At 44.8% G+C, this 61248-nt stretch overlaps 1 protein-coding gene across 2 annotated transcripts; it reads left to right on the top strand.

The window, feature by feature from the left end:
* Positions 1 to 30681: 30681 nt before the first annotated feature.
* On the top strand, positions 30682 to 42038 carry LOC119336851 (protein-tyrosine sulfotransferase-like). Of its 2 annotated transcripts, none has more exons than XM_037608935.1 (12): positions 30682 to 31399; positions 31521 to 31695; positions 31779 to 31850; positions 32295 to 32583; positions 33768 to 33908; positions 34573 to 34677; positions 35183 to 35330; positions 35904 to 35956; positions 36053 to 36121; positions 36212 to 36331; positions 36659 to 36892; positions 41745 to 42038. In XM_037608935.1, the coding sequence occupies exons 1-12, from the start codon at positions 31345 to 31347 to the stop codon at positions 41883 to 41885; spliced, it is 1602 nt and encodes a 533-aa protein (XP_037464832.1). In that variant the 5' UTR covers positions 30682 to 31344; the 3' UTR covers positions 41886 to 42038. The 2 variants fall into 2 exon arrangements, with proteins under 2 accessions (XP_037464832.1, XP_037464831.1); XM_037608934.1 differs by lacking the exon at positions 41745 to 42038 and adding an exon at positions 37226 to 37481 and having other exon boundaries at positions 30687 to 31399.
* The last annotated feature ends 19210 nt before the right edge of the window (positions 42039 to 61248 follow it).

The following is a 61248-nucleotide window of genomic DNA, read 5'->3' as shown; positions in this document are numbered from 1 at the left end:
CTCACTGTTCATCCAATCGATCGGCTTCAGTTAGCAGCAGTATTGAAGGAATCGCTCCATCGGGTTCAGTTAACAGCCATCGAACGATCGCTCGGGTTCAGTAACGCGTAGCCTGCAGTGCAATCGCTCGGGTTCAGTTAGAGCCCAACGCCTCGCTCGGGTTCAGTTAGAGCCCACGCCTTGCACACACATGCGTGCGTGTACGAGAGAAATGCGCATCGCTCGGCCCCCGACCTCCCACCGTAACCGGCAACTCCCCGAATTTTTCCTCCCCCTCGCTTCTACCACGGGTTTTTCCGTCATGGACGGCCCAAAGAATGTCATGCAGCTGCATCTCTGGCCCGCCCAGGATGAAAAGCCCATTTTCTGTCATGATTTTTTGTCATAGAAGTAGGAGCCCACCACATCTATGATGATATCGGGTTTTGTCACAATTATCATCATAGAAGTGCCATATGTATGACAGAAAAAAATTTCGTTCGGCCAAAATGTCACGGATGTGTCTTTTTTTTGTAGTGTACACTCTCCCTCTCATTGCTATACGTCACCATGATCTTGCGTGTGTGTAGGAAATTTTTTGAAATTACTACGTTCCCCAACAGTGGCATCCGAGCCAGGTTTATGCGTAGATGTTATATGCACGAGTAGAACACAAGTGAGTTGTGGGCGATACAAGTCATACTACTTACCAGCATGTCATACTTTGGTTCAGCGGTATTGTTGGACGAAGCGGCCCGGACCGACATTACGTGTACACTTACGCGAGACTGGTTCTACCGACGTGCTTTGCACATAGGTGGCTGGCGGGTGTCAGTTTCTCCAACTTTAGTTGAACCGAGTGTGGCTACGCCCGGTCCTTGAGAAGGTTAAAACAGCACTAACTTGACGAACTATCATTGTGGTTTTGATGCGTAGGTAAGAACGGTTCTTTCTCAGCCTGTAGCAGCCACGTAAAACTTGCAACAACAAAGTAGAGGACGTCTAACTTGTTTTTGCAGGGCATGTTGTGATGTGATATGGTCAATACGTGATGCTATATTTTATTGTATGAGATGATCATGTTTTGTAACCGAGTTATCGGCAACTAGCAGGAGCCATATGGTATGCAATGCAATCGCCCTGTAATTGCTTTACTTTATCACTAAGCGGTAGCGATAGTCGTAGAAGCAATAGGTGGCGAAACGATAACGATGCTACGATGGAGATCAAGGTGTCGCGCCGGTGACGATGGTGATCATGACGGTGCTTCGGAGATGGAGATCACAAGCACAAGATGATGATGGCCATATCATATCACTTATATTGATTGCATGTGATGTTTATCCTTTATGCATCTTATTTTGCTTTGATTGACGGTAGCATTATAAGATGAACTCTCACTAAATTTCAAGGTATAAGTGTTCTCCCTGAGTATGCACCATTGCAAAAGTTCTTCATGCTGAGACACCATGTGATGATCGGGTGTGATAGGCTCTACGTTCAAATACAACGGGTGCAAAACAGTTGCACACGCAGAATACTCAGGTTAAACTTGACGAGCCTAGCATATGCAGATATGGCCTCGGAACACTGAGACCGAAAGGTCGAGCATGAATCATATAGTAGATATGATCAACATAGTGATGTTCACCATTGAAAACTACTCCATCGCACGTGATGATCGGACATGGTTTAGTTGATTTGCATCACATGATCACTTAGATGATTAGATGGATGTCTATCTAAGTGGGAGTTCTTAAGTAATATGATTAATTGAACTTTAATTTATCATGAACTTAGTCCTGGTAGTATTTTGCAAATTATGTTGTAGATCAATAGCTCGCGTTGTTGCTTCCCTATGTTTATTTTTGATATGTTCCTAGATAAAAACTATGTTGAAAGATATTAGTAGCAATGATGTGGCTTAGATCCGTGATCTGAGGTTTATCCTCATTGTTGCACAGAAGAATTATGTCCTTGATGCACCGCTAGGTGACAAACCTATTGTAGGAGCAGATGCGGATGTTATGAACGTTTGGCTAGCTCAATATGATGACTACTTGATAGTTTAGTGCACCATGCTTAACGGATTAGAATCGGGATTTCAAAGACGTTTCGAACGTCATGGACCATATGAGATGTTCCAGGAGTTGAAGTTAATATTTCAAGCAAATACCCGAGTTGAGAGATATGAAGTCTCCAACAAGTTCTATAGCTAAAAGATGGAGGAGAATTGCTCAACTAGTGAGCATGTGCTCAGATTGTCTGGGTACTACAATCGCTTGAATCAAGTGGGAGTTAATCTTCCAGATAAGATAGTGATTGACAGAGTTCTCTAGTCACCATCACCAAGTTACTAGAACTTCGTGATGAACTATAGTATGCAAGGGGTGATGAAAACGATTCCCGAGCTCTTCGTGATGTTGACATCGACGAAGGTAGAAATCAAGAAAGAGCATCAAGTGTTGATGACTGACAAGATCACTAGTTTCAAGAAAAGGGCAAAGGTAAAGAAAGGGAACTTCATGTAGAATGGCAAGCAAGTTGTCACTCCCGCGAAGAAGCCCAAAGCTGGACCAAAGCCTAAAACTGAGTGCTTCTACTACAAAGGAAATGGTCACTGGAAGTGGAAATGCCCTGAATATTTGGTGGATAAGAAGGATGGCAAAGTGAACAAGGGTATATTTGATATACAGGTTATTTATATGTACCTTACTAGTGTTTATAGTAGCCCCTGGGTATTTGATACTTGTTTGGTTGCTAATATTAGTAACTTGAAACAGGAGTTATAGAATAAACAGAGACTAGTTGAGGGTGAAGTGACGATGTGTGTTGGAAGTGGTTCCAAGATTAATATGATCATCATCGCACACTCCCTATACTTTCGGGATTAGTGTTGAACCTAAATAAAAGTTATTTGGCGTTTGCGTTGAGCATGAATATGATTTGATCATGTTTATTGCAATACACTTATTCATTTAAAGTCAGAGAATAATTGTTGTTCTGTTTACATGAATAAAACCTTCGATGGTCATACACCCAATGAAAATAGTTTGTTGGATCTCGATCGTAGTGATACACATATTCATAATATTGATGCCAAAAGATGCAAAGTTGATAATGATAGTGCAACTTATTTGTGGCACTGCCATTTGGGTCATATCGGTGTAAAGCATGAAGAAACTCCATAAAGATGGACTTTTGGAATCACTTGATTATGAATTATTTGATGCTAGCGAACCGTGCCTTATGGGCAAGATGACTAAAACTCTGTTCTCTAGAACAATAGAATGAGCTACTGACTTATTGGAAATAATACATACCGATGTATGCGATCCAATGAGTGTTGATGCTCGTGGCGAGTATCGTTATTTTCTGACCTTCACAGATGATTTAAGCAGATATGGGTATATCTACTTAATGAAACACAAGTCTGAAACATTGGAAAAGTTCAAAGAATTTGAGAGTGAAGTGGAGAATCATCGTAACAAGAAAATAAAATTTATACGATCTGATCGTGGAGGAGAATATTTGAGTTACGAGTTTGGCCTTCATATAAAACAATGTGGAATAGTTTCACAGCTCACGCCACCTGGAACACCACAGCGTTATGGTGTGTCCGAACATAGTAACCGCACTTTATAGGATATGGTGCGATCTATGATGTATTTTACCAATTTACCAACCATCATTTTGGGGTTATGCATTAGAGACAGCTGCATTCACTTTAAATAGGGCACCATCAAAATCCGTTGAGACGACGCCTTATGAACTATGGTTTGGCAAGAAACCAAAGTTGTTGTTTCTTAAAAGTTTGGGGTTGTGATGCTTATGTGAAAAAACATCAACCTGATAAGCTCGAACCCAAATCGGAGAAATGTGTCTTAATAGGATACCCAAAGGAGACTATTGGGTACACCTTCTATCATAGATCTAAAGGCAAGACTTTTGTTGCTAAGATGGATCCTTTCTAGAGAATGAGTTTCTCTCGAAAGAAGTGAGTAGGAGGAAAGTAGAGCTTGATAAGGTAATTGTACCTTCTCCTAAATTGGAAAGTAGTTCATCGCAGAAATCAGTTCCAGTGATTCCTACACCAATTAGTGAGGAAGCTAATGATGATGATCATGAAACTTCCGATTAAGTTACTACAGAACCTCATAGGTCTTCCAAAGTACAGTCCACACCAGAGTGGTACGATAATCCTATTTTGGAAGTCATGTTACTAGATCATGCTGAACCTACAAACTATGAGGAAGCAATGATGAGCCCAGATTCCGCAAAATGGCTTGAGGCCATGAAATCTGAGATGGGATCCATGTATGAGAACAAAGTGTGGACTTTGGTGGAGTTGCCCGATGATCGGCAAGCCATATTGTATAAATGGATCTTCAAGAGGAAGACGGACGCTGATAGTAGTGTTACTATCTACAAAGCTAGACTTGTCGAAAAAGGTTTTTGACAAAGTTTAAGATGTTGAATACGATGAGATTTTCTCACTCATATCGATGCTTAAGTCTGTCCGAATCATGTTAGCAATTGCCACAATTTATGAAATTTGGCAAATGGATGACAAAAATAGATTCCTTAATGGATTTATTAAAGAAGAGTTGTATATGATGCAACCAGAAGGTTTTGTCGATCCAAAGGGTGCTAACAAAATGTGCAAGCTCCAGCGATCCATCAATGGACTGGTGAAAGCATCTCGGAGTTGGAACATACGCTTTGATGAGTTGATCAAAGCATATGGTTTTTTATACAGACTTTTGGAGAAGCCTGTATTTATAAGAAAGTGAGTGGGAGCTCTGCAACATTTATAATACTATATGTAGATGACATATTGTTGATTGTAAATGATATAGAAATTCTGGATAGCACAAAAGGATACTTGAATAAGAGTTTTTCAAAGAAAGACCTCGGTGAAGATGCTTACACATTAAGCATCAAGATCTATAGAGATAGAACAAGACGCTTGATAAGATTTTTCAATGAATACATACCTTGATAAGATTTTGAAGTAGTTCTTGCATGCGTTGCAACGTGTGAAGTTGAGTAAGACTCAAAACCTGACCATGGCAGAAAATAGAAAGAGAATGAAAAGTCATTCCCAATGCCTCAGTCATAGGTTCTATAAAGTATGCTATGTTGTGTACCAGACCTATTGTATACCTATCTCTGAGTTTGGCAAGGGAGTACAATTTTGATCTAAGAGTAGATCACTGGACAGCGGTCAAGAATATCCTTAGTGAGGACTAAGGAAATATTTCTCGATTATGGAGGTGATAAAAGAGCCCGTCGTAAAGAGTTACATCGGTGCAAGCTTTTACACCGATCCAAATGACTCTAAGTCTCAATCTGGATACATATTGAAAGTGGGAGCAATTAGCTAGAGTAGCTCCGTGCAGAGCATTGTAGATATAGAATATTTGCAAAATACATACGGCTCTGAATGTAACAGACCCATTGACTAAACTTCTCTCACGAGCAAAACATGATCATACCTTAGTACTCTTTGGGTGTTAATCACACAGCGATGTGAACTTGATTATTGACTCTAGTAAACCCTTTGGGTGTTGATCACATGACAATGTGAACTATGGGTATTAATCACATACAGATGTGAATATTGGTGTTGAATCACATGGCGATGTGAACTAGATTATTGACTCTAGTGCAAGTGGGAGACTGAAGGAAATATGCCCTAGAGGCAATAATAAAGTTATTATTTATTTCCTTATTTCATGATAAATTTTTATTATTCATGCTAGAATTGTATTAACCGGAAACATAATACATGTGTGAATACATAGAAAAACATAGTGTCACTAGTGTGCCTCTACTTGACTAGCTCGTTAATCAAAGATGGTTAAGTTTCCTAACCATAGACATGAGTTGCCATTTGATTAACGGGGTCACATCACTAGGAGAATGATGCGATTGACTTGACCCATTCCATTAGCTTAGCACCTGATCGTTTAGTATGTTGCTATTGCTTTCTTCATGACTTATACATGTTCCTATGACTATGAGATTATGCAACTCCCGTTTACCAAGGGAACACTTTGTGTGCTACAAAACATCACAATGTAACTGGGTGATTATAAAGGAGCTCTACAGGTGTCTCCGAAGGTACTTGTTGAGTTGGCGTATTTCAAGATTAGATTTATCACTCCGATTGTCAGAGAGGTATCTCTGGGCCCTCTCGGTAATGCACATCACTATAAGCCTTGCAAGCAAATGTAGCTAATAAGTTAGTTGCGGGGTGATGCATTACATAACGAGTAAAGAGACTTGCTGGTAACGAGATTGAACTAGGTATTGAGATACCGACGATCGAATCTCGGGCAAGTAACATACCGATGACAACGGGAACAAACATATGTTGTTATGCGGTTCGACCGATAAAGATCTTTGTAGAATATGTAGGAGCCAATATGGGCATCCAGGTTCCACTATTGGTTATTGACCGGAGAAGTGACTCGGTCATGTCTACATAGTTCTCGAACCCGTAGGGTCCGCACGCTTAGCGTTCGTTGACGATATAGTATTATATGAGTTATGTATGTTGGTGACCGAATGTTGTTCGGAGTCCCGTATGAGATCATGGACATGACGAGGAACTCCGGAATGGTCCGGAGATGAAGTTTAATATATGGGATAATGCTGTTTGGTCTCCGGAAGGGTTCCGGAATTCACCGGAAGGGGTTCCGGATGTTTCCCAAAATGTTTGGGTACGAGAACACATTATTTGGGCCAAAGGGGAAGGCCCACAAGGTTTTTGGAAAGCGCAAAAGGAAGTTTTGTGGAGTCGAGGGGCCAGACGCCAGGGTCCCTGGCGTCTGGGTCCAGACGCCGGGAACCCTGGCATCTAGCCCTGGAGTCCGAGAAGGACTCTTCCTTTCAGGTGAAACCGACTTTATGGAGGCTTTTACTCCAAGTTTCGACCCCAAGGCTCAACATATAAATAGAGGGGCAGGGCTAGCACCAAAGACACATCAAGAAACACCAAGTCGTGTGCCGGCAACCCCGTCCCCTCTAGTTTATCCTCCGTCATAGTTTCCGTAGTGCTTAGGCGAAGCCTTGCGGAGATTGTTCTTCACCAACACCGTCACCACATCGTCGTGCTGCCGGAACTCATCTACAACTTCGCCCATCTTGCTAGATCAAGAAGGCGAGGACGTCATCGAGCTGAATGTGTGCAGAACTCGGAGGTGCCGTGCATTCGGTACTTGGATTGGTCGGATCATGCAGACGTACGACTACATCAACCGCGTTGATAAACGCTTCCGCTTAGCGATCTTCAAGGGTATGAAGATACACTCTCCCTCTCGTTGCTATACATCACCATGATCTTGCGTGTGCGTAGGAAATTTTTTGAAATTACTACGTTCCCCAACAGTTCTTTGGCCTATATATACTCTTATACCCTAAAAACATCAGGGGGCGCCACGAAACCACTTTTCCACCGCCGCAACCTTCTGTACCCGTGAGATACCATCTTGGGGCCTTTTCCGGTGATCTGTCGGAGGGGGATTCGATCATGGAGGGCTTCTACATCAACACCATTACCTTCTCGATGAAGCGTGAGTAGTTTACCACAGACCTTCGGGTCCATAGTTATTAGCTAGATGGCTTCTTATCTCTCTTTGATTCTCAATACAAAGTTCTCCTCGATGTTCTTGGAGATCTATTCGATGTAATACTCTTTTGCGACGTGTTTGCCGAGATCCGATGGGTTGTGGATTTATGATCAAGATTATCTATGAATATTATTTGGTTCTTCTCTGAATTTTTATATGCATGATTTGATATCTTTGCAAGTCTCTTCGAATTATCAGTTTAGTTTGGCCTACTAGGTTAATCTTTCTTGCCATGGGAGAAGTGCTTAGCTTTGGGTTCAATCTTGCGGTGTCCTGTCCAGTGACAGTAGGGACAGCAAGGCACGTATTGTATTGTTGCCATCGAGGATAACAAGATGGGGTTTTCATCATATTGCTTGAGTTAATTCCTCTACATGATGTCATCTTGCTTAATGTGTTACTCCATTCTTTATGAACTTAATACTCTAGATGCATGCTGGATAGCGGTCGATGTGTGGAGTAATAGTAGTAGATGCAGGCAGGAGTCGGTCTACTTGACACGGACGTGATGCCTATGTTCATGATCATTGCCTTAGATGTCATCATAATTATGCGCTTTTCTATCAATTGCTTGGTAGTAATTTGTTCACCCACCATAATATATGCTATCTCGAGAGAAGCCACTAGTGAAACCTATGGCCCCCAGGTCTCTTTCCCATATTATTAAATATCGTTTACATCTTGCAAGTTTCCAATCTATTATTTTGCATTCTTTACTTTCCAATCTATACATAAAAATACCAAAAATATTTACTTTATTAACTCTATCAAATCTCACTTTTGCGAGTGACTGTGAAGGGATTGACAACCCTTTTATCGCGTTGGTTGCAAGTTCTTGATTGTTTGTGCAGGTATTCGATGACTTGTGTGTCGTCTCCTACTGGATTGATACCTTGGTTCTCAAAATGAGGGAAATACTTACGCTACTTTGCTGCATCACCCTTTCCTCTTCAAGGGCAAAGCAACACAAGCTCAAGAGGTAGCACCTGGGTACACCCGAAATGTCCGATGGTTTCCATGCGATGATGTCCCAGTTCTCACGAAGGAACTGGATGAGCGCTTTTTCCTATTTACTGTTGAGTGTCATTGAAATGTGAGTCAGAGCAGCAGTGGAGTCTTCCAGGTGAATATGGACAGGCTCTGTCTCACCGGCCGACTGAAATGCGGACTCTGAGGCAGGCTTCTTAGCTTGCAGCAAACCACTCGGATCTGCATTTTTCTTGTTTTCCTCCATCTCTACTGCTGCCATCTGCTCATCAGCAATTTTGGAGCCTTTTTGAAGGCACTCTTCTGCTCTCTGCCTATTTCCCATGACTATGATCACACCTCTGGGCCCGGGCATCTTCAACTTGAGATACACGTAACATGGTCGGGCCATGAAACGAGCATATGCGGGTCTGCCCAGAATAGCATGATAGGCACTGTGAAAATCCACCACCTCAAATGTCAACTTCTCCTTCTGGAAATTCTTGGAATCACCAAAAACCACATCAAGAGCAATTTGCCCGAGTGACCTTGCTTTCTTTCCTGGGATGACATCGTGGAACTGCATGTTCCTCTCACTGAGTTTGGACATCGGAATGCCCATCCCTTGGAGGGTCTCAGCATATAGAATGGTTAGGCCACTGCCACCATCCATAAGAACTTTAGTCAGTCGGGTGTCCCCAATGACTAGGTCGACCACCAATGCTTGCCGCCCGGGGGTAGCAACGTGCACTGGGTGATCTAACTGGTCAAATGTAATGGGAGTCTTTGACCATTTTAAATACGTCGTAGTTGCCGGAGCGACCATATTCACTTCTCTGTTAATGACTTTCAGTCGACTTTTGCTTTCGACATTAGCAAAAATCACCAAGGTAGCATTGACCTTAGGGTAACCATCATCTTCCTCTTTATCTTCGTCCTTATCAGAGTCTTTCTCATTGGGCTGACCCTCTCGGAACTGCTGAATCAGGAGTCGACATTGTCGAGTGGTATGCTTGGGCTGAATCAAGTTACCCTCTTCATCTTTCTTCGTGTGGATATAACACAGTAAATCCAGGACATCCTGGCCTGACTGATCTTTTACCTTCTTGGGCACCCACTGCCCTTTAGGTTTTCCTTTTGATTTTCCTTGTGCATTCAGGACTGCAACTTTAGCAGGGCCTATGGGCTCAGCTTTACGCTTTGGCTTCAGATTGGAATTTCCACCTCTAGTATCCTGGTCGACTGGTTTCCCCTTACCATTGCAGAGTCGGCCTTCCTCTTCGCCATTAGCATACCGAGTGGCTATTTCCATCATTCGGCTCAGAGACATGTCTCCGGAACGACCGAACTTCAGGATGAGCTCTCTGTATGGGACACCCTCCTTGAAGGCACAAACTGCCTGGTGTTCTGACACATTTTCCACGACATGGTGAAGGGTAGTCCATCTCTGGATAAAGTCTCTCAAAGTTTCATTCGGCTTCTAAACACAGTGCTGCAATTCAGTCAGCCCAGCAGGTCGCTTGCAGGTGCTCTCGACTGTCTTGATGAACACTCGGGCTAAATCTTCCCAACAGAAAATACTTCCAGGGGCCAACTAATTCAACCAAGCTCTGGCCGAACCCTCAAGTATCAAGGGGAGGTGCTTCATGGCTATATCATCATTGCCTCCACCAATTTGCCCTACCACTCAGTAATCTTCCAGCCACGTGTCTGGCTTTGACTCACTGGTGAACTTGCTCATGCTCGTAGCCAATCTGAAGTTGGGAGGGATCTCAGCAGCTCAGATGGCTCTACTGAAACACTCGGGCCCAGAAACGAATGCTTTGTTTCCAATCGGACGGTCTTTGTCTTGTCCTTCTCTGTTTGCTCTGCCTCTGTCGACCAAACCCTATACGAGGAGTGATCTGGCATCGAACCCAAACTCTCTTGGGTCGACTGGGGCTCTCCGTTCGTCACCATACGGGCGCCTGTCGTCATACCGTCGGGGCGCGTACGACCCGCCCCTCGGAGGGGGTGTAGGCACTCGACGGTGGTCATCATGAGGATATCGGGGATCAAACTACCCGTGGCCGCGACCAAGGTACTGATCTTGGCGGTAACCATGATCTTCACGCCGCGGAGGCGATCTTGGGCTATGTGCCGGTTGAACTGTGTCTGCAACCACGGATCTGCTATGAATTCTATTTGTGCGACTGAGAAACATCCGAGTTTTGTTCTCCTACTGCCCGAAGCAGCGCTCGGATCTGCTGCAAACCTCTACCAGCTTCTAAATTGGATGGTTGGATTGACTCTGCTATGTATGCCGCTGCTGCAACATTTTGGATCGGAGTACGGTATACCTTAGGTTCAGTCTAAAACAGTTGTCATCGTCGTCGACTGGATTCATGGATCTGCTGACGGGCGCGTTCATCGAGTGCCTACTGGAGATTTTCCAGACGCGTACACTCAGCCAAGGTGGCCAAGCATGCAGCCTCCAAGGCCGGAGCCTCATAGGTCTCCCCAATGATGGGGGTCTGGAGCGCCTGGATGTTGCGGCGATGCAGCTCCTTCCTCTGCTCCATAGTGGGGGCTTCAGGAATGTACTCGTCATGATCACGTGACGGGCCGCCGCTACTGCCGCCGCAACGAAATCCGGGTGGACTGTGCTGGGAGTTGACCATGAGGACTTCTTCCACTGGGTCGTTGCTCTTGCACTCGGAAAGTGAATCTGAATGACCAGCCGGCAGATCGAACAAACCATATAAGGATTCGTCGGGCTCGATTGCCGCAACTTGAGGGGTGATCGACTGACGAGCCACCGCGTGCTTCACCCACCACTGGAGTCGTGAACGACCGGATCGCTTGCGACGACGGACAGCGGGGAGTGAAGACGCCATGGGATCCGCCCGATACTGAGTCGATGGCTGCCGCAGAAAGACGCCGCAAGCACTCACACGAAAGTGCGCCGCCCCGTGGACGGGGAGGGCCTCGACGTCGAGGGGAGCTTCTTGAAGCCAGGCAGAGTCGTCGTCGATGAAGACGAGCGCACCGAGACGAATCTCGCGGCCCAAAGCCAGACCTCCGCCGGAAACCATGTTGATGGAGAACGGAATTCGCAACCTCACCGGAAGTCGCTCAGACACCTGCCCCACGGTGGGAGCCAACTATCGTGGGAACGAGTCTGACAATAAGATTATAGGGTATGTAGGAGGAGGCAAGGTCCTAGCTACGGCGAGGTTGTACACACAAGTTTATGAGTTCAGACCCCTCTCGGAGGAGGTAACAGCCCTACTTCTCGGTGCCTCGGGGGCTTTGTCGACTGGAAATGTGTGAAAGTTACAGGGGGTGCGAACCCTTGTGCCAGAGGAGGGGGTGACTTATATAGAGTGCGTCAGGACCCTCCCAGCTCTAGGTTACACAGAGTTCAATGTGAGTTAAGACTGGGGCGTTACTGGTAACGCCTGCTATTAATGATCTTTATGACGACGGAGTGAATGACTGACCGTTGCCATCCTGGGGTGACTCTAGGCCTTCTGTGCTCCGAGCGATTCTTGGGTATGGTCGAGTGTTGTTGTCAGGTTGAGTGGAATTGGGATATCCGAGTGAAATCATTGCCGAGTGGATTACACTTCTGGGTGATTTCAGTCGGTATCTTCTGTTGCACTTTGTATGTCTCTGACTTTAGGGTAGTGTCCTTGGATAGGGTGTCTAGGTCAGGTCTAAGATCCTACCCTAGGTACATGTCATCGTCGGTGCTTCCGTGTAGTGCTCTGTGTTTTGAGGGATTTATCGTGTGTATGTGAGTTGATTTTCATGAGTTTTTTCGTTAAGAAGGAGGTTGCACGGACAGACAAAAAATTCAAACAGAGTATGAGACGAGAGAACTTACGAGGGAGGGCCGGATGAAAGCAGGGAATGTTACATTTTGTTTTATTTAGACTAGTACAAATGCACGTGCGTTGCAACGGGCGACTAAATTAGTAGAGCTCGTGTCCTTGTGTCATTCCGCAACATTTATTTCAATTTTGACGAATGTCCGTAAACAGGTATCCTTGAGTATCACTTAGTAAAAACCCTCCCTATCATTGTTCACCATGATGTATTTCAGCTCCGCACTTTCATCTGATGACAAAGTAGTGGTGCCTGGAATGGTCTTTCAATTGTTTTTAAATTGTTCAGAATAACACAAATACTTTTTTGTAGTTTTTAGGGACATATTTTTTGTAATTTTATGACTAACAATTTCATTTGTAATTTTTTTGCACTGTTTGGGCTTGGACCAGACATAAGGACTTGGTATACATGACACACACACTCTCAGAAAAAGATGTGAATATTTCTCAAAGAAAATATGAGAATAATAAGATTTAATAACGACTTGAGATGATGAGAATATTAATATGTAATAATTCCAACTCAGTTTTCATGAAAGCGTGTAAAAACTTAAAAATATTTGAACCTCTGTTAAATCCCGGCCAAAAATCTCTATTTGCTGAAAATGAAATTGTTTTTGTTTGAGCCAGCCCCAACCCATCTTTCTTTAAGCCAACTAAGTAGCCAGCACGCCCCCAAAGCCAGCCTCTTCTCGCAAAAAAATATAAAAAAAATGCCAGCCTTTTCCATTGCTCTGTCCTCCTTCTCAATGAAGAACATCGGCGACACGCTTCTGGTCACTCGCTCCTCGCACGTGGCCGACTCGCTCTCCTCTGCCTCAGCTCGCCGTCCTCCTGCCGTCACTTAGTGGCAATACCACCACGACGCCGCTCGGTCTCCTCCCGCCGACCTCCTCTCCTCCCAGATCTCTGCAGAGCGCCTCCTCCTGGACGACCTCGCATGTGCGCCGCCCCCCGCTTCACACATCAGCGCCGCCACCTTGCTGCCATCCCGGAGAGCCTCCCGACAGCCACCGCTGGCCTCTCCATTCTCTCCCGCGCCCGGCTGCCCTCCGGCTCGCCCTGCTTCTGTAACGCCGCCTCCGCACCAGCAAGTCCCGACGCTGACGAGCCATTGCCCTTTGGGTGATGCGGTGCTCCCTCGTCTGCGCCTATGGCGGGCCGGCTGGTGCTAGGATTAGGCACGCACTGCAGCCTCGGCTACAATTTTTGACTGGCTAGTCTTGTTTCCACTCAGGTCTCTTGCGGCATGTGAGTAGAATTCACTTTTGAGCAGTTAATCTTACTCAGAAACATAAACACTTCATTTAGATCCAGATCCATTTAGATAGCTCCTAATCTTCATTGTGTTATGTGACATTTTTTTACTTTTGTACCTGATACTAATAATATTGGGTTGGCATGGTAGTGTCATTAGGATTTTTTGCCTGAATGTGTTAGTGAATACTCGTTCCACACATTTTCTATCTATGACGGACTGAAAACTGAAGCTGGAATATTTTGGCAGGTAGTTAATTGTAAGGGCGATCTTGCACAGTTCTACCTGATGTACTACATAGTCCAAGTCTTTCCAGACGAATACCATCTACAGACATTGGAAACATTGTTTAGTGCCTTTCCCCAGCTACAGGTTTGCAAATTCACCTTTCTAGCTTGCTTCTCTGCTGTAATTTCCCAGTTTATGTTGTTCCATGCAGATAATTGCATAACAGAGGTTAATTCTGTCAATCAAAGACTCAACTTGCAAGTGATCCTCGTGCCTTTGATCAATTTGGTTGGTTTGCCTGATATTTATTATCTAGAAAACTAAAGTGTTATTTTCTCATGTGCTTCACCACTTAAAAGAAAGCATTAACATATAGGTTCAGGTGCACTTTTTTGTCTTCACCTGATTGAATATTATCATGTTAGCTAAGGGACTTTTGAGGGCAAAGCACACTATTATATTGTTATGGTGTGTTATTTTATTGTGGTGCCATAATTTGATGATGAACCTATACTTCCGTAAATTCAGGGTATAACATGGTAAATTATCATGTTTGCTTCTGAAGGGCGGTTATCATAGTTATCAAAATCGTCTGCAATGGCCAATTTAGTGATGCCATCAATTTTCTGCAGTAACAAGAAAATTTAAGTTAAACCTCCAATTTTGAAATCATCTAACTATATTCAAAATCTAATGGCAGGCTGCATAAGCGACTGGGTTTTTGGATTTCCAGCCAGATACGGGCATACACCTATGTATATAAGTAACCAGCAAGCTGAGTCTGATCGAACTATCGACATCACTGTCAGGTTATGCATATTCTGCCTACCAATGTACAATATACATGCATGTATCTCTAACACATAGCACTATAATTCAGGACCTTTAATCTTTGTCCTGGAAGATATGTTGCTTGGCATGGGCTGCAATTATAATAATAACAAAAATCATATACATGCATGAATCTCTAATTGATGGGCCCTCGTATTCAGGACAGACAGAACACGGTGTGGCTACCGGGACGCCGGCGACAGGAACTTGGGCTTGCAGCGGATGCCAAGACGAGTCATAGAGTTGCAGGAGCGAGCAGCATAGCGAAGGGAGGCGCGGAAGAGCAGCTCTAGCAGGCGACATGGTGGAGCGGTGACGGCTACGCGCACTGCTGGTGGTGGTGCTGCTGCTGGGGCGAGGCAGGGTGGCAAGAAAAACACCCGGCGGCCAAGTGTCACGGCGGCGGGCGGGCACAGGGGAAGACATATTTGAAGCAATGTAGTGCAGGTTGACAGAGTACCAAAAACCATGATTTTCAACCCTTTTTCCACATACCTCAAGCGTAGAATAGGCCGACGGATTTCCGATGAACTGTGGAGCGTTGTCGGACGCCAGCTTGTTTCCCGTCGAAGTCCGAGGAGGTGACATTGGACAGTCTTCCGGCAAAGTAGGCGGAGACGACATTGGACAGATTTTGTCGGATGGCGTCTTGTTCTCCGGCGAAGTCGGCAGAGGCGACAAATGGGCAGACTACCGGCGAGGGAGACATATTCTGTTTTCTGGCGAGGTCGGCGGAGGTGGCTTGCGATTGCGATGCAATTTGCATGGATCGAGCCTTTGATGTTGTGCTCTTTTTTCCCTCGCGTGGTACCGTGCGCTCGAGGCATTGGTTCTGCCTAGCACTTCTTGAGGCTTTATATGTTACTCCCTCCGTTCGGAATTACTTGTCGCAGAAATGGATGTATCTAGACGTATTTTAGTTCTAAATACATCCATTTCCAAGACAAGTAATTCCGAACGGAGGGAGTAGATAGTAGTCAATTTTGTGTGAAATCCTGGTCGGGATACTCATGGCTCCGTATTGTAATTGGGAACTGTTTACGCGCGGCGCGCCGGCCGAACTTTGGGCCGGACGCGGCCACGCGCACTTCACCTCGGCCAACCATCAAGCGACACGTAGGACACGAGACCCCCCCCCCCCACGCTTTCTTCAACCTCGCACAGATCTCGTCCCCACGACGCCGCTTCTCTACCCCAATCCCTCCCCTCCTCCCCTCGTGTGGATCTCCCCTGTTGCAGCGCGTGGAGTAGCTCGCCATCAGCCATGGGTGCAGGTTGCAGCCCTGCTCATCTTCCCACCTCCTTTTTCTTCCTTCTCCCTCTCTTCATCTTCCTCCTCCTCTCTTCCCTTTTTTGCTGCAACCAACGGCAGGCCAATGCTACAACCATGGCGACCGGAGGGGCTGCAACCGCGGCACCGGGGAGAGTAGCAAATGGTGTTTTCCCATGCTACAACCATGGACCCAAAAAACTACATCCACTAGATAAAAAAGCTTCAAACAGACAACGTAATACACGATAAGTTACAACCGTTTGACGAAAAGCTTCAACCCGCATATGAAAAAGCTTCAACCAGAGATTGAGAAATCTTCCACGACGACGGCCATGGCGTCTCTCCGTTTTTTTGCTGTAACCGCAGAGTTAAAAAGCTGTAACCCAGCGAAATAGAAAGCTTCAACCGATGAAGGGGGAAGCTTCAACCATGGAAAAGCTTCAATGGGTGTGGAAGAAAAACTTCAAACAATGAAAAAAGTTTCAATTGGCAAGAAAAAAGCTTCAATCGGCAAGGAAAAAAGCTTCTACCGGGCGTCGTCATGGTGACGATGGTGCGAGCGGCAACACCAGGAGCTGCGGCCAAGGCATGGCGGTGCTACAACGACGGCGGCTAATTTGCTGCCACAGAACGACAACAGGATGCTGCGACGAGGTCTTGGCACGAGTCTCCCGGCGGCGGCGAGCAGGTTGCATCAATGGGGGAGCAGAACCGGTGGCGGGTGTTGCGAGGATGGCGACCGGCGGCGGGGACGGCGACTGGCGGCGAGCTGGCGAGGATGGCGGCCGGCGGCGGGGATGGCGAGCAGCCCGGCGATGGCAAGCAGTGCTGCGTCAACGGGGGAGCTGCGCGTTGGGAAAGAAGAGGCAGGAGGAGGCAAAGATACTGATCTGATGGCCCTACATAATTGGATCTGACGGCTACGGTGCGACCGGCCCAATTTTGGCCGGCGCACCGGCGCAGATCAGTGGCCTTATTATAAACAAATGTTATATATTATTATCCTATATATAAGTCGATCCAAAACGGTTTTATTTGTTATTTATTATGTGTTGGATTGTGTGCTAAAAACTAATTGTACCGCTCCATCCGTCCATTTTACAAGGTATGAATGAAATATGCGGGCTGTTTTTTCTTTTTTGAACAAGTGAGAGAGTTTTTGGTAAAAAATATTACGTACAACACGAACAGTTATGTCATGTCATCATTTGCCAAAGCTGTCAACTAGTGTTTTTGCAAAAAAATTAGCCTCAGATTTATTGGGTTTTGGCACAAAACTGTAGAAAATTGTAGAAGTGTCGTTTTTGCAACCCCGCTTTTAATGATGATGTTTTATGCAATTCACTCAATGAAATTAATCAAATGCGTGTACGGGTTGGCTGGAGATATATATGGGCCGATATAACCAATATCCAGCTGTACGTGAGCAAAATAGGACGGCCGGACGGGAACTGCCTTACGTGACTAAAACTAACGAAAAAACAACTAACGCGGGAACCAAAAATATCACCTTCCTTTAATAGTAGGTATAGAGCATAGATATAGATATAGGTAGGAGATAGGAGGATTTAGGTATACTATTAGGCCTTCCACAATGTGTTCGATGCCACAACTCTGAAAAGTATGCCACGCAGACGATGATGCCAGATGAAATATATTTAGCACCACCCGCACACTGTGAAAGAATTGGGCATCGATTGGGGGTCAGACCCACACATATAAACAAGTGCATATCAGCAATAGTTGCCCCACTAGCAGCGTCTTGCTCCTGGCTCGCTGCCGCTTCTTCCCTTGAGCATCAGGCTTAGTTTATTGCTTTGTTGGTTCTGGCATCGGAGCAAGTAGATGCTTCGGTTCCTAGAAATTTTTTTATGGCAGCGCTTGGGCAATGGAGAGCACCGGTGTCAAATGAAGTAAAGGTGAATTTGGCACCACTTTTGGCCTACATAGTGGAGGGCCTTAGATACCCCTCATTTTGAAACGTAGTGCATATTTTGAAGTCAAACACGTATATGTTTGACCAAGTTTAAAGAAACAATTATCAACATCCACAATGAGATTAGTATCATTAGATTCATCACCAAGTGTATTTTTATATCTTTTACTTATTATAATATTTTAAATAATGATAGTAGTTTATTCTATAAACATGGTCAAATCATAAGCATGATTGACTTTTGAAAAAGGGATATTCTTGGAGCAACTCCAACGGGGCGACCCATTCGTCCGTCACCGTCCGTTTGGGTCGCCGCGGATAAGAGTGACGGCCCAACACGCCAGCCTATTCCCAAACCACGTCCGTAAGGTGTCCGCGTAGACCCATTTGCAGCCTAAATTTGGGTGTGAAATGCATCGACGCGAACGCACCGCGCGTCCTTTCAGTGTCCGCCGCGTCCCCATCTGGCGGCCGGCCAACCACCTCGCGCGTCTTTATTAATGATGCAGGATGACCGCGGGCCCGTCTGGTTAGGCGCGACGTCGGCCCAGGAGCAGATGTACCTAGAGCAATGGCGGCAGCGCAGGCTAGCGGAGGAGGGCCGCGAGGGCGAGCGGCTCGAGCGCGAGGCGGAGGAGGAGGAGCGCCTAGCTCGGGGTGGGGCAGCCCAGCCAGCGGCGGATGACATCGACAGAGCCTAGAATATGGCGTTTTCTGCGCTGGCGCGGCGCCAACGCTCATCGACCTTACCGGGCCCGACGACGATGACGAGGACGCCTAGGGCAGCGCGCCTCCTAGTTTTTAGTTTTATTTAATGTTTTTTCTTAATGTAAAGTGGACTCGTGGACTCTCACCGGCCTGGCCGGCATTAGTGTTTAATTATCATTTTTTATTTCAGAATATGTGTGTTTTTTTTTTGCGCCATCTACAAAATAGGTCGGACCAATGTTGGGCGCGAGCATCGACCCAAACGCGAAAGCAAAGATGGTATCCGCCGGGTCGATTCAAATGGATAAAAAACAAACAAAATCGTCATCCATTTGGATCGCCCAGTTGAAGAGTGACACTTCTTGCTTCGTGCTGCTCCATGACCGCAAAACTCATGGAAAGGAAAGGGAAAGGGCCGACAGGGACAGGAACCCTCACGGGCGGGTAACCCATGTCATGCTCCCTCCACCCAACGGCACCAGCTAGCTGCCAATGCTTCCAGACAACATCAAAACCTGAATCCGGCGGCCTGCTTCCCACAAACGCCAATTGCTGGCTCATCGCCGCCAAACCGCAGAGCAGCTGAATCCGTCGCCTAGTCCGCACAAGGAAATATGTCGACTCCCTGAGCAGCACACATCAGTGTTCAAGTGTCAAGAGCTTGTTACTCAAAAGAAAAGAGATGTGAGAGCATCTAGGGCGTCTCAAAACCGTCTTAAACGGTCCGGGCGGACGGCACGGTACTAACCGATCATGAAATTCGACCCAGACGGGCATCTTAAACAGACCTTAGACGTCCGGGCTGACCGATACCCCTCATATCCAGCCCAAATATGGAGCTGATATGGGGGCGTCGGGGCGCGTCCGCCACGTCGGACTGACGATAGGGTCCCACGCGAAAACGGTCTGAAACCCTGCTTTCTGAATCTCGTCTCCTCCGTCGGACCGATGACGCAGCATGGCGACACTCCGGTGGGCCGCGTAGTGCCTAGCCCAACTATTTAAGCCGACCGCCGACACCGAAACCCTACCCATCTGCATTTCCACACACCCGTTCGCCGCTGCCGCCAATTTTCACTCCCTGTCCGCCACCACTAGTAGCCATGCCCCCACGCTGCCGAGTGCGAAGTTACCCATATCTAATGTCGGAGCGCCGGCTGCAGCTCATTGAGCAGATCCGGGCAAGTTGCGAAGCCCGGATCGTCGCGGGGCTACCACCTCTGGATGCAGTGGACCCAGATGAAGACTTGGAGGAGGTTGAGGAGGAGCCGGAGAAGGATGTCGGGGACGCTGGGGACACGGATCTGCAGGCGGAGCAGTAGACCATCCTCGATTCCCTCCGCTCGGAGTCGGATGCGGAGGCCAGACGTCGTCGTTGGCAGTAGATGGAGTCGGAGCACTCCACGGAGGAGGAGGAGGATATGCTCGTGTACATGGACATCTCCAACGACGAATCGTAGCTAGGTGTCGTAGCACGTAAGTTTATTTTGCATGTTTTTTATGGATATATGGGACGAAATATGAGAGACTCGAATGCAGAGGGGCAAATTTGAGGCGTGACCGTTCAGTGTTCGTGGACGCGCCCGGCCACGTCCGCGAGCATTTTAGAAATCGAATTTGCCAAGTCCAGCTGTAAATGCTCTGAGCTCTCCCAAGAGCGGTAGTAATGCGTCCTGTGCGTTCCACTGAATAAATGAAGGGACAATATGATACTAGTATATCATACTGTGCATAGTGGAGGTAATATCATGTGCATGATACTCCCTCCGTTTCAAAATATAGTGCTTCTTCTATTGCTATGCTTCAAGTTTGACCATAAATTTAACCAACAAGACCGACTGCGACAGGAGCAAAAGTTATACCAGTGAATTCGTATTCAAAAGAAGTTTTCAATTATATATTTTTTTTCTCCCACTGCAGTCGGTCTCGTTAGTTAAATTTATGGTCAAAGTCAGACCTCGAAAAGCGTGAGCGCATTATATTTTGGAATGGAGGAAGTACTAGTTTATGATACTTCCCACTACAAGGGGTCTTAGGTTGCTTCAAAACCAGCCATGGCTTCCTCGAGGCCAAGTCAATATTGCCGCTTCCAAATGTTGGGGAACGTAGCAGAAATTCAAAATTTTCCTACGAGTCACCAAGATCTATCTATGGAGAAACTAGCAACGAGAGAGAGGGGAGTGCATCTACATACCCTTGTAGATCGCTAAGCGGAAACGTTCAAGAGAACGGGGTTGAAGCAGTCGTACTCGTCGTGATCCAAATCACCGGAGATCCTAGTGCCGAACGGACGGCACCTCCGCGTTCAACACACGTACAGCCCGGTGACGTCTCCCACGCCTTGATCCAGCAAGGAGAGAGGGAGAGATTGAGGAAGACTCCGTCCAGCAGCAGCACAACGGCGTGGTGGTGGTGGAGGAGCGTGGCAATCCTGCAGGGCTTCGCCAAGGACCGCGGGAGAGGAGAAGGGAGAGAGGTAGGGCTGCGCCAAGAGGGAGAGAAACTCATCATGTTGGCAGCCCTCAAGACCTCAACTATATATAGGGAAGAGGGAGGGGGTGCGCCCCCTTTAGGGTTTCCACCCCAAGGGGTGCGGCTGCCCCCAATCCCATCTAGGGTGGCGGCCAAGGGGGGGAAGAGGGGAAACTTGCCCCCCAAGTTAGGTGGGTGCGCCCCCTCCCCCAACCCTAGGCGCCTTGGGCCCTTGTGGGAGGGCGCACCAGCCCACCTGGGGCTGGTCCCCTCCCACACTTGGCCCATGCAGCCCTCCGGGGCCGGTGGCCCCACTTGGTGGACCCCCGGGACCCTCCCGGTGGTCCTGGTACATTACCGATAAAACCCGAAACTTTTCCGGTGACCAAAACAGGACTTCCCATATATAAATCTTTACCTCCGGACCATTCCGGAACTCCTCGTGACGTCCGGGATCTCATCCGGGACTCCGAACAACATTCGGTAACCACATACAAACTTCCTTTATAACCCTAGCATCATCGAACCTTAAGTGTGTAGACCCTACGGGTTCGGGAATCATGCAGACATGACCGAGACGTTCTCCGGTCAATAACCAACAGCGGGATCTGGATACCCATGTTGGCTCCCACATGTTCCACGATGATCTCATCGGATGAACCATGATGTCAAGGACTCAATCGATCCCGTATACAATTCCCTTTGTCTAGCGGTATTGTACTTGCTCGAGATTCGATCGTCGGTATCCTGATACCTTGTTCAATCTCGTTACCAGCAAGTCTCTTTACTCATTCCGTAACACATCATCCCGTGATCAACCCCTTGGTCACATTGTGCACATTATGATGATGTCCTACCGAGTGGGCCCAGAGATACCTCTCCGTTACACGGAGTGACAAATCCCAGTCTCGATTCGTGCCAACCCAACAGACACTTTCGGAGATACTTGGAGTGCACCTTTATAGCCACCCAGTTACGTTGTGACGTTTGGTACACCCAAAGCATTCCTACGGTATCCGAGAGTTGCACAATCTCATGGTCTAAGGAAATGATACTTGACATCTAGAAAAGCTTTAGCATACGAACTACGATCTTTGTGCTAGGCTTAGGATTGGGTCTTGTCCATCACATCATTCTCCTAATGATGTGATCCCGTTATCAACGACATCGAATGTCCATGGTCAGGAAACCGTAACCATCTATTGGTCAACGAGCTAGTCAACTAGAGGCTTACTAGGGACATGGTGTTGTCTATGTATCCACACATGTATCTGAGTTTCCTTTCAATACAATTATAGCATGGATAATAAACGATTATCATGAACAAGGAAATATAATAATAATAACTAATTTATTATTGCCTCTAGGGCATATTTCCAACAGTCTCCCACTTGTACTAGAGTCAATAATCTAGTTCACATCGCTATGTGATTAACACTAATAGGTCACATCGCCATGTGACCGACATCCAAAGAGTTTACTAGTGTCACTAAACTAGTTCACATCACCATGTGATTAAGACTCAATGAGTTCCGGGGTTTGATCATGTTTTCCTTGTGAGAGAAGTTTTAGTCAACGGGTCTGCAGTATTCAGATCCGTATGTATTTCACAATTCTCTGTGTCATATTGTAAATGCTGCTTCCACGTTCCACTTGAAGCTATTCCAAATGGTTGCTCCACTATACGTATCCGGTTTGCTACTCAGAGTCATTCGGATAGGTGTTAAAGCTTGCATCGACGTAACCCTTTACATCGAACTCTTTATCACCTCCATACTCGAGAAACATTTCCTTATCCCTCTAAGGATAATTTTGGCCGCTGTCCAATGATCCGTTCCTGGATCATTCTTATACCCCTTGACTGATTCATGGCAAGGCACACTTCCGGTGCGGCACACAACATAGCATACTATAGAGCCTACGTCTGAAGCATAGGGGACGGCCTTCGTCCTTTGTCTCTCTTCTGCCGTGGTCGAGCTTTAACTCTTAACTTCATACCTTACAACTCAGGCAAGAACTCCTTCTTTGACTGATCCATCTTGAACACATTCAAGATCATGTCAAGGTATGTGCTCAATTGAAAGTATTATTAAGCATTTTGATCTATCTTATAGATCTTGATGCTTATTTTTCAAGTAGCCTAATCCAGGTTTTCCATTGAAAAACACTTTTCAAATAACCCTATATGCTTTCTAGAAATTCTACATCATTTCTGATCAACAATATGTCAACAACATATACTCATCAGAAATTCTATAATGCTCCCACTCACTTCTTTGGAAATACAAGTTTCTCATAAACTTTTGTATAAACCCAAAATCTTTGATTATCTCATCAAAGCGTACATTCCAACTCCGAGATGCTTACTCCAGTCCTTAGAAGGATTGCTGGAGTTTTGCATATTTGTTAGCGTTCTTCAGGATTGTCAAAACCTTCTGGTTATATCACATACAACCTTTCCTCAAGAAAACTGTCGAGGAAACAATGGTTATTTGACATTCTATCTGCAAGATTTCATAAATAATGCAGTAACTGCTAATCCAATTCCAACAAACTCTTAGCATCGCTACGAGTGAGAAAGCCTCACCGTAGTCAACTCCTTGAACTTGTCGGAAAACATATTAACGACAAGTCGAGCTTTCTTAATGGTGATTCTTACCATCATTATCTGTCTTCCTTTTAAAATCCATCTGTACCCAATGGCCTTACGACCATCAAGTATTCCTTCCAAAGTCATGGATCCTTTCTCGGATTTTATGGCCTCGAGCCATTCGTTGGAATCCGGGCCCACCATCGCTTCTCCATAGCTCGTAGGTTCATTGTTGTCTAGCAACATGACCTCTAAGACAGGATTGCGTACCACTCTGAAGTAGTACGCATCCTTGTCACCCTACGAGGTACGGTAGTGACTTGATCCGAAACTTCATGATCACTATCATAAGCTTCTACTTCAATTGGTGTAGGCGCCATGGGAACAACTTCCTGTGCCCTGCTACACACTAGTTGAAGTGACGGTTCAATAACCTCATCAAGTCTCCACCATCCTCCCACTCAATTCTTTCGAGAGAAACTTTTCCTCGAGAAAGGACTCGTTTCTAGAAACAATTACTTTTGCTTCCGGATCTGAGATAGGAGGTATACCCAACCATTTTGGGTATCCTATGAAGATGTATTTATCCGTTTTGGGTTCGAGCTTATCACGATGAAACTTTTCCACATAAGTGTCGCAGCCCCAAATTTTTAAGAAATGACAACTTAGGTTTCTCCAAACCATAGTTCAAACGGTGTCGTCTCAACGGAATTACGTGGTGCCCTATTAAAGTGAGTGTGGTTGTCTCTAATGCCTAACCCATGAGCGATAGTGGTAATTCGATAAGAGACATCATGGTACGCACCATATCCAATAGGGTGCAACTATGATGTTCGGACACACCATCACACTATGGTGTTCCAGACGGTATTAATTGTGAAACAATTTCCACAATGTCTTAATTGTGTGCCAAAGCTCATAACTTAGATACTCATCTCTATGATCATATCATAGACATTTTATCCTCTTGTCACAATGACCTTCAACTTCACTCTGAAATTACTTGAACCATTCAATAATTCAGACTTGTGTTTCATCAAGTAAATATACAGTATCTACTTAAATCATCTATGAAGTAAAACATAACGATATTCACTGCATGCCTCAGCACTTATTGGACTGCACACATCAAAGTGTGTTACTTCCAACAAGTTGCTATCTTGTTCCATCTTACTGAAAACGAGGCTTTTCAGTCATCTTGCCTATGTGGTATGATTTGCATATCTCAAGTGATTCAAAATCAAGTGAGTCCAAACGATCCATCTGCATAGAGTTTCTTCATGCGTATACACCAATAGACATGGTTTGCATGTCTCAAACTTTTCAAAAACGAGTGAGTCCAAAGATCCATCAACATGGTGCTTCATCATGCGTTTTACACCAATATGACTTACATGGCAGTGCCACAAGTAAGTGGTACTATCATTACTATCTTATATTCTTTTTGGCATGAAAATGTGTATCACTACGATCGAGATTCAATAAACCATTCCTTTTAGGTGCTAGACCATTGAAGGTATTATTCAAATAAACAGAGTAACCATTATTCTCCTTAAATGAATAACTGTATTGCGATAGACATAATCCAATCATGTCTATGCTCAACGCAAACACCAAATAACAATTATTTAGGTTTAACACCAATCTCGATGGTGGAGGGAGCGTGCGATGCTTGATCACATCAACTTTGGAAACACTTCCAACACGTATCGTCAGCTCACCTTTAGCTAGTCTCCGTTTATTCCGTAGCTTTTATTTCGAGTTACTAACACTTAGCAACCGAACCAGTATCTAATACCCTAGTGCTACTAGGAGTACTAGTAAAGTACACATTAACATAATGTATATCCAATATATTTCTATCGACCTTGCCATCCTTCTTATCTACCAAGTATCTAGGGTAATTCTGCTCCAGTGGCTGTTCCCCTTATCACAGAAGCACTTAGTCTTGGGTTTGGGTTCAACCTTGGGTTTCTTCACTGGAGCAGCAGCTGATTTGCCGTTTCATGAAGTGCCCCTTCTTGCCCTTGCCCTTCTTGAAACTAGTGGTTTCACTAACCATCAACAATTGATGCTCCTTCTTGATTTCTACTTTCGCGGTGTCAAACATCGTGAATATCTCAAGGATCATCATATCTATCCCTGATTTGTTATAGTTCATCACGAAGCTCTAGCAGCTTGGTGGCAATGAATTTGGAGAAACATCACTATCTCATCTGGAAGATCAACTCCCACTCGATTCAAGTGATTGTTGCACTCAGACAATCTAAGCACAAGCTCAACGATTGAGCTTTTCTCCCTTAGTTTGCAGGCTAAGAAAATCGTCGGAGGTCTTATACCTCTTGACATGGGCATGAGCCTGAAATCCCAATTTCAGCCCTCAAAACATCTCATATGTTCCGTGACGTTTCGAAAACGTCTTTGGTGCCTCAACTCTAAACCGTTTAACTGAACTATCACGTAGTTATCAAAACGTGTATGTCCGATGTTCGCAACATCCACAAACGACGTTTGGGGTTCAGCACACTGAGCGGTGCATTAAAGACATAAGCTTTCTACTGTCCGCATAATCGCTACTGTCAACTTTCAACTATATTTTCTCTAGGAACATATCTAAACAGTGGAACTAAAGCGCGAGCTTACGACATAATTTGCAAAAACCTTTTGACTATGTTCAGGATGAACAAGTTCATCTTATGAACTCCCACTCAGATAGATATCCCTCTAGTCATCTAAGTGATTACATGATCCGAGTCAACTAGGCCGTGTCCGATCATCACGTGAGACGGACTAGTCATCATCGGTGAACATCTTCATGTTGATCGTATCTACTATACGACTCATGCTCGACCTTTCGGTCTCTTGTGTTCCGAGGCCATGTCTGTACATGCTAGGCTCGTCAAGTCAACCTAAGTGTTTCGCGTGTGTAAATCTGGTTTACACACGTTGTATGTGAACATTAGAATCTATCACACCCGATCATCACGTGGTGCTTCGAAACGACGAACTTTCGCAAAGGTGCACAGTTAGGGGGAACACTTTCTTGAATTTTTAATGAGGGATCATCTTATTTACTACCGTCGCTCTAAGCAAATAAGATGCATAAACATAATAAACATCACATGCAATCAAAAAGTAACATGATATGGCCAATATCATTTTGCTCCTTTTGATCTCCATCTTCGGGGCTCCACGATCATCATCGTCACCGGCATGACACCATGATCTCCATCATCATGATCTCCATCATCGTGTCTTCATGAAGTTGTCTCGCCAACTATTACTTCTACTACTATGGCTACCGGTTAGCAATAAAGTAAAGTAATTACATGGCGTTGTTCAATGACACGCATGTCATACAATAAATTAAGACAACTCCTATGGCTCCTGCCGGTTGTCATACTCATCGACATGCAAGTCGTGATTCCTATTACAAGAATATGATCAATCTCATACATCACATATCATTCATCACATTCTTTTTGGCCATATCACATCACATAGCATACCCTGCAAAAACAAGTTAGACGTCCTCTAATTGTTGTTTGCATGTTTTACGTGGCTACTATGGGTTTCTAGCAAGAACGTTTCTTACCTACGCAAAAACCACAACGTGATATGTCAATTGCTATTTACCCTTCATAAGGACCCTTTTCATCGAATCTGTTTCGACTAAAGTGGGAGAGACTGGCACCCGCTAGCCACCTTATGCACCAAGTGCATGTCAGTCGGCGGAACCTGTCTCACGTAAGTGTACGTGTAAGGTCGGTCTGGGCCGCTTCATCCCACAATACCGTCGAAACAAGATTGGACTAGTAACGGTAAGCATATTGAACAAAATCAACGCCCACAACTACTTTGTGTTCTACTCGTGCAAAGAATCTACGCAATAGACCTAGCTCATGATGCCACTGTTGGGGAATGTAGCAGAAATTCAAAATTTTCCTACGAGTCACCAAGATCTATCTATGGAGAAACTAGCAACGAGAGAGAGGGGAGTGCATCTACATACCCTTGTAGATCGCTAAGCGGAAACGTTCAAGAGAACGGGGTTGAAGCAGTCGTACTCGTCGTGATCCAAATCACCGGAGATCCTAGTGCCGAACGGACGGCACCTCCGCGTTCAACACACGTACAGCCCGGTGACGTCTCCCACGCCTTAATCCAGCAAGGAGAGAGGGAGAGATTGAGGAAGACTCCATCCAGCAGCAGCACAACGGCGTGGTGGTGGTGGAGGAGCGTTGCAATCCTGCAGGGCTTCGCCAAGCACCGCGGGAGAGGAGAAGGGAGAGAGGTAGGGCTGCGCCAAGAGGGAGAGAAACTCATCATGTTGGCAGCCCTCAAGACCTCAACTATATATAGGGAAGAGGGAGGGGGTGCGCCCCCTCTAGGGTTTCCACCCCAAGGGGTGCGGCTGCCCCCAATCCCATCTAGGGTGGCGGCCAAGGGGGGGAAGAGGGGGAACTTGCCCCCCAAGTTAGGTGGGTGCGCCCCCTCCCCCAACCCTAGGCGCCTTGGGCCCTTGTGGGAGGGCGCACCAGCCCACTTGGGGCTGGTCCCCTCCCACACTTGGCCCATGCAGCCCTCCGGGGCCGGTGGCCCCACTTGGTGGACCCCCGGGACCCTCCCGGTGGTCCTGGTACATTACCGATAAAACCCGAAACTTTTCCGGTGACCAAAACAGGACTTTCCATATATAAATCTTTACCTCCGGACCATTCCGGAACTCCTCGTGACGTCCGGGATCTCATCCGGGACTCCGAACAACATTCGGTAACCACATACAAACTTCCTTTATAACCCTAGCATCATCGAACCTTAAGTGTGTAGACCCTACGGGTTCGGGAATCATGCAGACATGACCGAGACGTTCTCCGGTCAATAACCAATAGCGGGATCTGGATACCCATGTTGGCTCCCACATGTTCCACGATGATCTCATCGGATGAACCACGATGTCAAGGACTCAATCGATCCCGTATACAATTCCCTTTGTCTAGCGGTATTGTACTTGCTCGAGATTCGATCGTCGGTATCCTGATACCTTGTTCAATCTCGTTACCAGCAAGTCTCTTTACTCGTTCCGTAACACATCATCCTGTGATCAACCCCTTGGTCACATTGTGCACATTATGATGATGTCCTACCGAGTGGGCCCAGAGATACCTCTCCGTTACACGGAGTGACAAATCCCAGTCTCGATTCGTGCCAACCCAACAGACACTTTCGGAGATCCTTGTAGTGCACCTTTATAGCCACCCAGTTACGTTGTGACGTTTGGTACACCCAAAGCATTCCTACGGTATCCGGGAGTTGCACAATCTCATGGTCTAAGGAAATGATACTTGACATCTAGAAAAGCTTTAGCATACGAACTACGATCTTTGTGCTAGGCTTAGGATTGGGTCTTGTCCATCACATCATTCTCCTAATGATGTGATCCCGTTATCAACGACATCGAATGTCCATGGTCAGGAAACCGTAACCATCTATTGGTCAACGAGCTAGTCAACTAGAGGCTTACTAGGGACATGGTGTTGTCTATGTATCCACACATGTATCTGAGTTTCCTTACAATACAATTATAGCATGGATAATAAATGATTATCATGAACAAGAAAATATAATAATAATAACTAATTTATTATTGCCTCTAGGGCATATTTCCAACACCAAATTCCTAATTCATCTTGGGATAGAGGACTAGATCAGACATGGTTTAGAACAAGTTGGGGAAGTCAGTCATGCTTGAAAATCTTCTGCGGGGTGGCCAGAATATTGAGAATCTAGTTCTTTTTTTAGGATTTTAAGTTACACTGGGATCTCCAGGATTCTCTCGAGATTTTTCATGTCAAATCGAGTTTGCTAATGGTTTTGATTTTCTAGGCTTGGATTCGGCAAAGTCTGCTAAAAAAGAACCGGCATCGCCCCACAACCTATCCGACGTCAAAAGCTTCTCGTAGGAATGCGCCATTGATGGGCATCCGACCCATCGTTCCACTTGAGATAGTTTTTTCGAACATACCCCATAGAACGGGGTAGCTTTTCAAAAGGGGTAAAAACATGAACAAACTTGCTAAGACAGTGTACTCTGTTGGAATTTCTGTTAATCAATGGTAAAAAAGTGTCACAAACTCAATCTTATCTAAGGGTGAAAGTGGTTACGATATTTTTCATTCGAAACCATTTTTATAGGATATAATAAGAGACAAGGATACAATAAGATACAACAATCTGATCTAAATCCGATTATGATTGATAGGATATATTGCAAATATACGACATGGTAGGATAATCCATTATTTGTAATCGGATAATCTGATATTCTAAATTCCAAATCCGATTTCTGGGAGAAGTTTTAAGTATTGACTAGCAATGCGTGAATGATATCTTTGCACATGAGACAAGACATATACTACTCCCAGCTACTCCAGCTACAACTATTTCGGTACAGAGGGAGTACTTGCTAGTGATTTATTTGGCTCATTTTAATAACATAATATCTGCTCAATGTTTATGTATAATTTTGGTTTAAAGCATATCATGAATACGTAAATGATCGATCCGGCCCGCCGTCGTTTGATTACCATACCATTTTCGAATTTGCATAATCCGGTGTTCGAATCCGCATAATCCGGTATTCGTAACCACATCCGAAAATAAATATGAAATATGATTATTACAGTATAATATAATGATCATCCGTCCAAATCCGGCCGGTTTCACCCCTAATGTTATCTTAAATAAATGTAAATAAAAAGGTGTAATTTACCCTCTTTTTTCGTTTTTCATGTGTTCTGAACATTCTATCCGGGGCAGGTTCTCAGTGGGAGTTAATTCATTCATCAATGCCCTCATGATCCATCCAGGATTAATGGCGCGCAGAACACGAGATTAATACAACGACGACGTGTCGCGCCACCGCAGACGAACACTCCTACCGCACCCGCCTCGCCGGAGAGCCGTGAGCGATCGGAAACCGGGCCGAGGGACGGCCGGCACCATCGCGTGGCGGCGCAAGTGGCGAGGAAATCCGCCCACCTTTCCGCCGCGCTTTCCAACGCCACCACCACCCCCACCCGCACGGGCGGGCCACCACCGCACCACCACCACTAGGAGTTGTGTATCCACGCCCGCCCCGGCCTCGGCCTCCCCGCCGGCGCACCACGCTGCCACCCATCCCCTCCCCTCCGCCCGAGCACAGAAAGAGAGAGAGAGCGACCGGCACCAGACTGCGGGGAGCGCGCGAGGGAGAATAAACAAGGGGCGCCACCGCACGGGCCGAGGCGAGGCGAGGCGAGGGATAGGGGGAAAAGTTGGGGCGAGGAAAGCGGCGGATGCCGGGGCGCCGGTGCCGAGGCCGCCTCCCCGCCGGCACGGCGCGCTGAATTCCCCGCCGCCACCCGCCCCCCCTCTCGATCCTTCCGTCTCCGCCCCCACCCCACCCACCTTCCCGTTTTAAGCGTGCGTGCGCCCTCGCCCCCCTCCCCCGGTTCCTTCGCTGCTTCGCTCCCGCTTCCTAGTCCTCGTCCTCTCCTCAATCGCCGCGCCGCGCCTCGGATCTGCGCGCCGGAGGAGCCCGCCGGCCGAATCCATGGCGCGGCCGCTCGGCCTGGGTCTCGCCCTCGCGCTCCTCCTCGCCATGTCAGGTATCCCCTCCCTGCATCCCTCGTGTTGGTAGGATCGTTCTCCGTTGAATTACTCTGGCGAAATCACGGCGCTCTGCTCTGATTTTCACGATGGTGATGGCGGTCGTCTTTGGTGTTGCAGCGACCGTGCTTCCTCTCGCCAGCTCCGCTGACGACTACGCGCGCTGCGAGGGGGCCGTCAAGGGCTGGGCGGACTCAGTCGGGGAGGGCGACAATGGCGGCGACAAACTGAACCTCAAGGATTTGCTCTTCTTCCTTCACATTCCCAGAACCGGTGGGCGTACCTACTTCCACTGGTAGGTTCGCTGGAGCTGGACCTCTTAACTGTCTGGTTCATCCCCATCTACGATTGTGTTATACTGATACTGTTGCTTGGCAGTTTCTTGAAGAAGCTGTATACGAATGCTCAGGAATGCCCCCGCTCCTATGATAAGCTGCGGTTCGACCCAAGGTGAGGAGATTTTGTTCTCTGCTTTGCCGAGTTGGGTCTGTCATCTGGGTTTTATCTTGAAACTTCATGTTGACTAGCCAAACAGGAACAACAGCTCTGTTGTCTGTAAACAGTGCTTAGAAAGTGCTATGTTAATTTTTCAGATTTTCGTCATGATGCCTGCAGTGCCTATGGTTCAGGATATTTTCATATATATTGGAATGCCATTCTGGCGCTTACCTGGCTAAATGTTCTGTTACTTCATTCCGGCATGTTCTTAAGCACTATAATTTGAAGTTGGTAATTGAAAAGTTGCATGGATTGTGACTCTTGTACGCGTTATGCCAACAAATTGTGAGCCTGTGAGATAGTTTGTTGGTATAGATGCAGTGTTCAGTTATAACGCACAAGTACAGTTGCAAACTTTTTCTAGTTACTAATGGTATTTTTTTGCCTTCATGTCAGCCATCCTGATTGCACGCTGGTTGTTAGCCATGATGACTATAGCTTAACTTCAAAGCTGCCAAGGGAGAGGACTTCCGTGGTGACAATACTAAGGAATCCAGTTGATCGTGTGTTTAGCACGTATGAGTTCTCCGTGGAAGTTGCAGCCAGATTTCTTGTGCATCCAAACTTAACATCTGCCAAGACAATGACCAGCCGTGTGTTAACAAAATCACGTGCTGTAAGTACACTGGACATATGGCCTTGGAAATACTTGGTTCCATGGATGAGAGAAGATCTTTTCGCCAGGGTATGCTTACTTCCATCTTTTCAAGAAAGAATGATTAGCAATATATATTGGATCTGATTATCAAGCCCTTTTTCTGTATATATTGGTAGTGTCTCCATATTTGAAACTTTGTTAGGATCAGCTCTTAGAGTTGTTACAGGGAGGGTTTCAAGTGTGGTCCCTTATCCTTATGTTACACGGCACCTGGGTCGATCGGGGTATTAGCTAAAAAGCACGGACACGGGGACGGAAAGACGGGGATACGGGATACGGCATTTTTAAAAACAGCCATTCGGGGATACGGCGAGTATATGTAAAATAAAATAAAAATATGCCATGTAATATACATTTAAGACCGAAAATTAATGAGAAAGAGGTCAGAATAGAGAATAGTGCCCCATTTGGTGTCTCTTTTATCAAGTGCTTGATTGATCCTCTTCCCCCCATGTAATGTTGTCATTGCAAGCTGCATCCATCTTGCAAAACGCATCTAACACAAACAGTAAAGAAGATTAGAAGGCAAGACATAATTGGAAGACAATACATGCATGAGCAGCAGCAGGCCAGCAGCACAAGCATGAGCAGCAGCAGCACAAGCAAATCTGAAGAATAAAAGAGGAAGAGGTTGAGGAAAGAGGAGATGGGAGAGGCTGATGGGTTACCTGCGAGGCTGGGGGTAGCGCCAGCGGTTGCTGGTCGAATCCAGGCGGCGGCGACGAGGAGTCCAGGCGGCGGCGGCTTCGATCCAGGAGGCTGGCGGCGCGTTACAGTGCGACCTGGGAGGCTGGGAGGGAGGGACGAGAGCGTGCGGCCTGCAAAATAGATTAGGTATACTGGGTTGGGCCGATGCTGTTTTGGGCCAGGCCGTGTCCCAAACGTATCCCGTAGGTGTCCCGGCGTATCCCTGCATTTTTTTCTTTCTTTAAAATCGAAATTCGGGGGATAATGCAAAGTTCGCGTATCCCGGCGTATCCCCGTATCCTGCCGTATTAGAACGGCAGTTCGGCACTTCCAGCCGTGTCCGTGCTTTGTAGGGTATTAGTGTTATGCCTTGAGCTTAACTATTAGTTATACTTCAGTTGATGTGAATGGTTAGGAATGTGTCTTCAGATATATTTTGGAATTAGTTAACACATAGAGCTAATGTATGGTTTATCAATTGCATATGTTCTTGCAATAAGATAAGAGATTTTTTCATCTGTCAGAGAGATGCTAGAGGGAATGACAGCGTGCCAAGTAGCAAGAAGATTAATGCATACGATGTGGAAGACATGGTTATGCCATTGCACCAGTACATCAATGACCCTGTTGCCCATGAAATCATTCACAATGGAGCTACCTTTCAGGTATGCAAACTTCTGTGACAGCATTGCTGTCTATGCCTTTACTTGTTTACTCTCTGTTGTATTTCGTTGTGTACTGGAAACTTTGATAATTGTATATACCTCCACTATTTTCAGTCAATGTGTGACCATTGAGTTGTTGACTAAGGTGTACTCTACACGAAATTTATTATTAAATGTATAAATGCCACAATCTTTGATAAATGTGTGACCATTGGCTAAGATGCACTATTCCTTTAAATGCTTGTCGTCATTTGAAAGTAAAACAGAGAAACATGATGGACTTGCCCAATTAAACTTATGTATGTACTTGCAAACATTATTTAATCCACTTTATTCATTTCTGCCAGCTGACTGGTAGACCAAATAAGCATTTGATAAGGCTTAATTCCAAAGTGAAATGGCGAAATGTGCTGCATGTGCAACCACTCGTTTACTAAATACCTGTGCTTTTTCAAAATGAAGTGGAAAATAAACTTAGATTTTATTTCTTTGCTCCTTTTTCGTGAATAACGTCAACATTCGGTCATTAAGTAAGCATTTTTTTTCATTTCAATGTCCCAGTGCCATATGCAGTGTACCATTGTCCCAGGGTCCTTGTATGATGTTCAGCTTAAAAAATGTGGCTGCTAATATTTCTTTTTGCTTTCCCATGTTACCTCGGCAGATCACTGGGCTAACAAATAATTCTTACTTCAATGGCGCACATGAGGTTCGACATTGTGTTAGAAAGCACCCTGATCTTGGTCGTTTTGTGCTTCAAGTTGCTAAGGTATATACTCCCTCCATTTTTATTTAGTTCGCATATTAGCTTTGGTCAAAGTCAAACTTTACAAACTTTGACCAAGCTTATAAACAAAAATATTAAGATATACAATAACAAATCAATAACATTAGATTTATTATTGAATGTACTTTCACATCGTGTAGATTTATTATGATAAATGTCTATATTGTTTTCTATAAACTTGGTCAAACTTTACGAAGTTTGACTTCAGTCAACTCTAATATGCAGAGTAAATAAAAACGGAGGGAGTACCAAAAGTCAAACAGTTCAATTCATGAAAACTGTCTCCATGTGCACTCCATTGGCCAACGTGCAAGATCCATAATTCCATTCTTTGGCATACAAAATTCAGTGATCTGTGCATCGCGACTATAAGCTCTATGCCACTAACATTTAGTTAACCATATTACATTTCATTTCCTAAGCCAAGTTAGATTTATACTTCTTAAATTCTTCCTGCTGTAATGAGTATCATTATTTTCAATCACAGAACAGGCTGGACCGTATGCTGTACGTAGGACTTACAGAGGATCATGAGGAATCTGCAAGGTTGTTCGCTCATATGGTAGGAGCACAAGTGCTTTCACAATCTGGAGCGTTGAAGTTAGATGTTCAGGAAGATCAACCCAGTGGCACCGGTACGAAAACATGAAAGCTCGCAGCCTTTCTCCTTTATCACACAGCTGCAGAAGTCGTGCTCATGTTATATAGTAGCTTCATAAACTGAAGAGTAGTAACCCCTCATTTCTGTTTCTGTTAAATCTGAAAGATAAGAGAACAATATGTTGGATCAGACTTCCATGAATTAAATAGCAATACATAACTACATTTTTATTTTCACAATTCATAAAGCAAGGAGAATTAGATGTTGGTACATAACAAGACATGCGAGTTGCAAGAATAAGTCCTAAAAAGACAACATGTCATTCAACAATGCTCGTCCAAGTGGGAAGAAGGCTCTCGTGCAGCAGCGTGTGTAAGCCGTATTTGTTTGAAGGAGTTCCTTCCTAAAACCTAAACTTTATTACCAGGAAGCTTTGCTGCATATTTAAACAATTTGGACACGAAAACAGTATTTTGTTAAACCAGTAATTTTGTGAAATGACATAAAGTGACAATAGTGTTGTCTCTGTTCTTATTGTGTGGTGCTCCAGTTTTTGGATGTACTTGTGCAAAAGCAAAGAATCTAATATTTTATCTTTTTTTCTCAGACTCTCACTCGTCCATGCTGGATCCAGAGGATGAAGAAACAAATGAACATATGGTAATAGGGTGGCTAAGATTTACAATTGAGTTGTTGCATTGCGTAAGATGGTTAGGATATTTACAGTTGTACTTACTTTTTTTGTTTTCCTGATAGAATAGCACCCATGGCTGGAAAAATAATGAAGCTCTGAACACTACTGAGGATGATCATGGAAAAGGAAATGTAATACATCTACCCGAACTGTGCATTTATATTCACAGTTTCTTTATTGTTATCTTGCCATCTCTAACGTGATGTTATTGTTGATGGCAGATGACTGTTGGTAAACTGATGGAAACTTACGAGGGTTGCATTGCAAAACTGCGAATGTCCCAATCTAGCCGTCGCAGAATATCCCTAAAGAAGGTTGAGGCGGCAAATTTTACAAAGGCGGTGAGTATAGAAGTGGATGAAATGCCTGTGATTTGAAATTTTTATCCATTTTTCTTCTATGTTATTGGCATTGAAAAATTATCATGACATACCTGAATCTTTTTTCCTTTGTGTCAGAACCCGGAAATAAGTATACATGAGAACCAGGAATATTAAAGGACACAATTTTATAACGTGCTTATCAAATGATGTCCTCTATGGTTTCCAAATTAAGTTGTTGAATCAGTTTAATTCTATGTCAGCGAACACATTGTTTTGTTTCTCAACTATTCCTGTATTCTCTGTAAAGTTTGGTGAAAGTCTAAGATTACACTTTTTTGTTTCCAGGCAAGGCGTCATGTACCTGAGGCAATTCTGAATCAAATTATCTCACTGAACAGCCTAGACATGGAACTCTATGAGTATGCTAAGAAGATTTTTGAACAAGAACATCTTATGCTTAAAGGCCAGCATCCGATGGTGGTGCAGCAGAAACAATTGGCAGATCAAATGGTTCGGTCAAGCTCATATGAAGGCCAGCATCCCATGGTGGTGCAACACAAACAATTGACAGATCAAAAGGTTTGGTCAAGCTCATCTAATTATTCCTCCCTAAACGTATGTTCTCCCTTCAACCTTCCGTACCCAAATTCAGGGACTCAGGACATCCTGTTTGGTAAAAGCATTCAGGACTCAGGACATTCAATGTGTATATAATCTACGTGTATACATAGTATGAGCAGTTAAACTAAGTACAAGCATGATAGATCAAATCTTAATCTTGCCATGCCTTGGTGAATCCATTATGATCTTAGCCTTTCTGATTTGATTTTACAGCCTGTTTCATGCACAATTTCTAGTTTTTTACTCAGGTGGTCTCATTTCTTATGTGCTTGTGGCCATTTTTTTCTTCAGGACTGGATAGATGCGGTCTGCGAATCCTGGAGTTGCTTTACCTGGTGGAAGGTGGCCTCATTTGGTCTCGGGATTACGGTCACCATGGTTTTTGTTGTGTTTGTTGTAGCAGGTAGAAGAACATTAAAACTTAAGGTTTGATAGATGAGGAAGATACAGCCCCTAGATTTCCATGTACAGCCGATGTTGTCCAGGGATTTGCGTTGCTACTCTTTGGGGCAAAGATGTTAACATGTGCTTCAATGGTGTCTGTCTACTGCGAGTGAAATCTTCCGACTCGTAGTGGCATGCTCTTTTACCCTACACAACAAATTTGTTAAAGGTGCATGGACGAAACAGTTAGTTACAACTAACTGGCAGAAGCCGGTCCTTCCCGGTGAAAACAGGTTAAACAGAAGTGTGAAGCATAATCAGGAAGTGAGGATGGATCGAACAGTAGTGCACTGCACTGCAGCCCTCTTCACATGACACACCAGAATGATCACGGGTGGATGCATATGGTCGGAGCAGAGCTTGCTTGATTTCTATCCCAGCCTCTGCAGCAGCTTAACCACAATATGTCCCCAATTTGACAAATTTGACCTATAGACGAAATCAAATCATAGAATGAACTATCCGTGAAACTATTTCACGCGGCTGACCTTTTTGTGTGATGCCCGCCACGAAGGCGCCACACTACACTGTGCAACGCCTCAGAGATAGGCGCTACACGGCCAGTGTCGCACACGTGTGATCAAAAAATTACTAAGTGGTGTGCAGCGCCTGAGAGCTAGGCGCCACACTATACAGTGTAGCGCCTAGCTCCTAGGCGTCACACTATACAGTGTAGCGCCTAGCTCCCGGGCGTTGCACTAGTGCAGCGCCTAAGAGCTAGGCGCCACGGGTCAACCGCGTGAAATAGTTTCACGGACAGTTCATTCTGTGATTTAATTTCGTCTATAGGTCAAATTTGTCAAATTGCCCGTCCCTTGGCCAGCCGACTTGCTGTCAATGGCTGGCGCATGAGAACTCCGAGTTTGGGAAACCGTTGCTGCTGTACAGTACACCCTGCGGGTGGTCCGATCCTTCTTCCCGCTCGACAGGACAGGATGGTCGGTGGTGATGGTTCCTGCTCGGCGCTCGGCTTTGACTGCGTAAGTCACCGAGATCGCTTGGGCTGAGGGTGTATGGTCATGGCACCTGTTCAACACTTGGTTAGTGACACGCTGAGTCATGGGACGTGGTGCGGTGCTCAAGAGGTGGTACCTCACACAGCTCCATGACACGAATACGGGAGCGAACTTATAATTCGGGTGTAAAGTCAAGTCTCTCAGGGAGAAGCTGAGATACATAAGCGTGAAAATTTGTTTTATATTGCCATGATGATCTGAAAACGGACTTGAGCCAACAAAACAATGATAGTGCGCTAGTGCTACGGTACTCCCACGTTTCTTGGTCACACACACATGAACTCAACTCACATTGCAAGACGGAAGAGAATTAATGTCAGCAAGACCAGCCGAAGATGCACACAAGTAGTTCCCCACGTCTCTCGGTCCTATGAGTCGCCATTTGGCTCCCATCCAAAGGACGGGTCTGAGCCATGTCAATGAACTTGCTTTGCCTCTCCTACTTTTCTTCCACTTCTCAAGAACTATATAGGTTTCGTGGCAGTATCATGTTTGCTTTGTGATACTCTGTCCGCATTTTATAACACAAGTTCACTGGATGCAGATGCACACCATGGTCTTATTTATTTTTATTTATGATGCTACAACCTTTTCACTAAATGAAGGCTATTGATTGTTTATTGTGGCCATGGTCAGGGAGATGTGGTTCCCATCTACGGCCTCTTTTACCTCCGAGTTTTGATACCAGCCCTTGTGAAGATTTAGTGCAAGGGACTATGGTTATTACGATCATATAAATCTTATGATGTAAGTGCATCTGATAACTCAGATTTCAAACGAAATACTGTTCATTAGGGAGCTTAAATATCCAGAAAAAAACAATGATGATTTATTAGACACAAGTGTACAATATCTAAAGTATAAAAATACATCTATGCCATCTAAACTTAGATTTGGTGTTCAGTTTGGCCATTTTATTCACGAAACCTCAAAATACGACCATTATGATCGTCGAAATGTCTCAGTCTACAATCACCAGTACCAATTCGAGTGTATTATGCCGATGTATGATACAGAGACAAGATTCTGCAAAGTTTACCGTGCGAGCGAGGCATCACACGTGGCTCGGGGATTGTGCGGGATGCAACTTCACAGTTAGACCCCTGTGCCTTGGGTGACATTTTGCATTACATGATTTTGAGTGATAGTGTGTGTGGGTATGGAGGGGGTACCGGTGATCTGTATGATGGGTTTGCCACTAATGTACTCCTCCACCAATTCAACGGTGAGAGCACTGCAGCCATCTTCACATGACACACTAGAATGATCACGAGTGGATACATATGGTTGGAGCAGAGCTTGCTTGCAGCCACTTCGTTTCTACCCCAGCCTCTGCAGCAGCTTAACCGTCCACATTATGCCCCTTCGCCAGTGGATTTTTTTTTGTTTGGAAAAAAAAAACCGCTGGGAACGTCACTGCTCTACATCCTGCAGGTGGTTTAACTGGCTCGGTGATGGTTCCTGCTTGTTTATTTTTTTGGAAAAACTTCGAATCTATTCATCAAACATCATGGTTGTACAAAGAACGCAAGAAGCAATAAAAATTCCATTCATGTTCATAGACCACCTAGCGAGGACTACAAGTACTGGAGCGAGCGAGTCGAAAGCGCACCGCTATATATTATTGTCCCTCCTGCAACAAAGCTAGGCCGATGAAAAGAAGCGTAAATCGGAAGAATCCAACTTGCTTGGCTTTGACTGCGTAAGTCACTGAGTTCGCTTGGCTGAGGGTGCATGGCAATGGCACTTGTTCAACACTTGGTCAGTGACAGGCTGAGTGACGAGGACGCCGTTGCTGGTGCTCAAGAAGTGGTACTTCGGCCAGCTACCCCGTCTCCATCCTCGGGCATAATTATATTGCCATACCGATCTCAAAATAGGCATCTAGCTAACAATGATCGTGTGCTAGTGCCACGATACTACCAAAAGTTAAAGAACGAACAACAAACATAGAAGAAGAGCTGCCGCTCGCTACTTAGCCTAGCTCAGAACAAGGACAACGGAAGAGAAGGTCAGCAAGACAAGGCAATGTTACACACAACTAGTTCCCCACGACTCTCAGTCCCATGAACAGGTTGCCATTTGACTTCTGTCCAAAGGACAGGTCTGAACATTGTCAATCAACTTTCTTTGTCTCCTACTACTCCTCTTCCACTTTGTATCATGTTTGCTCTATGATGCTCCATCTGCATTTTATAACACAAGTTCACTGGATGCAGCTGCACACCCCACGGTCTTATTTGTTTTTATGGTGCTACAATGTTTCACTAAATGAATCACAAATAAAATAATGTTTCGACTAAATGAAGGCTATTGATTATTTATCGTGGCCCATGGTCAGGGAGCATGTGGTTCCCATCTACGGCCTCCTTTCTTTCCGAGTTTTGATACTAGTCCTTGTGAAGACTTGGTGCAAGGGGCTATGGTTATGATGATCTTATAAATCTTAGGCTGTTGGTGCATCTCAAGACCGAGATGACTTTCTTGAGAGATGACCAAGAATTCACTCAATTTCTTGTTGATTTTTTTCAAAGGCTCTGATTTTTCTCTCCCAATCCACAATTTCTATTTCTTGTTGTTGTTTCCTTTTGAGCTCTTTGATTTTCTGCTTCTGTGCACAAAGTACTACATTTAGACTTTCTGCAAATGTGTCATTTCCCAGTTTTGTATCTGTCACTTGTGATGTAATCTTCTCTTCTAGCTCTCGGATGCATTGTTCAGAGGATGAATTATGTGATGAGACACCGAAGCTTGAAAGTAACATGCCGGAGGAGCTATGTTCCTCAATAATCTACACATTGGGTAGTTGCGGTTGAACTTCTTGTGTACGTTCCCTCTTTGTGGTCCGCATCATGATTGAAAGCGTTGTTCGTGCACTATTAGAAAATTACAATGTGATGGCTCGCACAATACTTTTGAAGTCGAAACATTATAAATACTTATGAATGATTTTTCTGCGCTCACTCTCATACTGATCAAAAGGTTTGGTCAAGCTCATCTAATTATTCTTCCTTAAACGATATGTTGGGCCTTCAACCTTTCGTACCCAAATTCAGGGACTCGGGACATCCTGTTTGGTAAAAGCATTACCAAACAATGTGTATATAATCTACCAAACAAAAGGAAGTATGCTCACATAAGTCACCATCATCGACGTGTATACATAATATGAACAGTTATACTAAGCATAAGAATGATAGATCATCAAATCTCAATCTTGCCAGTGAATCCATTACGATCTTGGCCTTTCCGATTTGATTTTAGAACCTGTTTCATGTACAATATCTAGTTTTGTAACACTACTAGGTGGTCTCATTCATTATGTGCTTGTGGCCATTTTCTTTCTTCAGGACTGGATTGATGCGGTCTGTGAGTCCTGGAGTTGCTCTACCTGGTGGAAAGTGGCTTCATTTGGTCTCGGGATTGCGGTGACCACGGTTTTTGTTGTGTTTGTTGTAACAGGTAGAAGAACATTAAAACTTAAGGTTTGATAGATGAGGATACAGCCCCTAGATTTTTCATGTACAGCTGATGTTGCCCAGGGATTTGCATTGCTACTCATTGGGGGCAAAGATGTTAACATGTGCTTTGACGGTGTCCGGGTACCGCGAGTGAAATCTTCCCACTCGTGGCGGCATGGTCTTTTTCCCTACACAAATTTGTTAAAGATGCATGGATGAAACAGTTGCAACTAACTGGCAGAAGCCGGTCCTTCCCGGTGAAAACAGGTTAAACAGAAGTGTGAAGCATAATCAGAAAGTGAAGATGGATTGAACAGTAGTGCACTGTACTGCAGCCCTCTTCACATGACACACTAGAATTAGAATGATCACGGGTGGATGCATATGGCCAGAGCATAGCTTGCTTGCAACCACTTCATTTCTACCCTAGCCTCTGCAGCAGCATAACCACAATATGTTCCTTCGCCAGCTGACTTGCTGTCAATGGCGCATGAGAACTCCGAGTTTGGGAAACCGTTCGGAACGTCGCTGATGTACACCCAGCGGGTGGTCTAATCCTTCTTCTTGCTCGACAGGATGGTCAGCGGTGCCGGTTGCTGCTTGGCACTCGGCTTTGACTGCGTAAGTCACTGAGATCGCCTGGGCTAAGGGTGTATGGTCATGGCACCTGTTCAACACTTGGTTAGTAACAGGCTGAGTGACGGGGCGCTGTGCTCAAGAGGTGGCACCTCAGACAGCTACCTCGTCTCCATCCTCGAGCAAGGCCGAGGACATGAATACGGGACCGAATTTATAATTCTGGTATAAATAAAGCCTATCAGGGAGAAGTTGAGATACATAACCGTGAAGAAATTATTTTGTATTACCGTAATGATCTTAAAGTAGACTTTAGCCAACGATGATTGTGTGATAGTGCCATGGTACTCCCATGTTCTTGGCCGCACATGAACTCACATTGGAAGAACGCAGTAGGTAGAGGCAAGCAGAACTGCGGAAGTAGAAGAAAGAAAAAAACAGAGCAAGATCGCTGCAGGAAGCTACTCAGCCTAGCTCGAAGCAACGGAGACGGAAGAGAATGTCAGCAAGAACAGACGAGGATGCACACAAGTAGTTCCCCACGTCTCTCGGTCCCACGAGTCTGCCATTTGGCTCACATCCAAAGGCCAGGTCCAAGCCATGTCAATCAACTTGGTTTGCCTCTCGTACGTTTCTTCCACTTTGCAACAACTATAGGTTTCGTGGTAGTATCATGTTTGCTCTGTGATACCCAGTCCGCATTTTATAACACAAGTACACTGGATGCAGATGCACACCACGGTCTTATTTATTTGTATGATGCTACAATCTTTCACTAAATGAAGGCTATTGATTATTTATCATGTCCATGGTCAGGGAGCATGTGGTAGTGGTACCCATGTACGACCTCTTTTACTTCCTAGTTTTGATGCTAGTCCTTGTGAAGATATAGTGCAAGGGACAATGGTTATTATGATCTTATAAATCTTAGGTTGTTAGCGCATCTGATAACTTAGATTTCAAATGGAATACTGTTCAGTAGGGAGCTTAATTATCCAGAAGAAACAATGGTGATTTTTTAGACACAAGTGTACAATATATAAAGTCTACAGGATTTCAAAATACATCTATGATATCTAAACTTGGCTTTGGTGTTCAGTTTGGCCATTTTATTCACGAAACCTGAAAATACGATCATTATGATTGCCGAAATGACCCAGTCTACAATCACCAGTACCAAATGTTGGGGAACGTTGTAATTTCAAAAAAAATTCCTACGCACATGCACGATCATGGTGATGCATAGCAACGAGAGGGGAGAGTGTGTCCACGTACCCTCGTAGACCGAAAGCGGAAGCGTTAGCACAACGCGGTTGATGTAGTCGTACGTCTTCACGATCCGACCGATCCAAGTACCGAACGTACGGCACCTCCGAGTTCAACACACGTTCAGCTCGATGACGTCCCGCGAACTCCGATCCAGCAGAGCTTCACGAGAGAGTTCCGTCAGCACGACGGCGTGAGGACGGTGATGATGTTGCTACCAACGCAGGGCTTCGCCTAAGCACCGCTACGATATGACCGAGGTGGAATATGGTGGAGGAGGGCACCGCACACGGCTAAGAGAGATCAATGATCAACTTGTTGTCTCTATGGGGTACCCCCTGCCCCCGTATATAAAGGAGCAAGGGGGGGGGAGGCGGCAGGCCAGGAGGAGGCGCGCTAGGAGGAGTCCTACTCCCACCGGGAGTAGGAATCCCTCCCTTCCTAGTTGGATTAGGAGAAGGGGGAAAGGAGGAGGGAGAGAGGAAGGAAAGGGGGGCCGCCCCTCCTTGATGTAGGGTGGAACCCTATTGGCCCGATCTTTCACGAAAGGAGCGGATCCCAACGAGGAACACGAAGAACACGAGGGGAAAACAGGGAGGAACACAAGAGAATCACTCAAACCAACAAGATTCGATTACACATGCGCTAGATCCAAGAACACAAAGAGATACACATGATCCAAGGTCAACAAGGGACGATACAAAAGGTAACCGGGTTCTTCTCCTAGAAGGAGGTCTTGATGATGGTCTTCTCCGTAAAGGAGGTCTTGAATCCAAGGTGGATCTTCTCCGAAGAGGGGCCGCGGTCTCTCTCGTGGAGTAGATCCGATATGGATGAGCAATGCTCTATCTCTAAATGAGCTAGACCAATGCTAACCCTAGAAAGGAGGAGGTGAGGAGTATATATAGTCTAGGTCCACGAAGGGGTAAGTGAGGGGCGAAAGGGTAGATGGGCTTCGGCCCGAGTGTCTGCGCGCAGGCAGGTCCGGACGTTCCAGGCAGGGTCGGAAGTTCCGGGCAGGTTCCGGCTAGGCTCCGGGCTATCCAGAGAGTTGGCGAGCTCGGGGCTGGTCTGGACTCCGGGGGCCGGAGGTTCCGGGCAAGCCGGAAGGTCCGGGGGCCGGAAGTTACGAGCAGAGGCCGGAAGTGACCATGGATCCTCCATGGTCGTCTCGCTTGTACCTGAGTATATGCAAGGTCCATGCATGAGGTAGTGACCATGTCTCATATGTGGAAAGTGACGGTTCGAAGAGGACTGAGTTCACCATGTGTCCAATGGCGTATGGTCGAGGTCTCATCGTATGTCCTCTTGGGGCTTGGGGAGTAGTCGAAGTGTACATGTGGATGAACGTAGGATGCTCCGCATCATCTCCCCTCCCTTGGGAAAGATCCGACCTCGGATCATGATCCTCATCACCATGGAAACGGTTGTCGTGGACGGACTTGATGTTGGACAGAGTTGAAGACATGGCGCAATCCAAGTACTCCAAGGTGTCGCCGGAGTGGTATACATGCAAAAGGAGCAAACATAAACGACACTCGGAAATACAATGGTTAGCGCACACAAAGTGTCCATCATGTAAGAATGAGTCCGTGCGGCAAGATTGTTCGTGACAAAGCGCATGAAGCTTATCAAGATGATATAGAATGATATGCAAAGCATTCATGGTAGAAAAAGCATTCATTGTGCACACGAATGTGTTGTGAATATGATCTATGCAACCACGGTGCAAAATGATGTCATAGTGAGACGGTTTATCAATAGCATGAATATGACAATGTATGCTCAATATGATTATGTCATCATGCAATTGATGGTAGGCAATATGATCATGATGTATGAATATGCCATCAAGGAAGATCACAACAAATTTGCTAAGGAAATGCACAAGCTCATATATCATGGATGACATGGGGATACAAGATGCAACAAGGCAATCATAATGTGAGTCAATCCATGCATAAGGTGCAAACTTGTGGTGACTATGATATGTCCATCGAGCATGACATGAGGAAGCACAATCAACAAATATGTATGTGTTGGTGCAATGTGTCAAAGGAGTGTTGATGTACCAATGCTCGATGTCGTGGCATGAGTGGAGGTTCGAAGGTGCATCCAAGAAGTCCGAGCGCTCCTCAACTTGAAGGTCCATAGGGTCCATCTCCAATGTTGGTCCTCCATCCAATATATGTATCATGTAGACAAGAAGACGGAGACAACAATGAAAGCATGGCCCATCCAATATGCATATGTGAGGATGGCTCAAAGGGAAGGAGTTCACCTCATGAATGTTCCCGAAGATGTTGGAGTTGCACATCATCTATGCCTTCGCATGACCAAGTTGTCGCATAACGGCACCGCCTTGTGAATCCTCCAAAATGAAAGAACATGACAAACACTCGGAAAAACAAATGAGGTTAGTGCAAATGCAACACCTAGAATTCGTGTGGTAATATACCCAACAAGTGTATGCATCATGTTCATCATAAGAAAGGACAAGGGAGCATTTCATGGTATGGAGGCATATGATGCGAGAACAACCAAATACAATAGGCTCAATCAAACAAGCATGCATCACAAGTAATATGTCCAAGTCTCCACGATCAATAAGCATAGCATGGGTGCACTCACTACAATGGCATATGAGAGGTGCAACCAATGGACACAAGAGACAATGATCATGACAAATCAATTGAGAGGCATGAACATATATGTCATCAACCCAAGAAAACGAGTAATAGTGGAACATTGGTGATGCAACATAGCAAGCAATCATAGCGATCAAGTCAAGCAAGCTAGCAGTGCGAAGATGCAACATACTAGAGGGAATCATGGTAATCATGTCATGTGTGCAAATAGTGGGCATGAATAATGCACATGACATATCACAATCATGAAAACAAGATATGGGAAAATTATCATCAACGTATTGACGAGAGGCCATATGTAAATAGCAATGTGATATCATGACTCTCCCAACACAACAAGCATCAGGAGCATGAGACACATGATAAACATGGCAATAGCAACAAGGATCTCCACCAAGCATGCAAATACACATTAAAGTAGCATAATGGCGAATCACATGTAAGTGCAAGCAAGGGTCACAATTGCATGGCAAAGGCATGGAAAGAGGCATAGCATGCAAAGTGAACACGAGAAAATGGGCATAACATAGCAAGTGATATATAGCCCAAAGCCGTGTGAGAGCCAAGTAGATGAGATGCGCGTAGTCGTTGCGTGAAGGGAACGGTGGTAAGGATAGTCCATGGGATCCCAAGTTGTCTTTGCTCTCAAGAGCTCGTTTCGTCAACTCATGGGATTGTGAGGTTGACGAGTGTTCATAAGTACCTACACAAAACAAAGGCAAAGGGAAAATTGTGTGTGCGTGGTATATGTACACATCATCCGTCATGATGCGCACGTGCATGTGTTGGTTAGCACAAAATAGCCAATGCTCAAATAAATGAGATGCGTGATATAGAAACATGTCATCCATCATGATAGGTTTGCTGTTATGTATAGCATAATGGAGACTCAAATTATGTAATGCATCACTAGAAATATGTAGAGCATTGTTATTCATGGAATGCATATGGTGCACGCAATTATGGGAATTATGCAAAGTATGGAATGCATCAAAATCTCCTAATATGTATGAGGAAACTATGGGGGTCTCCTCATGAGCATTAGTAGAAATATCACATGGAGAATATTGACAACATCCAAAACAAAGCATATTTGGTTCTATGTGATCATGGCATGACATAGTAGATGAATTGCGCAAATCATGTAAAGGAAGCATGGCAATATCATCACATGAAAAACAAAAGCCAATGACCATCATCTCGTCATCTATGCCATAAGTGCAAATAGGATTTATTTTAATGGGGCATGCATAGTTACCATGTTGAGATTGAAATGATGCAATATGGGAGATCTCACTCATAGCATATGACAAGTTTAAAGGGTTGTCGAACATGATGTGACCAAAATAATTTTCACATGATATCCTATGGAGCATAGAATCACAACTAGGCAATTCAACATGCTCATCATCATATTCATCATAAATAGGTAAGTCATGACATGAAGAAGTCGCACTAGCATGAAGCATGGCAATAGGTGTTTCAACATCATGGGAGCAATCGATGTCAAGAGAGTCCACTAGTGGGACAAGAGAAGTACCATCACCTATGTTACCTTTGGAGCATCGCTCATGTGTTGTAGGTGAGGTGTCGAAGAACTAGTCGTTGTCATCTTCATCTTGATGGAACCATGTGGGGGGTGCATCATCGTCCACAATGGCCATCGTCGTCTCCATTGGAGGTATGGACTCATCGAGGATAGGCATGTCGTCATGTAGGAGACCTAGCACCAAAGAAGAAAGCACACTCGGAGTAGAGGGTAAGTCATTAGGAATCATAGTGGCCTCACATGTCGTGTCAACTACCTCACTCACTAAGTGTTGTGGCTCACTCACTCTTGGTAAGATGCTCTCACTCATATGGTTGGTGGAGTCACTCAAATGGCTCTCAACCTCACATAGGATGTGTGGCATGCACTCAAGTGTGGGGCTAGTGGTAGTCACACTCATTCTCTCATAGGAAATGCACTCAATGTCACATATGGTGGGGTCACTCATATCACTCATGGTGGGGTGGCTCTCCTCACATGGGAATTGGGTCATCTCTTTATATGTGGGTGTCGGAGAGATGTTGGTGCAAATGTCTCCATGCTCAACTCCTATCACCGCCTTGGTTGAAGGGATAGTCCCATGCTCAACCTTGTTAACCCCGTCTTGTTGTTGGAGGCCCATATGATGTGGCACCTCGTAGCTCGTCTCCATGACTGAAGGGAATTTCCCATGGTCGGCCATCTTCCTTGAGGGGCTTCCGAAGATGGAAGTGTCGCCCTCACTTGTAGGTGGTCGCCTCATTGTTGAAGATGTCGATGTAGGCGAACTCGTGGGAAGTAGGCAAAGATGCCGTACGTCCAAAGGCGAAGATGCCTTGATAGCACTTGGCGAAGATGCCGAAGTGGTTGGTGTAGCCGTAGCGCCGTCTTGGTGGTGCTCGTCTCGCCGTCTTCTCTTATACTCATGAAGCTTGGACTTGGCGTGAAGTAGGGCTTGTTGGGACTTGTGCATTTGCGCTTGTGGAGCATCTTCATGATGATGGTGTCGTTGTCGCACTTGAGCTCGAAGTAGATGCTGTTCGTCCTCGCTGTGCACATGTTGCTTGGAGGTGACTTGCGCTTCATGACGATGTTGACGATGGTCTCCATGGAGATGTGGACGTGGACGACTTGCGCTTGCATCTTGTTTGCGCTCCGAAGACTTGTGGCTTGAACGTCGCCGCCTTGAGGATGACGAAGGGGAAGTAGACTTGATCAAGGTTCGAATCTCCTCCATCCTTGCATCTTGCTCCTCCTTTTGTGCGGAAAGCTTGTTGTCGATGTAGTCCCTTTTCCTTGCTTCGGAATGATGAATGTCGATGGAGAGGTTCTCGATGCGCTCTTGTAAGGTAGAATGTGCGGCTTTCGATGCTCATTGTAGTCCGAAGATGGATGCTTTGGTTATGTAGTTGTTCACGCCGTCGTTGTTGTCGAAGACTGGAGATGAAATGCCTTGCCTATCCATCACAAGACTCGACCAAATATGTGTGGGAGAAAGAGAAGAACTTTTACCAAATGTACCTTGACCGATGTTGAAGATGGATCAATGATCACTCAAATGTGTAACAAGGAAATAGCACAATTGGTACCAATTCTTGTCCGTTTCTCACACCTACACAAGTAAGGCTTATGGTGGAGCTCGGTGAGGATAGTGGCACAAAAATTTGATGCAAAATGTTAGCAAGAGTCAATAATGTTGAAAGAGATTCACAAATTCGCAAGTGAAACAAGTAGACCAATAGCAATGAATGGCACACGGAAACACACACACGGATAGATAAATGGGGTCGTGCAACCAAGGAATGAGCTCAAAATGTGGAATCCACCAAAACGCTCGTGTTGCACAACTCAAGAGATACGCTAGCACGATTGCTCAATAGGCGGATACGACACTTGTGCACAACCTATAAGATGCAAAATGGATAAACTTTCTATCCCAAGTATGCTATATATGTATGGTCCCCGGTGTTTCTCTCAAGATGATCCAAGATGATCGGATATGACAATCTTATATGCAATGTGGTATGATGCTATGGCACTTGCTTACAAGCTTATTTGCTCTATCTCTTTTGCTTAAAAGCTTATTTTATTTTTTTTGTATGGCCACTTTTGCACAATGTACAAACCAAGATAGCAATTGTATATATATGCGGGAACAAACTTGTGACACAAGTATGATGATACCAATATGATATGGTATATATGCAATGGAAGGTGTAGATCACTAATGTGCACAAGTAACGTTGCCGGCAATACTCAAATGGCAAGTCTCGATAGGCAAGTGACGCAAAATGGGCTAGGGGTTAACGATGCAATTGCAAGGGGAATATACAATGGTGTCGTCGAGGTTACCGTCTGTGTCGATGATGAATGGCGGTGTTCTTGGTGTAGATACCAAGATGATGGAGACTCGTTCCTAAGTAGCCGAAACACCTTAGGAAACGGAAAACCGCGAACTCAAAATCTCAAATGTTAAATGTCAAATGGTGGTAGCGGGAATGCGGTGGTGGTTATGTACACAGCTGATCAGGCCTTATTAATGCATCAGTAATGTTACATTCAAATGAAAACTGAGACCAATCACCTGTGCTATTATCTCTTGATCCTCCCATTTCTGTCTCTTCCCATTAGAGGTGCTATAAACATGCTTCATTCCCTTTCCTGTCGTTAGTTAGTCAGTGCAAATCATTGCTTTTATTTCAAATATGTTCTTTCTATTTTGATTCTAACTACGCATATGAATGATGAATATTGAAAATCAGAAGCCATATACTTTGGTGCAGTGCTGCGACTTCCAAGTATTTCTCACTTTCACTACCCTTGTACCATTATTGCAGACCATAATTGTTGGTGTTTTGTATTATTTGTATGTGACAAAGGTAAATTACGAAATATTGATTGGTTAAATCATAGAGTTGTATGATTGTTGTAGGTGAATACTATAACCAGAAGCCTCAGTTACGCATATTATAGTTTGCAATTAGTTTTGCAGATGAATATTATCATGTCCATCCAGTACTATGGTCTAACCCTGCAGATCGGGGACATGCTTGATGCCAACCACTACTTTGGATATGTTTTTGGCAGTGCTGCTAACATATCATTTTTGTGAAGAACAATAGTTGTTAAAAAAAGTGAGTAATATCCTACCAAGTAAATGATAACATGTCTTAGCATCAAGACACATCCTACAATGCAATAAAGGGTGTTCTCACCCCAAAATTATGGAAGCCAAAACACCGAAGACCCATGAAAAAACAACAAACCCCAACCTGCAAATAGAGAAGCGAGCAATCTTTTCATGAATTAACAATCAAACAAATAAACTGTAGAAAAGTAGAACGGCGCAGCAAGGCGCGCATATGTTGTTGCTTTTCTATACGCCACAATCCAGTGTGATCTCTTTAATCTGATTAATAGTAAGGTTTTTTTGTTGTTTTGTAACCCATAGCTTATTATATCATATGGGACCAATTGACGTAATAGGCTAATAGCTACAAACGTCTATCATTAAAATCCAAAATCACCACATGTGTGATCTCAACAGTGGCCTAAAGGATTTGCATAGACTACTATAATGTATAATGTAGCACTAATTAACTTAGTGTTGATACTTGATAATCATACACACTTTGAAGTTAAACCATACATGTTTTGGACATGGGCTAGGTTATAAAATTGAATGCTATCTTAAGAACTTGTGAATGGTCGAAGAAGTTGGTACTGAAAAAATGCTTTATAAGCAGTGGAGATAGCGAGAGAGATCACCTAAACTGAAAATTCTAGGAAACATAGAGACCCACGCACAGTTTCTCAGAAGCTCCAGAAGTTGTACATAGACATGGTGTGTATAGTACACTAACCGTGGTTAGCAATAACAAAAGGTTTGTTTAATTGGAGTGCAGATTTTGCATAGGAGAGTAAAGTTAGAGCAATACAACTTTGAAAAGCTTTAGTACACATAGCAAGAACTGGAATACCTTCCGTAAAATGAAGGTGTAAGCATTTTTAAGATAATCTTCAATCTTATCAAAATATGGCAACAGTGAAAACTATTTTCCAAACAAATTAAGGGATGCTTTTTAATCACAGCATTAATACTAATCATACTAATATATGATTTATACAGTTTAATATGTGTGAAAGAGGCATACCCAATAAACTGTCTCTTGTGCAGAGACTTCAAGATTTGACTTGGCATAACTGAAAGAAAGATAGTGTTTCAAAGAGTAGTTGAGAAAAATAGATCCATAATATATAAAAAACAGAAACTTCAGTTGAGCTTTGGCGGCAGGCCGGAGCAATATGCTTGGAGAGCCCCTTCTGGGATCCGCCATGAGATATTGGCCTCTGTAATTTTGTTTTCTTCGGCCAGCAAATGCTAGAACTGAAGCAGAGTTTTTGTACACCATTGCTGTACTGGTCCTAGGACCCACCCCACACTTTTTGTCTTCCATTGCTTTCTGCTAATGAAATGAAAAGCCAGCGATTGTTGGATCTTACAATATGCATAGTTGTAACCACAAAATTAAATGAATATCAAAATGTATAGGTAGCTCTACATAATTGGAGTTTTACAAATTAATTGAAACATATGTAAAAGGTCCTGCAACCAAGGAACTTTCTCCTACAATAGTGTTGACATATTTGTATGTTGGGCAGTGAAAAAACTAGAAATAGTCGTATAAGATAATAGTGATGGTAAATCGCTATGTTAATGTTTTTATACTTCACTATTTTCTAGTGTTGATTGGAACAACATGTTTGTTCCTAATAAATCTACAGGTTCTGACGGAATTTCACCTTTTTGGTGCAGGCTAAATATCAGCATCCTATATATGTCAGACATAGAACATAAGAAAAGAGAACACCAGATAAGTCAACCATATTGCAAAACTGAAAACAATTCGTATATGCGGATATGAGATTATCCCTCAGCGGTAAAGAAAAAAAACGAATCATGCAGCTGCTAGCTGTTCAGGGAAACAAAATTTCTAACAGTTTCAATTGTAGGAAATTTGCCGGGATGTCAGCTCGATTGGTCTGTTGGGAAGAACCAAACTTGCTGGGCTGCAGCTGCCGTAGTAGCCGAACTGAAACAGGAAAAAGACCGAGACGGACGGGCCATACAGGGATGGCGGCAGCGCCCTCAACCTGCATCAGGAAGATGCAGCCGTACGCACCACCCCACAAAAATCTGAGACGCCGACCATCTCACCTCCGCCCAAAATCATAGAACCCTTTCATCAGGGTCGCAGCGGGCGGCGCAAGGGACACGCGCGCTGTGGAGAAGTCAGGCCAGGAGAACGCTAAATGGGGCTAGTGGAGGCTGGAGGAGCTGTGGGAAGAACCGGAGGTAGGGTCGGCGTTCAATCCTAGGGTTTGCCGGGGCGTCAGATCGATTGGTTCATTGAGTAAAGATAGACCCGAAGGTTGCTGGATTCGGATGGGAGCGGTGGCAAGGTGGTGCGGCCGTGGAGGAGATGGCCGGTGGCGGCCACCGGCCAAGCGAGCAACGGCCGAAGACTGGGCAGAAGAAATACATCAGAGAAAAAAGAGAGAGGCCAGAAGGGTTTGGGTCGAGGATGTGCGGGGCAGCGATGGCGACAAGCCAAGAAAGCAAACCGACTACACTAAAAAAAAGCAAACCGAGTATACGTTACCTGACAACTGGGGGCCACGGGACAACAGTTTAATCGCCTGCTGATCGATCATCACCAGCCGCGATTCACCAGGAGGGTGGATTTCGTGGGAGTTAGTAACTACTAGCAGCATATGCGCGCCTTGCTGCGCCATTCTACTTTTCTACCGTTTATTTGTTTGATTGTTAATTCATGAAAAGATTGCTTGCTTCTCTATTTGCAGGTCGGGGTTTGTTGTTTTTTCATGGGTCTTCTGTGTTTTGGCTTCCATAATTTTGGGGTGAGAACACCCTTTATTGCATTGTAGGATGTGTCTTGATGCTAAGACATGTTATCATTTACTTGGTAGGATATTACTCACTTTTTTTACAACTATTGTTCTTCACAAAAATGATATGTTAGCAGCACCGCCAAAAAACATATCCAAAGTAGTGGTTGGCAACAAGCATGTCCCCGATCTGCAGGGTTAGACCATAGTACTGGATGGACATGATAATATTCATCTGCAAAACTAATTGCAAACTATAATATGCGTAACTGAGGCTTCTGATTATAGTATTCACCTACAACAATCATACAACTATATGATTTAACCAATCAATATTTCGTAATTTACCTTTGTCACATACAAATAATACAAAACACCAGCAATTATGGTCTGCAATAATGGTACAAGGGTAGTGAAAGTGAGAAATACTTGGAAGTCGCAGCACTGCACCAAAGTATATGGCTTCTGATTTTCAATATTCATCATTCATATGCGTAGTTAGAATCAAAATAGAAAGAACATATTTGAAATAAAAGCAATGATTTGCACTGACTAACTAACGACAGGAAAGGGAATGAAGCATGTTTATAGCACCTCTAATGGGAAGAGACAGAAATGCGAGGATCAAGAGATAATAGCACAGGTGATTGGTCTCAGTTTTCATTTGAATGTAACATTACTGATGCATTAATAAGGCCTGGTCAGCTGTGTACATAAGCGACCCGGTGATAATTAACCAAATTATCTTCATAGGAAAACCTAGTTATCATCTTGTCTTATTATTTTAGTGCCAATTAAGTTTAGTTAGGGACCACGTGCTCCTTGGGCTTGGAACCATATGCTAATTAATACTCCCTACGTTCTAAAATATAGTACTACCTCCGTTTCAGTTTACAAGTTCTACGCGTATACCTAGGTTGCCAATTTTATCACCCTAATATAAACTATATAACACAAAAATTATACCTTTTGAAAGTAGAAACTCCGAAGTTTATGTTGGTATATTTTTTTGTAATATATGACTTGTATTAGGTTGGTCAAATTGACGACCTAGGGGTACGCGCACGCCCTGTAAACTGAGAGAGAGGTAGTACATACTTTGTTTTGAAAAGTCAAACATACCAATGTTTGACCAAGTTTTTCATAAAAAGATCAACATCCAGATGTACTGTTGTAGTTTATTTATTTAATACTTTAGATATTGATAGTTTATTCTAGAAACTTGGACAATGGACATCTTTGACTAAAAGAAACTAATATGCAAAGCACTGTGGAACAGAGGCAACATAAAGCATGCCATATATAAACTGCGTGAGGTTGTTAATCGACAAGCACGAAGATGGTACTTAAGCAGTGAAGCATGAGGCTTTCAAATTGAAACCTTACACAGTGAGATAAAATCCCGGTATAATCTACTACTTGTTTAGCACCAAAGTGATCGAGATTGAAGTTGAATCGGCCTGCCAAAGAAGGAAATGATGACAGAGGGATAGGAAGGAGGTATCGAGAGTTGTACTGCAAATCTTATGGGCCATGGCGTGTTGATGAAGGTGACCAAGTTCCGAAGACGATAGTCGTCTCTAGGCCCCGAGGATCGTTGTCGTTGGATGTTAATTACTGCACAAAAGAAGGGGAGAAAGATGGAGCGATGGCGGGGTGTGCAGTGTGGTGGTGGACAAGCAAAGCCCGTGCAACCTTGTGGTGCGGAGGAGGCGGTGTGGGACGGGCGCCCGTGCAACCGTGTAGTGCGGAGGAGGCAGTGATGGACTGGCGGCGCCCATGCAACTATATGATGCGGAGGAGCAGGTGATGGGTTGGGTGCCTGTGAAACCGTGTGGTGCGGAGGAGGTGGTGATGGATCGGGCGTACCGCCATGAGAGAAGGGGAGAAAGATGGAGAGACGGGCGGGGCATGCGGCGTGGTGGACTGATAGCACCCATGTAGCTACGTGACATAGAGGAGGCGGTTATGGGCCAAGCTGGCGGTGACCGTGCCGCTATGCGATGGTACATCACTTTTATAAGCGTGAATATAGTTGGCCACATCATTAATTTCCCTCGTACCAGATATACATGAGTAACATGTAACCCTTTTTTCTCTCGCAAAAAAGTAGTCCCTCTGATCTAAAATAAAAGTTGTGGTTTTAGTTTAGGGAGTAAGTGACACATAACACATCAAGTACTGGACATACGTAGTTGGATGGTTGACCCAAATAGTAAATAATACCTAATGTTGGGTGGTTAGGAGGACATTGGTATCCCCTGCCACCAGAGTTGAAGTCCCAGACTTGACATCTGTGCTCGCATTTTCCTGGATTTATTTCAGACCTTTCGGCGATGTGCGTTCAGTGGGAGGAGGTGTTTTCATCAACTACGAAGTTGTTTGTGGAGACTTCGTCAATCTCAAGATGATGTGTCGGTTCAGTCTCTCAGAGTTACTCATAGGGATATGATGTGCGTGTGTGCATCCATAGGATGAGTGTTTGCTCGTGTATGTGAGCGAGTTCGACTGTACTGTGTTAAAGAAAAAACAATACCTACTTACCTAATAAAAGACCATGATTTTTCTAAGAAAAACAAAGTGATTCTTCTAAAAAATAGGAGACGTGGTCACTTTAACCATCCCAGCCCCGGAGCGCTCACAGCGCTTAATTTCTAGGGAGCTTAGATATTGTAGTGACTAGTTAGATTAGAGCAGGACTCCTGACCGTCGCCTGACCGTCCACCTCTTCAGAAGTGTCGCCGCCTCCGGCATAATGACATGAGAATTCAGAACCCCAATTTGCATTCAGCTATAGGTTTAGAAAAACCCCAGCAGCTCTTGTGATTCTGCTACCTGAAATTGATTCAATCTCCACAGAGGAGGAACCTGTCTGTTTTGCTTTTTGCGGTTCTAAACTTCTGAACCTGTATGAACAAATTATATAATAGCATTGGCCTGTAATGATTGCATTCTTATTCTGGCTGCCACTTCAGTGTTGCCAGGTGCATTTCTCTTAGGTGCCAATTTGAGAACCTCTGTCAACAGGTATGCAATGGCACTGGTTTGTAATGGTTATTTTCTTATTCTGGCTACTACTTCAGCGCTGCCCGGCGCGTTTCTCTTAGATGTCAGTGCTGCTGTTTCAAGTTTCAGTCATTTAGCAGAGAATAAATTTGTGTTTTCACATAGATCAACTTCTGAACATGGGCATTTCAATGCGCTGGACAAGTGATGCCGGCGACTTGCTGCATTTTGCTGCGTGTGTGGTGTTTCTGAACAAAATTCAGGTTATAGTATTACCACAGCACCATAAGATACCAGTTTCTGCACATTACATTCTCAGGGTTTCTACATCAGCTGTCCTCCTTTTGTTAGCAAAACCGTAAGGGTTTTTATCTGCCTGGAGCCCTCGATGGTTGCATAACAACTTTCGCACAGAACTTGCAGAGCATCTTGCGCTCGCTTCTCTGTTTTCCTCTGGTTTTGTACGTGTGCATGCCAACAACTTCAGTTCAAACACAAGTTGAGACAGTAAAACATTGACATGTCACTATGTCCGTAAAAAGTATGTTTCGCTTACAAGACAAATTCAACTATCCTCGCAGAGAAAAGAAGCGAAGAAGAGAATTTTAGCTCAACAAAAGTTGGAATTACACATTGGTACGATCTCATCTGAGCATCAGGCACACTGGACAACTAATATTCTTCTGATGTATGTACAATTTCTGCCAAAATTCAGAGGCAAGGACTCATCAGGCACACACTGGGCGTATCGATCGATCGATCCTTGTCTTAAGCCAACTCGATCAGGCATCGCTGTCGTCGTCGTCGCTGCTGACTCGCCGCTGTCGTTTGTGGTACTCCCTGGCTTGGAGTTCGACGCCTTGGTTGGCCTTCTCGCAGGCGTCGATCCAGTCGTGGTAGACGTCGACGGGCTCGGTGAGGTAATGCGCCGCGGTGTGGTAGAACTCCTGGCAGACGTAGCAGACGGCGGTGGCGACGTAGAGCTTGAGGTCGATGGTGCACGACACGCCGCCGGGGTGGTTGCAGAAGGGGCAGCAGAAGGAGGTCTCCAGCTTGGGCGCCGGCTTCTTCCGCTGAGCCATCTTGGAGCTCATGGACTTGCGCTTCGCCATCTTCTTCTCACCACCAGATCGCAGGCGCAGCTAGGTTCAGACGCGATGTGTGTTGGTAGGGAAAGCGTTGGGCGTGTTGCCTTATAAAGGTTCTCCCAGTCCGAGGTACGTACTCCGCCTCCTCTTCGGCGGCAGCAGTGCATTCCGTGGTGCGGCGGTGCAAGGAAGCCATCGACGAGTCGGAGCCGGATTCTGGCGGCCAGTCGAAATGGCCGGGAGCTAGCTAGCTAGTCCGCCTGGGCTACGCATTGGTGGCTGGGTTGGTGGAGCTCTCGCTTGCGTACTGTGGCACAACTACGGTTCTTCTCCGGACTGGGAAAACAAATAAAATCATTTTCTGTAACAACTAATAAAATGATTTAAAACCACATGTGTCCTCAAGGTAGATCTTAAGTTTTTTTAGTGTGTTTTTTGGATTATCCCATTTCATGGATTCACTAGTATTCGGCATATTTTTATTGTAAAAGAATATTCACTAGTATTTTTTTAATATAAAGACAGATTCATCTCTGATTTTCATTACTCAAATCGTGGAGTTGTTCCAAACACTTCAACCATTTTCGCGCACTGCAACATAATAGACTCACGAGGGCGCATGCGTCTTCTGCAACCAGGAGCCAGAGTCTCCTTGCCGGAAGCTCCTTCTCTTGTCAAGTGTCATACAAGGTCCCTACCGATCTCCTAGGGGCGCCGACTCCCTTTCGAGAATGGTGGGCCGCCTCCTATTGCCGCATGCCGGATGCACAGCGAAAAGGTGTTGTCCTCATTCACGACGCAAACACCAGAATGACTTCATCTCCAACATCTAGCAACCCTCGATCTCTCGTCTGGTTTAGAATTTGTAACAATGCATCACACTCTTTAGCTGCGTATGTTCATGGTCTAGGGAGTGGCAGGTGTGAGACCTGATTAGGCCAGTTCCCTGAGTTTGTACAAAACACTATAACTGGCGACTTAGCTAGATCGTCATCGTAATGGAATACATGGGTGTTCTGTTTCATAAAAAGCACCAAGGGAATACTAATCTTCTTGCTGCCAGGTTAGGGAAAATGGTCTACGGTCGGGCACCCCTATGTTCTTTCTCATGTGAGCACACCACATCCTCCTCGTGTACGTGGCCCCATGCATTACACCCGATGTATCTTCACACCCATTCTATCAATGAAAAGATATACAAGCTTTGCATACCGTGAAAACCTCCTAGTATAATAGACTCTAGTTCATTTTACGAGGGCAGAGAATAAGGTTTAGTTTGGCAGCACAAATCATACCTAGTAATTTCAAAGTGTCTTAATGTCCCACAAGTATAGGGGATCTATAGTAGTCCTTTTAGTAAGTTGGAGTGTCGAACCAAACGATAAGCAGAAGGATTTGATAAGTAGTTTTCAGCAAAGTTTCAATGCAAGTGTTGTAAAATTAGTTTTGATAGGCAGTTTGATAGCAAAATAATTCGTAACAAGGTAACAAGTAATAACACAAGTAAATAGGTGCAGCAACTAGCCCAGTCCTTAATTATACTAAGGACAAGCCGGAGGTGTTTCTTATAATGGCTAAAACGCTCTTGAGGCTAAAACGCTGTGGTGTTCTGTGGGTGGACTAGAGCTAAGACGCTGTCCTAACATGAACAAATACCGGATCGATCACTCGTAGCGACTAAATTGGTCGCCCATTTACCGGTAGGAAGGTGTTTACTGGTTCCGGTTTTGGGAACGCTCTAGAAGGTTCCAACGAGGGTTTTCCATTTTAGGAAGCTTCTAGAAGCTTCTCAAAACTATTTTATCCTTTATGTTTCTTATTTTGTTTTTTCTTCTCTATTTTCTATTTGTTATTATTTTTCTTTTTTCCTTTTGAAAAAAATCTCCGGGATTTCAATTTTTTTGTTCAAAAATCTCCGGGATTTCAATTTTTTTGTTCAAATTAATTTTTTGCTCGTGTTTAAAAAAAATGTCCAGGAATTTAATTATTATTATTATTTTCAAATTTTTCCTCATAAATTCAAAAATATTCGGGTTTTCAGAAAATGTTCAAATTTCAAACAATGTTCCCTTTTCAAATTTGTTCAATATCTATTAAGATCTTGGTTTCCTATTTTTGGCAAAGATAAAAAATGTCAGTGGTTGTTGATGTTGTTGTTGTTGTTGTTGTTGTTGTTGTTGTTTGTTGGACAATATGGAGATGTGTAGTAATCATTCTTGTTTGAACACAATAGGATGAATGATCCTTTTATCCTGATTTATTTGGTCGAATATTGGCTTAATTATTAGCCTATATTGCAGACAACACATAAATTCAGAGGAAACTGACCTTGGGGGAAACTCTTTGAGCATGTGGCAAATGAAATCTTTGGCGTCATGGAATTCTTGGAGAACGACCTGATCCACTTTATTATAATGAACTAAGAAAATTATACTTAACTGGAAATGCATAAACAAACATGTAAGCATTCTAAGAAGACACAATCTCTTAGTCCCTACTCCCAATTTGTGTTCCCTCCTGAACCGGACGCAACTTTTCACTGCCTTCCCATTCCACAAGGCTATGCTATTGTGATGGTGGATGAAATAACGGAGAGATTTGAGGAGCTCTAGCTTGACACCCTACATGTGAAGGAGAGACTCAGCTGGGTCTTGCTCTGAAGACTCCATGTCTACGGCGGAAGGAGCACATCAAGCTTCTGAACTTGACGCCTCCGGCTCCTCCTCCTCCTCCTCCGGCGAGTCAGCTGGGCACTCCGCCTCCTCCGTCTCCTCCTCCTCCTCCGACGGGCACTCCGCCTCCTGCTCCGGCGCGTGAGGGTGGCTTTCCGCCTCCTTCTCCGCCTGCTCCGGCGCATCCGAGCAGCCCAACTCCTCCTTCGCCTCGTCGGCAACGGCGGAACACAGACGTCGCCGCTCCGGCTGCTCCGGTGCATCGGACCACTCCGCCTCCTTCTACTACTCGTCAGCAGAAACGGAAGAGAGCCGGCGCCGCTCCGGCGTCTAGCAGTACAACCAGAGGCGGGAGGCAATACAGATTCGATCCATCTCTCAAGCCTGTAGGGAAGTTACCATATGAGATGACCGTGGAGGAAAACGAGCAGATCGTTCAAGCCCAAGTGAAGGACTTCTTTGAAACGAAAAGAGCTATGAAGCATCCACCTCCGGAGGAGAACATAGATCCGATGAAAGCGAAGCGCACTCTCAATGCCCTGAAGCGACCACCACCGCGTTCGCCGGATAACAACCATCTCCGCTGTCTTAAAAAGACATTGCAAGAAGCGCGCCAGTTGGGAAGTACTTCAACTGACAAAAGGTCAAAAGAACGAAGAAGTGGGAAGAAAATTCCCCAGCTTGAAGAACAGGAGAACC

This window comes from Triticum dicoccoides, chromosome 7B, assembly GCF_002162155.2.
Source record: "Triticum dicoccoides isolate Atlit2015 ecotype Zavitan chromosome 7B, WEW_v2.0, whole genome shotgun sequence".
In the NCBI taxonomy this organism is placed as follows: domain Eukaryota; kingdom Viridiplantae; phylum Streptophyta; class Magnoliopsida; order Poales; family Poaceae; genus Triticum; species Triticum dicoccoides.
The sequence above is the reverse complement of the archived record's forward strand: the minus strand, read 5'-3'. Positions and strand labels throughout refer to the sequence as shown.

Coding starts and splice junctions, on each gene's coding strand:
- LOC119336851 (XM_037608935.1), top strand. CDS start 31,345: ATGGCGCGGCCGCTCGGCCTGGGTCTCGCCCTCGCGCTCCTCCTCGCC. Junction 33,909..34,572: donor ACAATGGAGCTACCTTTCAG/GTATGCAAACTT, acceptor TTACCTCGGCAG/ATCACTGGGCTAACAAATAA. Junction 36,893..41,744: donor AACAATTGACAGATCAAAAG/GTTTGGTCAAGC, acceptor TTCTTTCTTCAG/GACTGGATTGATGCGGTCTG.